This window comes from Pelobates fuscus, chromosome 4 (genome assembly GCF_036172605.1).
Source record: "Pelobates fuscus isolate aPelFus1 chromosome 4, aPelFus1.pri, whole genome shotgun sequence".
NCBI lineage: Eukaryota > Metazoa > Chordata > Amphibia > Anura > Pelobatidae > Pelobates > Pelobates fuscus.
Genome location: NC_086320.1, coordinates 89,947,930 through 90,020,018, shown reverse-complemented (window position 1 = coordinate 90,020,018; position 72,089 = coordinate 89,947,930). Strand labels below are relative to the sequence as shown.

General features: G+C 41.6%; 1 protein-coding gene across 1 annotated transcript; it reads left to right on the top strand.

Annotated features, from left to right (window-relative positions):
• The first annotated feature begins 13,267 nt into the window (after nt 1-13,267).
• On the top strand, nt 13,268-61,482 carry UBXN2B (UBX domain protein 2B). Its single transcript, XM_063451372.1, has 8 exons — nt 13,268-13,517; nt 21,848-21,951; nt 44,542-44,674; nt 50,474-50,566; nt 54,781-54,890; nt 55,723-55,860; nt 56,824-56,985; nt 59,627-61,482. Exons 1-8 carry the CDS (start codon nt 13,281-13,283, stop codon nt 59,787-59,789), a joined length of 1,140 nt encoding a protein of 379 aa, XP_063307442.1. The 5' UTR covers nt 13,268-13,280; the 3' UTR covers nt 59,790-61,482.
• The last annotated feature ends 10,607 nt before the right edge of the window (nt 61,483-72,089 follow it).

Sequence of the window (72,089 nt, the reverse complement as noted above, 5' to 3'; positions counted from 1 at the left end):
ACCCTGTCTGCCGCTGCAAACAATCCCTTTTGTTGATAAAGTGCAGGAATTCTAGGAAGGGACTAACTTAGGGACAGCATCTGTCAGTGAATGGTAAAGACCCCGTGTTGGAGAAGTGGTGGGTTAGCTGCCATGGGATACCCATGGGTGTGAAGTGTTCGAGAGCCATACTGACGGATGAGTTAGCCTATCAGGGTCAGAACTAGGGACAGCCTTGCACTTTGCATTAACACCTAGCTAGCGGCCACAGGGTTTCTGTGCCTTTGGGTTAACACGTCTTCCTGGTACTAACTTAATAAAGTTTTATCTCTTAGAATCTAACATTTCATAGGGGGGACTGATGTGGGATTATTTAAAAAACCTTATTGTATTTGTATTCAATTATTGCACTAACTCCATTTTAACTTTATTCTGTGACAATCCTCCATTTTGTCCCCCTAACCTGACTTCTTCAATCCTCCATTTTGTCCTCATAACCTAACTTGTTCATTTTAAAATCACCTTACATGACAGAATTTCCCAGCACATCTAATACAATAGAACAAAGACTGTATTTTCTATAAAGATATGATTAACACAGGAATTGCTGACTTTTCCTTAGATTTGCAACAAAGTATAATTTGAAGGCCATGCGAACACAGTAGTAATGAAATGTTCTATTCATAAGAGACCTTGCACCTGGCCACGAGGCCTGAGATCACCGACCGTGTAAAATGACGCTCAAGACCCCTTGTCCCCCACCCGTGTCCAGAACAATCCCACCTCTTGGTGGGTGGACACGGGATTAACCACTTAGTCTTTTGAGCCAATTAATAATATTGATAGGTGGACACTAATCCCGACACTTGACAATTAATCCAATTAATGATGTTTATTTACTGATATTCTAATAAGCAATGATGACGTAAAATGTCTCTTAAAAGGACCTGCGTGTCCGCTTTTTAATCACTTGCCAATAAATTTTCTCGAAGTTATTTTAACCTGAACCTTGTGTGTCAGACTTAATTACTTCAGCGTATATACGCAATTTATTTTATTGATTTGGACAGGAACAGATAGACATTTAAACATTTTGGTTTACTGCAAAAAGTACCATAACACCTGTGTGAAGTTGACATTGGCATAGGAGGCAACTTTGAAGTTAAATTGTTTGAGAACGGCTTAACCCCTTGAGGTAAGTGTCCGGGGGGCCTCCTGGCTTCATAACAACTTCATTTTTAGGGACATAAGCAGAAATTGACATAGAATTCAAGTAAAACCTTACCTTCATGCAGCACTGGCTAGAGGTAGCTATTAGAGTTGAGCGAACCCGAACATTACGATTTTTTGACCTCGAACCCGAGCCCAGACATTTCAGTAACAGTTCGGGTTTGAGTTCGGTGTTCGGCGATTTAATGGCGCATTTTGAAAAGCTGCAGGGCAGCCAATCAAGAAGCGTTTGACAAAACTGCCTTATTGCGTCCTAACAGAATGAGAACAGTTTCTCCATTCATGTTAGAACGCAATTCGGGACTTTGTTCGTATCGCAATTTCATTTGAATGAATTAAAATCCGATCTTATTCATTGCGGAGGCTGCATCTTGCAGCCGCTTAGTAGATAACTCCCTAATTCCCACGGTATTAGGGAGCTATCTACCAAAAGGCTGAAAGACCTAAATTGGTCTTTCAGCCACATTTACTAATACTAAGTAAAGATTACTTAATATTAGTAAATTCAGCCCTTACTCGCTATACCGCGAGTAGGGGCATGTCTAGTAAACAGTGAGCAGCCAGTGGCTGCTCACTGTAAAAAAAAGAAAATAATAATAAAAAAAAACCCTATTGGCCCCCACCCCTGAATGGCGGGTGGGGGCCCTAAAGTAAAATAAGGGGGGGACCTACTGTCCTCCCCCCCAGCCCCCACCCCTGCGCGGTGGGTGAGAGCCCTAAATAAGAATGACGGGGGGGTACCTACTGTCCTCCCCCCCGGCCCCCACCCCTGAGTGGTGGGTGGGGGCCCTAAATACCAATTAGGAGGGGACCCAATGTCCTCCCCCCTGGCCCCCACCCCTGAGCAGTGGCCCTAAATAGCAAATAGGGGGACCTAATGTCCTCCCCCCCCCGGCCCCCACCCCTGAGTGGTGGGTGGGGGCCCTAAATAGCAATTAGGGGGGGACCTATTGTCCTCCCCCTTGGCCCTCACCGTTGAGCGGCGGATGGGGGCCCTAAATAAAAAATTAACCCCCTCCCCCAGGTGACTAGGGGTCCCCATACCCCTAGTCACCCCCATCCCCCAAAAAATTAACCCCTACCTACCCCCCTCACCCTAAAAATAATGAGGTGGGACCATTAGCTAAGTACCTGTAAAAAAACGCACACAAAAAAAGCGCACAAAAAAAAAGCGCCAAAAAATAATAATCCAGCTTCACCCATGGAGGGCTCCGCGCAGACTGAGCTCTGCATGGTGGGGGAAGGCTTATAAAGCCTTGCCCCGCCCTGCAATTAGGCTCAGAGCACTGTGATTGGTTACTTAATCCACCAATCAGAGTGTTATGAGTCAAATTACACAGCGTGGGAAAATTCCAAAGAACTTTCCCACGCTGTGTAAAATGACACAGAGCACTCTGATTGGTGGATTTCAAGCCAACCAATCAGAGTGCTGTGACAGGTAAATTTAGAGACTTACCTGTCCGTCTCTTCATTTACCTGTCAGAGCACTCTGATTGGATGGCTTAAACCCACCAACCAGAGTGCTCTGAGCCTAATTGTAGGGCAGGGCAAGGCTTTATAAGCACGGAGCCCTCCATGGGTGAAGATGGATTTTTTTTTTGGACGTCACTTATTATGGATTTTTATTTGACCTTTTTTGGGGCTTTAAAAATAAGATTTTAGAAGAAAGAAAACAGCAAATGGTAAGTTTTATTTTATTTATTTTTTTGCAGGTTCTTAGCTAATGGTTCCCCCTCATTATTTTTTAGGGTGAGGGGGGTAGGTAGGGGTTAATTTTTTGGGGGGAGGGAGTGACTAGGGGTTTGGGGACCCCTAGTCACCTGGGGGAGGGGGGTTTCATTTTTTATTTAGGGCCCCCACCCGCCGCTCAGCTGTGGGTGCCAGGGGGGAGGACATTAGGTCCATCCCCCTAATTGCTATTTAGGGCCCCCTCCCACCGCTCAGGGGTGGCAGCCAATGGGGAGGACATTAGGTCCCCCCCTTATTCTAATTTAGGGCCCCCACCCACCGCCCAGGGGTGGGGGACGACAATAGGTTCCCCCTCTTATTTTACTTTAGGGGTGAGGCTCAGGAGGGGGGAACCTTTTTTTTTTTTTTTTAACAGTGAGCAGCTGTAGGCTGCTCACTGTTTAATAGACATGCCCCTACTCGCGGTATAGCGAATAGGGGCATAATTTACTAATACTAAGTAATCTTTACTTAGTATTAGTAAATTTGGCTGAAAGACCAATTCATGTCTTTCAGCCTTTTAGTAGATAGCGCTCTATTACCATGGGAATTAGGGAGCTATCTACTTATTCATTCCTGTCATTACATTGACTGACCAAGTAACTTACATTTTATATGAATGTTTTTTACTTGATTGTTGTAAGTGTTGCAAATGCTTACAGCTGAATCCTGGCTATGTTTGTATACTTTTTATTTAAAATTGTATACAGTGTAACATTCTTCTTCTTCCACTGGGTAAGTATATTAGCACTTAGGCAATACATTGTACTTCTTTTTGCAGCCCTCTAGCAATTTCCAGGACTTTTTTAGAGCCATTCTAGTGCCCAAAAGTTCGGTTCCCTATTGACTTCAATAGGGTTCGGGGTCAAGTTTGGGTCAAGTTCGAGTCCCGAACTCGAACTTTTTGCCGAAGTTCAGCTGAACCTGGCGAACCCGAACATCCAGGTGTCCGCTCAACTCTAGTAGCTATACATATAGGTACAGATCAGATACTAGAAGTGTCCTGTGTCCCCCATTGTAAGAAAACAAACTGTTTTAGAATGGTCTGACTTCATAACTGGGATCTGCCAAGCACCATTTCCATCACAACTACTGGTCAGGAGGTTCCACTCTCCTGACCAACCCAGCAGAGTTGATCGCTCTCAGATTCTTAGCAGTAGTGGAAATTGGGAGGGACAAAAGGTAGACTCCAGGTAACAAGTCAAACTGTTCTAAAAATTTTTGACTCCTTGGAAAGTGGGGGTTGTTGGAGCATGACACTTCTGGCATCATACCCACGAAAGCATTCTATACTTAGTTCTCTTTTAAAAAGTAAACTAACATTTAAATAAAGTCAGTGGAATGGTATTGTTTTACATGAGTATTTTTGTCCATGCAAAATTCATGTTTAAACTAACTTTCCACATTATTTATATATATTTCCAGACTGGAGTTTCCCTACTAAACTGCCGGATTACTACAAAACCACACAATATCAACGATCAAAAGTTTTTTTGACGTTTTAAATAATTTATAAGCCATATGAATATTCTGTTTGTATTCAATAATGGTTTTGCTTTATGCAAGAATATTGTGCTCAATAGTCACAGTGAATAATTGTTTTGTAAAACGCTCAAGAATCCCATAGTAAAATGCACGAAACATAATTAAACCAACACATTGTACATAACATTACACAATGATCAAATGTATGGCAAACATTAAGGCCTCGGTTAAAATTGTTTGGATAAGCTTGTCAAATTATTTAATATTTTTGACCTAAGTCACTTGGTTACTGTTGACTTGTTTGCCCAACACATATTTGGAAAGTTATTTATTAACATCTGCATTGCTACGTTTTGCCATCTTACCCATCTTGCCATCTTAAAATAGTTTGTTCAATAAGTTTTAACTAGTGACATTCTGCCTGAATGAATTAAGTGACAGAAAATATAGCCAAAATGGTGATGAATGGTTTTAAGTATTAATGTGCAATATTCAAGAACAGACAGTGTCCAAACACCAGTTTTAATGTCCAATTGTGCTGTGCCCTATCCACACTTTTGTTGCAGTTCACTTTCTCATATTTACCCATTTTGTCCTATTCTGCAACCCATTCCCCTGCAACCCATACATCCACTGATCAGTTTTAAAACCAAAACAGCGCCAATGCATCAAGGCATGGATTCCACAAGACCTCTGAATGGGTCTTGTTGTATCTGGCACCAAGACATTGATAGCAGATACTTTAAGTCCTGCACGTTACAGGGTGGGGCCTCCATGGATCGGATTTGTTGTTCCAGCACATTCCACAGATACTCAATTGCATGGGGATTTGGGGAATATGAAGGCCAAGGCAATACCTTGAATTCTTGGTCATGTTCCTCAAACTATTTATGAACAATTTTTGCAGTGTGGCAGGGTGCATTATCCTGCTGAAAGAGACCACTGCCATCAGAGAACATTACCATGAAGTGCTGTACAACAATCTCTAGGTAAGTGGTACATGTCAAAGTAACATCCACATGAATGTCAGGACCCTATTTCAGGGTTTCTATCGCCATACATATTGTTTGAGATCACTCCAGCCATTTTCCTCACCCCAGGGCCTTGTGCTCTTTCTATTATTACTCTGAAGACGACGATTGAAGTATATAAATAGTAGCAATCTAGTGGAGCTATAAATAACTTGATACAAGATAATATTTTTTAAATTGTGTAAGGCTCCCATTTATAAAGATAAAACAAATAAAAGTATTTTATTAAAATCACCATTTACCTTATGTCACCTTTTACTATACAGCAGAGGACCTCTGGTAATGGAACTCTCCAAGCATCATAACCAGCACAGCATGCTGTAGTTGTGTTCCCCATTGTAAGAGGTCAAACTGTTTTAGAATTGTTTTACTTCTTACTTGGGGCCACCAGGCACTGCTCCTGCCTCTATGACTGCTCATTGAGATCTTGCTCAGGGGATCGAGTTAGCTGAGAGAGCATCAGCCTATACTTTTTAGCAAATGATCTAAGGATTGCACCACTAGGCTTTGCTCTGTGGGGATATTTATGGGATAAAACTAGTAAACAGTTGAGAATTGCCCACTATTTCAATTCTCAGATCCCAAAGATAGTTATCGTGTAAGTGAAATGTATTCCATATAATAAAATCACAATTTGTTATAAAAATAGATACAATTTATTGTGACAATTTAAATAATAATATGTAACATGCGTGACAATAATCAATGAAATTTTAGTATAACATGAATATGCAATACAAATGGTAATATATTTTTCAACGGTTAACACAGCTTAGAATCTACAACATTAGCTGTCAAGAAGATTTATGATGGGCTTCACAGAGACAAAGAAAAAGTTTCACATAGAGACAGAGCTGCAGCGTAAAGCCATAAAAACTTTAGCTGACAGTTAGAATAACCCTTTCAATGCTGTCTAGACCTCCTAGGTAATTAAGATCTATGCTCATGTAATTTTAATTAAAATAACAATTAAACCAGTTCATTAGTCACTTCCTGGAACCATCCAATAAGAGAAATCTACCAAATTCTACAAGCTGAATTTTTAACTTGCCTAAACAGATATTTTATCTTATTTTAGAGCAAATCAATACACCTGGATAAATATCACGATATGCTAACATGTGATATGTCACATAAATACATACTTATTCTATTTCTATCTGCAGAATAGAAAGTTTATAAATATATACTTCTTATATAACTAAGATTTCTAAATATCGAAATCTGATCGTGATTTATCCAGTCATATATCATGCTATTAGAAATGTTTTAATTAATTATGATTAATTAAATGAAGCCAGTATAATTACCAGTTAAGTAGTATTTTCATCAGATTAGTAGGTAGTCTCAGGAACTGAATGTCATGGGTCTCTTTCTCTGTCTCCTGACTTAGCCTGCTTCCAACTGCTTCCTCTGCATCCCTTCTCTTGATTACCTCTGCATTCCTCTCTCTTCCCTTTGTCTTAACTTTTAAAGGAAAAATTCACTAGGTGATAGACCAATAGAAACACTGGGGTATGGTTAAAATAACAATTTAGGTATTTGGTCTATAGAGGGCAGTCTCGTCCCACTAAACATATCTATCCAGGAAAGAGTTAACTTTTCCTGGTGGCTATTTTGACGTAATTTTGGCTTATCTATATGATTGCCATAATTTAAGTTTTCTGTCAGATCAAACAGTTTCTTTAAGTTTTGTCCAGACTATGTGTCTGGCAAATTCTGCTATAATTTCTAATTTGACAGTTATAACTAAGTATGACCCTTAAATTACAATGGGACTCTTATACATTATCGAAAGTAAAATTAAATTATTTAATCTTCTCTGTCACAAATGTCTGGGTTTAGAATTTATTCTATTTCATTAGCAATTAGACAGTCTCTTTTCCCTTGGTTTGTTTATACTATGCATTCCTTTAGCTCTGGCAAAGTGGTTAGTTTTACAGAAAGGATAGACATTTCGTGTCTCTTTGTTAACTTGAAAATAACAAAATGGAGTCTGGTCTGTTCAGAGTGACTCAGAATATACACTTTTAATTTCTATCATAGCACAAAATGTCTGCCGATATAAATACCCTGACAGCTCACTGAAGAGAGCTTCTGGCTTTCACTGAGCAGGAGTGGAGGCAGGGAGCAGCACCTGTTAGACTCCATGTATAAAGTCAAACTGTTCTAAAACGGTTTGATTCATTAAAAGGGTGGTGTCATGGCTTACCTTAGTTGGAGTCCAAAGTGCAGAGAAGTTTGCTCATCCTTGCAGATAAACACAGCCCAAGAAGAAGCTACCTGGGCTGTGAATCGGTGCACGGGGGCGTAGGCAGGAACAGTAACCAGGTATGAGGAAACAGACAAAGGCAAATCCAGAAGAGTAGTCACACAGTTCCAAAGGTCCGCGCAGGCAGCGAATAGCCAATAACAAAGATCCAAAAGCAGGGATCACAAGCCAAGTCAGTCTAAAGGAACATGAAACGACAAAATATACAGCCCACGGTAACCAGATAAGAAGCTACCTAGGCTGTGAATATGTGCACGGGGACTTAGGCAGGAACAGTAATCGGGTACGAGGAAACAGACAAGGGCAAATCTAGAAGAGTAGTCAGACATGGTTCCAAAGGTCAGGGCAGGCAGCGAACAGGCAATAACAAAGATCCAGAAGCAGGGGGTCACAAGCCAAGTCAGTCTTAAGCAACATAAAACAATAAACTGACCCTGCCCTCGGGGAGAGTCAGTGTTATATAGGTGGATAACAAGTAATCTGCCTCTGGTGTAGTTAGAGTGATAAACAGGTGAAGTCCAGCCCCCAGTGCTGCAGACAATACCAGGTAAACAGGGCTAGTACTAGACGTTCTGAAGTGGCTCAGAGACAGGGAAGATGTCTTAGGATACAGAAGGGTCCAGGTTCAAATCCTCTGTCTAGCACCTGTGGGTTGACCATGCCTGGCCATCTGGATGGCACGGTGATAACCATGACAGGTGGGAATGATAGGACACTCCTGGCTCTAGAACTATAAAGAGCTGTACTAGTTAATTTGCTTATAGTGTTTCTGTAACTGATAAGGACATACTCATACAACAGTGAAATTAAAATGCTGATATTTAAATGTTGTGTTTTTATCTTCTCTATAATCTGTTAATTTGTGACCTTGCAGTAAAAAATGAAATTAAATGAGTCTCAGTATTTGCAGATGATACAACATTTTGTAAGATAATACTTTTTAAACAGGATGTAAAATCTTTGCAGGGGAATGTGGACACATTGGAGGGACAGGCAGGCAGATCGGTGTAATGATGATAAATTGAGAGGTATGCTTCTTGTAGAAAAAATAAATTATGCATCTTAAAGATACGTTCCACTGCCCACATTTAAAACAAAAAACAAACAAAAGTGTCTATACCCCAATGAGAACATGCATGCATGCATTCAATCATGCATTTTGTTATTGGATATATCTTAAAAACAGCTTACATAAGCTGCCAATCTCTCCAATTCTTCCCCAGTCCGGACTTTATGTGGTTGTCCTAACACTATAAATTCCCTCTGCCCCTGCAGCCCTGTAAAAGGCTGAATCCCCCATTTTCACTTCCCTGATTACAGGACCGATATCCCTTAGTGCTTGACTAGGATCCTCCTCCACTGATGTGCTGCATGCAAAGCGAGTAGACGCCCAGTGTCATTTCATGGAGTCAAGCTCCGTGTAACTGCAGGAAGCGCCTCTAGTGGCTGTCTGGCAGATTGCCACTAGAGGCAGTTTCTCTAAACCTGTAATGTTTTGCAGGGTTAAGAAAACAGGGACACTGCACCCAGACCACTTAAAAGAGATCAAGTGATTTGGGTGTCATTTGTGTCTTTGTTTTTTTTTTTGTTTTTGTTTTTTTAATGTGGTGATTTGGCTACACTGGAATAAATCAAGTTTACAGAAAAAATACAATATATCTGGATTTGTTAAAAAGATATCTGTTTGTTGGCAGTGACTGGTGATAAAATGACTGCATGGTAAATATGTTTTTACAAACATGCTTTAGTTTTGATAGTTTCTAGAATATTATTAAATATAGATACCCAACATATCACCATTTTAAATCTTTGATCTATAAATCAGGAAAGCACTCTTTTTGCATGTGACCTGTAACTGCAAAAAATAAGTGTAAAGTCTTTGTTTCAGTTACAGTAATTGCAAAGAGCACAAAAAAAACTGAGGCTAAAAGAACACTATAGGTGTCATGATCTGCTCTGCTCTGATGTCTGGACTTGGCTTCTGGTATCCAGTACTCTTTTTAACCCAGAACCAAAGAAGGATAGTAAGCTAAACCCAGAACATATACACAACACATGAGGAAAACATGAACATAACATGGGCATGACTGGACAGGACTGTACATGGACTTGGTATACAAACTAAAACAAGACAGGATAACATAGGCAAAACAAGGAGAAATAACTAAGTACTACATATGGAAATCATGGGGATTTAGTCACACTATATGATCATACATTGCATAAGCCTGCCAACAACGCCAATGTACCCCATATCTGGCAGGTCCTACACTGCCTAATGTATGCTAAAACATCCTAAGTAGACATATATAGCACTTACCTGCAAGAAAGGGCAGAAGCTTTAAGCAGCTGCTTGCAGGACACTGAAACATAAAGGAATGATGGAAAACAAACGGGTGTGGCAACATAAAACAAACATTTAAAGGAAACCTGGAGACTGGGAAATCCAGGGACGAACTATATGAATGAACCCAGAAATCCCAGCATAAAGAAAACCAGACATAGACTAGAAAACCAAAAACCAAGAAAAACTAAGCAAGAATAGCAAAAAGAGTAGAAGCCAAGTCCAGACATCAGAACAGAGCAGAGCAGATCATGACAATAGGGTAAGGAACACAAATGTATTCCTGACCGTATATTGTTAAAAACACTATCTAACCCCCCCCCCCACGCCCCCAACCCATTGCCGTTTTAAATATAGTAAAATCTTACCTTTATTCCAATCTGCTGCTGGCTGGCTCTTCCCCTGATCTCTCTCCTTGGGTGACATCAGGAGTGATGATCTCCTATAGGAAAGAATTTAATAGTCTCAGATTGTAAATTCTGATGATATCAGCCAAGAAGGCTGGTCTATCGGGGATCCTGAGTCCATGATGGTTCAGCAGGGAAGCATGAGGTTTGTACCACTGGTGAATGCAGACCTCAGTAATCACTCCCTCAAAGATTGGCACCAAGCAAATCAAAGTGCAACTGGAAACATCCGGCACTAGAGAGCAGCGGATGGAAGCTTGCCAGATGTGTAAACTTCATACTGCCTGCTTCATAGTTCCAGCCAGGGCTGGTGCATCCATAAGGTGGCACAAGCGGCCGCCTTGTGGTGCACCGGCCCAGGTGCGCTAGGTTGGAGTGACCGGCAGGACGTGGGCGCGCAGCTTTCCCTCCTGCCACTCAGTCAGTGTAGCGTGGTTGAGCAGAGCAGTGCACACCGCAGTACAGGAACGTCTGTTTCCTGTACCCGGCCGGACTGAAAAGAAGTGCTCACTGAGAGAGCACTTCCTGTCAGTCCGGGCCGGGTACAGGAAACTGAAGCTCCTGAACCGCGGTCCACTCCTGTTGGCCGCGCTACAAAGAGGAGTAGGAGACACACAAGGGAACAAAGGGAGGAGAAAGAGGGACACTAAGGGATGGAGACGGGAGTAAGAAACACCCTAGGTGACGGGGTGGGGGGAAATAACACTATGGAATGAGGGGGTGGGGGGAAAGAACACTATGGGATGGGGGGGGAGAACACCATGGGGGAGGAGAGGATTGAGCACTATGGAACGGGGAGAGGGGGGAATGAACACTAGGGGAAAGGGGAGGGGGGAGAACACTATGGGACAGGGGAGGGGGGGAGAACACTATGGGACAGGGGAGGGGGGAAATAACACTATGGGACAAGGGAGGGGGGGAAATAACACTATGGGACAAGGGAGGGGACACTATGGGACAAGGGAGGGGGAGGGGAAAGAATACAAGGGGAGGGGGAGAAAGAACACTATGGGACATTAGAGGGGGACAGAGGAACATTAAAGTGGCAGGCACTAAGGTACAGGGGAGGGAAGGGAAAGGAACACGGGTAGGAGGGGACCACTAAAAGAGAAGGAAGAGGAACACTAAGAGAAATGGGACAGGTAAGGGGGAGGAGAGGAACACTAAGCGACAGGGAAGGGAGGGGAGAGGAACACTAAGGGACAGGGGAGGGAGGGGAGAGGAACACTAAGGGTCAGAGAAGAGGTCCACTAATGGACAGGAAGGGGAGGGGAGAGGACCATTAAGGGATGGGGAAGTTAGAGGACCACTAATGGACATGGAGGGGAGGAAAGAGGAACACTAAGGGACATAAAGGGGAGAGTGCACACAGGGGGGCCTGAGTGGGGAGAAAGACACACAGAGGGACATGATGGGGGAGAGACACAAAGATGCACAGAGGGGCTGGGGATGAAAGCGACACACAGAAGGGCCTGGGAGTGGAAATACAAAGGGGCTTAGGGTGAAAGAGACACAGCGAGGCTGGAGAGGAGGAAACAGAGACACAGAGGGGCTGGGGGGATACAGATGGGCTAGTGGTAGAAGAAAAACACACAAAGGAGCTGGAAAGAGTAAAAGACACACAAAGGGGCTGGGAGAGAAAGACACACAAAGGCGCTGGGGGGAGTTAGACACACAAAGGAGGGTTGTAAGATACACAAGGGAGGTTCAAGACACACAATGGGGAAAAATAGGGTATCAGATACACTAAAGGGGGTAAGACATTTAAAAAGAGGATTAGAAACATAAGGTGGGTTAAGAGGCACACAAGTGAAGATGCATTTTTAGGGGGGGAGGGTGGGAGGTTACCAAAATCATCTTTGCCTGTGTACCCAAAAATCCTTGCACCAACCCTAGTGTCAGCCCACCAAGGCAGCCCTACCACTTACTGGTAGCAGGACTAAACAAATAAAACATGGTGCCAGAGCCGGATTGTAATTTAAATATAATATAAATATGCACAGAATTAGCATTCGCCAGCCCTGAATTCTTGTCACAGGCTGATGTCCCAGACCAGTGACGCTGCCAGAGGTGCCGTTACACCTCCTGCAACAAAGGTGGCAAACTCAGTATGTGTAGTGTTTCACAGTGACACTAGGCACCACGACCTCTTCAAATAACTGAAGCAGTCATGGTGCTTGAAGTAACCCTTTAAATTGTATGCACTTTACTTTAGTCAATTCTATATCATGCTGTAGGGTTACAAAGTGTCACAGTAAACAGAGTACAACTTGGACTGACCCACCTAAAATGTATGGGGCAGGTAGGTGGAAGGTAACATGTCTTGTTAGTAGTAAGTAGTATAAGTTTCTTCACTTATGTTGGAGAATTTTTTTTATGCAAAACACATTTCCTTTTTTGCCCACTGTATTCAGTTTTTCCAATTGAGCACATTCCTGTTATTTTGAAAAATAAAATGGACATAAAATAGTATTTTGCTTTTTGCCCTGAATTACATATATGAAATGACAATTTTCCAATTCTATTTTGCCCTTGAATTCCCTTGTGAAGTGCCTTAAAAATCACCATTTACTAATTAAACCCCAATAGACTAATTTTCGTTTTTTGTTTTTTTTTAGTTAGTGACCACACATGAGGTACTGTACTGATAACATGAAGCTGACAAACTCCCAACTCACACTGCACAGGGAGTCAATAAGACAAGACGCAGCCAATCGGCGAAAAGTCCATGTGACGTCACGGTGGAACAGCCGCCCCCTCTCTCTGCGTGCTTTCCCTATTGACAACCGCCCACCGAGCGTTCCATGAAAAGCCTGGTTGGTACTGAGCCGAGACGTCAGCGCTGTGTGACAGGTGACGCGCGGGTCCTGTTGTGCTGCTCTGGCTCCCCAGCCCTGAACATGGAGGAGGAGGAAGGGGAGTCACGGTCACTGGAAGACGAGGTGGCCGGGGGTCAGTACCCAGCATGGCAGGGTCAGGGAGATGGGGAGGAGGAGAGGAGACGGAGAGCTGTCCACAGACCGTCAGTCCTGGACATACAGGTGTGCCCCCATTTTTCCTAAATCCCCTGCCATTAAAGGTATCCCACTAGTGTACCTTCACACCAGTGGATCATATTGTCAAGACAAAAAGCCATCAAAAATACAACATTGATCCATTCTGACACGGACCAGTCACCAGCATGTCCTGCTTTGTTATATGGTTATTTCATTCATATATAATTATTCATAATTATGTGAATTGTTGTAAATGTCATATTTTAGGCCAAAATACCAAATTGAAAAAGATTAAAATGTGAAATTCATCTGTGTTTTCAGTTCAGCTTCCCCCTACCTCCCTCTGATGAGTTCCTGACTGTCCTCAATTGCTCAGTGTATGTACATCAGTGGTAGTCAACCTTTTTCTACCTACCGCCCACTAATGCATCTTTTTGGTTGAAAAATTTTTCTTACCGCCCACCAGTTTTCGCGCAAATGCGGAATATTTTTAAGAAAGGAGGGTGTTTTTAAAAAAAATAAATGTACGTACATTTATCTTTTTATTTCTACTTAATGCAGGTTTATAAGGTTTTTAACTTGATAACGTTTAATGAGAAAACAATAAAGTAAATTGAAATTACCTTTACTAGTGATTAATGAGATCCTTGAGGTTGATGCTGCGAGACTAAATATTTGATATCTGGTTCGATTTTCGTAAGGAACAAACGAAGGTCTCTTTCAGTGATATTCAGACAACTTCTCTGTTTGCGCATAATATGATTTCTCATTTGTGCGTCAGCTCATCTCCTCTCCCTCCTCAATTCCCCTCCCCACCTTTTTTTCCCCTTTTTTCTATTTTTTAACCGTCCTTAAAGCAATGCCCAGTAGGAAGGCTGAGCTAGGTAGCCCACTTACTATAGTCCACTATAACAGACAGGCACACATACAAGACACACACACACACAAAGACACACACACACACACACAAGACACACACACAAGACATATACATACAAACAGACAGGCACACATACAAGACATACATAGACACACACACATACAATGACACATACATACAAAGACAAGACACACATACGACACACACAAGACATACCTACAGACACAGACAGACACACATACATACACACACCAAGACACATACATACAAACAGACATGCACACACACATGCAGACACACACATAAGACATACATAGACACACACACATACAATGACACATACATACAAAGACAAGACACACACACATATATATACAGACAGACACACACACACAAGACATACATACAGACACAGACAGACACACATACATACACACACAAAGACACAGACAGACACACATACACACACAAAGACACAGACAGACACACATACATACACACACAAAGACACAGACAGGCACACACACACAAGACACATACATACAAACAGACATGCACACACACATGCAGACACACACATAAGACATACATAGACACACACACATACAATGACACATACATACAAAGACAAGACACACACACACACACATATATATACAGACAGACACATACACACAAGACATACATACAGACACAGACAGACACACATACAAACAGACACACACAGATGCAGACATACATAGACACACATACAATGACACATACATACAAAGACAAGACACACATACATACAGACAGACACACACACATATACACAAGACATACATACAAAGACACATACAGACAGACAGACACACACACACACACACAAGACATACCTACAAAGACACACACACACAAACAAACACACACATTATATTTAAGTCACCCTCCTGTTTCCTACCTTTAAGGTGCAGGAGGGTGACTTTCCCTGGGGTCCAGTGGTGGCTCAGGTGGATGGGAGTCAGAGTTCCCACTCTGACTCCCTGGTGTTCCTCCCGCGCGGCTTTCAGTTTTAGCTGGGAGGAGTGACCGGGGAATCACTTCCTCCCAGCTCTGATGTCATCACAGGGGGCCCGGTCGCGCTGACCGGGCCCCCTTACAATCCGCATCCATCGGGTGGCCCTGACAGCATGGGCCACCCGATGGACACTTTGGAAGGCGGCCCCGGCGGTTTACCGGGCGGGCCGGAGCCGTAAATGGTCACGGCGGTACCCAGTCGCACGGGTACCGCCGGCTCACACCCGCCTGCCCGATCAACCTGGAAATCCCTACCGCCCACCTGGAATCCTGAAACGCCCACTAGTGGGCGGTAGGGACCAGGTTGACGAACCATGATGTACATACCTAATAAATACATGACAGAGCCTAATATGGTTTGATCCAAAGAGAGCCTTGGATTATCACAGGCAGAGACATGCATTCTTCTTATAAAGTGATCATTCAGGGCCTGTTTTAATACATACTGGATATTCTTTATAAACATAAATATTTGGGTGAAAAAAACCCATAAGATAATTTAAATGTAAACATACAAGCAGGTTTATTAACTGATATGTAAATTGTCAGAAATTCAATGTAGAAAAATCTTCCAAGTACCCATGCTTTCAATTTCTTTATGACACCTCTCCCAGTGGACTATTGTGGATGCAGTGCCAAACAAACCCTGTTTCTGACCCTTTTTCCTGCAATAATAAGTAATAAAAAAGACACAGCGACTCCGTTACCATTTAAGTGGCCATTCTTTAATCCCTAACAGAAGTGGACATGGGATAATTCTGACCTACGCAGTCTTCCTTAATGTCTTCTATTTTGGCTATGTTGGCCTAAAACTTGAGATTCTTGGAAATCTCTACTTTAGTGAATAATCTTGTTAGATGTTCATGAGGTCTGAGCAGGTATCAACCTTTATTTGTATGTGATTATGGGTTCCCTAAGTAAAAAGTGCAATCCAGACGTGGGACTCATTGCATTGTGTGTCTTGAGGGTATCGGTTACATCTCACTAACTGGTTTCAAAAAGGATAAACTGTCACATGCTGCCATTCAGTTCTGGGGTTCCCTTATGTGTGGGATCAGACTGCAAATGTAAATTGTATAGGTTACCTTTTGTGTTGGTACACATGAGTTAAAATGTGTATGAGGCCTGGATGAGCTGCTATGTTTCTGTTCACTGTTCTCTCAAATTCTGTTTTGGATTCATACCAGAACTCTCACTTCTTTGGAAGTTGCACTTCCTCTTACTTCCTCTTACTGTCAGCCCATTAAATGCTGCTGAAGCATTTAAAGCACGAGCAGTGTAGCTAAGTAAAAAAAAATGCAATTTGGATGTAGGGTAGCATCATCTACCTATGATGCTTCAGGTGGGCTTATGTCCACTCTACAGATCAATACAATGAGTGCATGGCAAATTCTCTAAAGTAATTGGCTTCGAAGGATGAGTATAATCAAATCAGTCTTAGATGAGTCTTGTAGATAAGAGCTAAAGGGTTCAACAAAGCCCACATGTAGGTTGTTGGTAGAGCAAAGGGGCAGGAATGGAATGTGCATGTCAATTAGCATGAATATGTACATTGAGGTTCAATTTTAGAATGTAGTGAACCCTATGGTATGCAGTTTACGAAGTGCAGTTTGATCCTTAAGCGTGTAGGAATTTGAATACAATAATTGACAATTTGTTGATGTGTGAGAAGCCTTGCAGCAGCATTCATTATACACTGTAATCTAGGACAATATAGGCCTACATAAAACAGAGGAAGAGTGGATTGCAGTGTTGTAGGCAAGAGACAGCAAGGGAATTGAAGGAAAGGTTGAAGTAAAAAAAGATCTCCATGAAAGTTGCAGGAGTAGGGTCAAGGGTAGCACTCTTGACCTAAATGTAAACTAATGAAGGGTTTGTATTTTAGGGAGGTAAAAGAAGAATTTCTGTTTTTGTTATTATTATAATTTATATGAAAGAGACACTTTAAGCACCATAACCATTACAGCTTAATGTAGTGGTGTGACAACCAATGGGACTGTGTTTGGTTCTGGAACTCAGATGCAGTATAATAGCTCTCCCTTACAAACATGACCTACAGGTAATCCTGAGGATGAGAACAGGATTCTGTCAGCTCAGTGATGGCCGTGGCTCTTGCATTTTTACTATCATTATTATTTAGCTTGCTTTGGCCGGCCTATGTGAAGGCAAGTTATCCGAACAGGGGTGAGGCAAAAAGCAGAGTTAGATGGTTCAGAGGCCAGGGCAGGCAACTAGGTCAGGAATGAAGCCAAAGTAAAGAAACTATGGGATACACTGGAACAATAATGCTAGGAGGTTTGAGACAGGCTACAAAACAACCAAGCACTTACTGGTGGATATGCTTTGCATTTAAAGAGCTGCTAGATCACATGGCTGGGTCTCTCCGTCAGACATGACTGCCACAGACCAACCAGGTGTGTACTGGTCGGTGAATGTGACAAGTGGCTCTGGTGCATAGAGACTTGAAATGTCTTCATGTTGAGGTGCATTGAATCAATGCATCTCTGGAGGAAATGCTTATTGTCAGTGTAGTAATTGCTGCGCATGCGCTCTAGCCCCCAGTGCTTCCCAAAGGGGTGTATATAAAAAATACCCCTTTCTGTCTCATTAGAGATATCTTTGCCAGAAGCTCAAGGAAGCAGGCTGAAGGGTCAGTGTTAGGACCCGCTTAGGGGGGGTCTGCCTTGACGTTGGCAGGCGGGCATCCCTCCAATGGCCATTGGAGCAACTAAATGACCTCCATTTGTCTAAATATACATAGGGATTAAGGAAAAAGCGCAAGTAACATTTTCTTTTCTTTGGTTTTTACTATATATTGGGGCTGATGTGTGTTGTAGTCCTTGCTGCTTTAGCGCAGGACTTCTCTTTTTGTATTTGTATTTACTTTGTATCACACAGCCTGGTTACAATGCTGCTACCCATCCCATGTGTTCCCTATTAAGGGTTAATAAGTAAAGGGGTGTATATAAAAAATACCCCTTTCTGTCTCATTAGAGATATCTTTGCCAGAAGCTCAAGGAAGCAGGCTGAAGGGTCAGTGTTAGGACCCGCTTAGGGGGGGTCTGCCTTGACGTTGGCAGGCGGGCATTATTGCTCTCCTGTTGCTGAGCAGAATCCCGAGTCCATCCCAGAAAGCTTTACTTTAGATCTTCTATGGACCGAAAAACCCACATATATATATATATATATATATATATATATATATACACTGCTCAAAAAATAAAGGCATCACAAAAATAACACATGCTAGATCTGAATTAATTAAATATTCTTCTGTAATACTTTGTTCTTTACATAGGTGAATGTGCTGACAACAAAATCACACAAAAATAAAAAAATGGAAATCAAAATTTTTCAACCCATGGAGGTCTGGGTTTGGAGTCACACTCAAAATTAAAGTGGAAAAACACACTACAGGCTGATCCAACTTTGATGTAATGTCCTTAAAACAAGTCAAAATGAGGCTCAGTAGTATGTGTGGCCTCCACGTGCCTGTATGACCTCCCTACAACGCCTGTGCATGCTCCTGATGAGGTGGCGGATTGCCTCCTGAGGGATCTCCTCCCAGACCTGAACTAAAGCATCTGCCAACTCCTGGACAGTCTGTGGTGCAACGTGACGTTAGTGGATGAAGCGAGACATGACGTGCTCAATTGGATTCAGGTCTGGGGAACGGGCGGGCCAGTCCATAGCATCAATGCCTTCGTCTTGCAGGAACTGCTGACCCACTCCAGCCACATGAGGTCTAGCATTGTCTTGCATTAGGAGGAACCCAGGGCCAACCGCACCAGCATATGGTCCTACAAGGGGTCTGAGGATCTCATCTCGGTACCTAATGGCAGTCAGGCTACCTTTGGCGAGCACATGGAGGGCTGAGCGGCCCCCCAAAGAAATGCCACCCCACACCATTACTGACCCACTGCCAAACCGGTCATGCTGGAGCATGTTGCAGGCAGCAGAACGTTTTCCACGGCGTCTCCAGACTCTGTCACGTCTGTCACATGTGCTCAGTGTGAACCTGCTTTCATCTGTGAAGAGCACAGGGCGCCAGTGGCGAATTTGCCAATCTTGGTGTTCTCTGGCAAATGCCAAACGTCCTGCACGGTGTTGGGCTGTAAGCACAACCCCCACTTGTGGACGTCGGCCATCATACCACCCTCATGGAGTCTGTTTCTGACCGTTTGAGAAGACACATGCACATTTGTGGCCTGCTGGAGGTCATTTTGTAGGGCTCTGGCAGTGCTCCTCCTGTTCCTCCTTGCACAAAGGCGGAGGTAGCGGTCCTGCTGCTGGGTTGTTGCCCTTTTACGGCCTTCTCCACGTCTCCTGATGTACTGGCCTGTTTCCTGGGAGCACCTCCATGCTCTGGACACTACGCTGACAGACACAGCAAACCTTCTTGACACAGCTCGCATTGATGTGCCATCCTGGACGAGCTGCACTATCTGAGCCACTTATGTGGGTTGTAGACTCTGTCTCATTCTACCACTAGAGTGAAAACACCGCCAGCATTCAAAAGTCACCAAAACATCAGCCAGGAAGCATAGGAACTGAGAAGTGGTCTGTGGTCACCACCTGCAGAACCACTCCTTTTATTGGGGGTGTCTTGCTAATTGCCTATAATTTCCACCTGTTGTCTATCCCATTTGCACAACAGCATGTGAAATTGATTGTCACTCATTGTTGCTTCCTTAGTGGACAGTTTGATTTCACAGAAGTGTGATTGACTTGGAGTTACATTGTGTTGTTTAAGTGTTCCCTTTATTTTTTTGAGCAGTGTATATAAAGTTGGGATGCTTAATGGAAGCAAAATTACCCTCTACTACTGTATCCCCAAGGCGAACTTCTCTTTTACCTCAATGACCTCAAGTTCCCAAGGTCGGTAGAGTAGCTTCTGATGGATAACATTGCTAAATACAGTATGCTCAGACTGTGCAAGCTATTGAAAAGTCCACTAAAAAGATAAATATAATAGGACTTTAAATGTTTCAAAGTGTGAAAAATTAGTTAAAATCAGCTGCTGCTTACAAATATAGGATACCCACCACCCACTTATACTGGTAAAAATGCCAACAATTTTGTCAAATACAAACTAGCAAAGTATGCTGTGCTAAAGGAATTTACTAAAACATTATCACATACAGTAATGTAACAATAAATAGATTTTTCACGGTACAAAGCATGTATACAAAGGAATATACCTACAAATTGACAAATGCAACAATATATCAGTCCATGAAGTCTACCAAAAGCACGTGCTACACCAGCTTTTACAAATAATCCACACTGTTGCCTTTGGCATACAGAATTTTGCCCAGTTTCTTGGAATAGGTATCAAAGTAAAAGAAAAAATATATATATTCATAGGACTTCATAAAATTACTCCCCCCTATAATACAAGTTGTGCTTAATTGAAAAAAACTTGAATTTTTGCCAGATGGTTTAAATGGTATCTGTGGCTTTAAAATCATTGTTGTTTCCCTTGGTCTTGCACCTTGTAGTGTGCGTGGATTGTACCTTGCAAAAATGTTTCATTCACTGTGGGCATAAAAAAGTGGTCAATCTCCACATGTGAAACTACTGAAATACAACAATTATTAATAATTAAACATGTGCTTACAATTATGATGTTCAAATGAGCCAAATAAATACTGCTACTGCCACCCATGTCCTTTAGCATTGGCAAAGGGGAACCCCGAAACGTTTTTTTTTCTGGTCCTTCAAATTAACCGTATGTTGCACATTTGGCATATAGTTGCGCTGCAGTGATTTCTTTATTGTCTGTACTTATGTTTGACCCTGTTTTGAGCAGTAGGATACAGGGTTAGCAGCACAGAGTTAATAGGCTGCTCAATTTCGAATTTTGGGTACAGCAATAACTCTTCCTCTATCTCTATGTTGTTCAAGATTGAGTTGAAGCTGGCCGTTATGGCCATCAATGAGCCTGGGGCACAAAAAGGGATGATAGACAAGATAAGATAGGATGTTCTCTGATAAGATTTTAGAAGGACTGACAGTGGATGGGACAGTCTATTTGACCACGTTTCAGGAGGATCCCTTTGGACTAGATGCTTCCTGTCCCACAATTCTTAAACTTGAGAGAAAACAAAACCTTCAACCCCTTCTTTACCCAAATAGGCCATCCATGTAAAGGATAACTATCCTGAGGATGCTCTTCTAGAAGATGACATTGGGTACATTTGTTCTACATTCCCATTCTTTCTGGGGAAAAAAAAACCCTGCACTGGATGGGTTAAAGTCATGATTCAAAAATTTTAATTTGGACCCCTGCTGATGCTTACTCTGAATGTGGCAGCTAATATTGTTTTATATACTGTACTTTATTTGAAATAAAATGTGGTTTTGCTGTAATCCTTAATAGACACATGCTGGAAGTTGTGGTCAACTTTGCATTTTTACTATCATTATTATTTAGTTGGCTTTGGCCCGTCTATGTGAAGATGGATATGAAGACAGGTCTTCAGAATCTGACTTGCCGATGTCTATTTTAGAAAATAACCAAGAGTCTCCACATGAAAGGTAAATCAAAAAGAATTACTCTTATGTATATTATTTATGGTATTAAGGCTGTTTGCAAGTTCTTTTTTTTTTTTTTTAATTTATTTATTCATTTTAGTTCTCAACAATTTTTGTGCAATAACAAATAATGGGGAAATGTTATCAAAGTATAAAGGAACATTTGTTCCTACTTACTGCAATTTTCTTTTCCTGGTCACAGGCCATCGCAGGACAATAATGGGTAGCTCCTCCCTTTTCTTAATTAGACAGGAACCTAATTAAAATAAAGGGATAAGTAACCCCTCCTACCCCTCCCACCATCAGTCTTGCTTCCAGCAATATTCCAGGGCGGGATCTTTGTGCTGCCATGGTCTATGACCAGAAAAATAAAATTACGGTAAGTAGGAATACATTTTCCTTTTTCCTGGCCATATCCACAGCCGCCCAATAATGGGTAATACCCAAGCAATAGCTAAGCGAGGGAAAGAAATACACAAGACTTATGAATGCAAAGTGATGACACACACCGGATAAGGACATTGGAAATTGAAAACTGATTATCCACATTGTCAAATTGACCAACTTAAATGTACCCACAAATTTACTTAAAGTATTGAGTGAGGTCCTAAGCAGTCATTTTACCTATAAATTCCAGGGAAACCTGGCCACTGATCCTCAAGATGAGAAAAGGCTTTGGTGGAGAACTAACAGACCTTCAGGTACTGTAACCCCTGGTACTTAGTAGCCTGAAAATAGTCAAGACTATCCATCTTCTGATGGCTTATATAGAAGCTTGAAGACCTTTCCTGGTCTATTGGGAAAGATAAACAGACTTTCAGAAAAAAGCAAGATAGTATTTCTATAAAAATAGATCCAAAGACATCTATCCTTGTCAATAGGAGAACTTTTCATTACATAGTCTTCATTCCAATCAATAGTCTTTTGGAGCAGGAAGCATAATTTCTATGTAAAATAGTGCTTGATAATCTGATATCCCTCTGCCGATGCTAATGTCACAGATAGAGCTAACTTAATATTAAGCAATTGTGCAGAGACTCTCATGGTTAAAAGGGGGGAAGATTTCAGAGTTCTAAAAAAACGGGAAGAATACCACTGGACTCTATGGTTAACTGAGGGAATCTAAAAATAAACAACAACAGATATTTAGATACCTCCATATCAAAGCACCTTTACGAAAAGAGAGATCAGAGAGTGCTGAGACATTTACCTCTGAGGTGATGTGGCTAAATCCTAGATGAGGTCTGGATTGACGAATTTAGAACATCCTTGGTAGAGGGAATTTAAATGATCACCTAATTAGAAATAGACCAGGAGAAAAAACAAACCAAATCTGTAAAGGTAGCTGAGGATATAAGTTTTTCCTGGTCTTTGGAAGGGTATTAATTACTGCTGCTGAAAAACCCTTATATTTAAGCCCTTCTTTTAAATATCTAAGCCTTCACAATGAGGAGAGAAGCACTGTGTTGGGGATAAAATCAGCTCGGGCCCTTTGTGGATGATGGATATTTGCCAACTCATTCAGAGCTTTGGAAATGAATAGCAGAGACGTGTTCAATAACCAATTCAAATTTTAATTATACGTCAGTTGCATTTATACCCCATTTTCATGTCGGTGGGGGTCATGAGCAGTTATTACATAATATGTTTTTAACAAGTTATAAACAGCTGTTTCTAGTTATAATCTTTCGTTATATAACGCATTACACATTTGATTAAAACCAGATATTTACAAATACCGATATCTTGGACAATTAACAAGTTATTTCGAAATCAGTACTTTTCCCGTAACTAGGATTTTATATGAATCCTTTTTCCGAGAATCGGAGATAAAATGCCAAATTTATTCTTGGTTCAAATTAACCCTTATATGAACAGCTAGGATAGATAGCAAAATGGATATTCGTATCTACACACTGGAGGAGGGAAGCACTCTTTTGGGAGATGCCATGGAAGTACTGAAGAAGATAAGCAGAAGTGAAAACCATGGATTGTGTACCAATATGGAACTGTCAGAATTGATATTGACTCTTGCAACCAGGGCTCGAGTCCTGCAGGAACGCGTGGGAACGGCGTTCCTGCACTTTTCCCACAGCAGGAACGCCGTTCCCATTACTAGTCCTGCAGGACCCAGGGCTGGCACAAGCGGCTGCCAGAGCAGGGGGAGCACAAATCCGAATCCCCTGCCTCTAACTGGGGACTCGGATTTTTAACTCACCTCTCCCCCTGCAGTCAGTGGAGTCGTCCGGCCTCTCCTGATGATGTCAGTAGGAGGGGGCGTGACTTTCTCTGCTCTTCTCACAGGACCGCTGGGGAGCAGAGGAAGCCATGCCCCCTCCTCCTGACATCATCAGGAGAGGCCGGCTTACTCCACTGACTGCAGGCTGCAGGTTCCAGATCCTGTCCCACCCCTCCTGGCCCAAGGTAAGCCTCAGGGAGGGGGTAAGGCACTTTAGTTTTTTGGTTTTTTTTGTCCCTTTCCCCAGTCCCTGTCCCCCTCCTCAGTCCCTGTCCCCCTCCTCAGGCCCTGTCTCCCTCCTCAGGCCCTGTCTCCCTCCTCAGGCCCTGTCTCCCTCCTCAGGCCCTGTCTCCCTCCTCAGGCCCTGTCTCCCTCCTCAGGCCCTGTCTCCCTCCTCAGGCCCTGTCTCCCTCCTCAGGCCCTGTCTCCCTCCTCAGGCCCTGTCTCCCTCCTCAGGCCCTGTCTCCCTCCTCAGGCCCTGTCTCCCTCCTCAGGCCCTGTCTCCCTCCTCAGGCCCTGTCTCCCTCCTCAGGCCCTGTCTCCCTCCTCAGGCCCTGTCTCCCTCCTCAGTCCCTGTCCCCCTCCTCAGTCCCTGTCCCCCTCCTCAGTCCCTGTCCCCCCTCCTCAGTCCCTGTCCCCCCTCCTCAGTCCCTGTCCCCCTCCTCAGTCCCTGTCCCCCCTCCTCAGTCTCTGTCCCCCCTCCTCAGTCTCTGTCCCCCCTCCTCAGTCCCTGTCTCCCACCTCAGTCCCTGTCCCCCTATTTAAGGCCCTGTCCCCCCTCCTCAGTCCCTGTCTCCCACCTCAGTCCCTGTCCCCCTATTTAAGGCCCTGTCCCCCCTCCCCAGTCCCTGTCTCCCTCCTTAGTCCCTTTCCCCAGTCCCTGTCCCCCTCCTCAAGCCCTATCCCCTTACTCAGTCCCTGTCCCCCTCCTCAGTCCCTGTCCCCCTATTTAAGGCCCTGTCCTCCCTCCTCAGTCCCTGTCTCCCACCTCAGTCCCTGTCCCCCTATTTAAGGCCCTGTCCCCCCTCCCCAGTCCCTGTCTCCCTCCTTAGTCCCTTTCCCCAGTCCCTGTCCCTTTCCCCAGTCCCTGTCCCCCTCCTCAGTCCCTGTCCCCCTCCTCAGGCCCTGTCTCCCTCCTCAGGCCCTGTCTCCCTCCTCAGGCCCTGTCTCCCTCCTCAGGCCCTGTCTCCCTCCTCAGGCCCTGTCTCCCTCCTCAGGCCCTGTCTCCCTCCTCAGGCCCTGTCTCCCTCCTCAGGCCCTGTCTCCCTCCTCAGGCCCTGTCTCCCTCCTCAGGCCCTGTCTCCCTCCTCAGGCCCTGTCTCCCTCCTCAGGCCCTGTCTCCCTCCTCAGGCCCTGTCTCCCTCCTCAGGCCCTGTCCCCCCTCCTCAGTCCCTGTCCCCCCTCCTCAGTCCCTGTCCCCCTCCTCAGTCCCTGTCCCCCTCCTCAGTCCCTGTCCCCCCTCCTCAGTCCCTGTCCCCCCTCCTCAGTCCCTGTCCCCCCTCCTCAGTCCCTGTCCCCCCTCCTCAGTCCCTGTCCCCCCTCCTCAGTCCCTGTCCCCCCTCCTCAGTCTCTGTCCCCCCTCCTCAGTCTCTGTCCCCCCTCCTCAGTCTCTGTCCCCCCTCCTCAGTCCCTGTCTCCCACCTCAGTCCCTGTCCCCCTATTTAAGGCCCTGTCCCCCCTCCTCAGTCCCTGTCTCCCACCTCAGTCCCTGTCCCCCTATTTAAGGCCCTGTCCCCCCTCCCCAGTCCCTGTCTCCCTCCTTAGTCCCTTTCCCCAGTCCCTGTCCCCCTCCTCAAGCCCTATCCCCTTACTCAGTCCCTGTCCCCCTCCTCAGTCCCTGTCCCCCTATTTAAGGCCCTGTCCTCCCTCCTCAGTCCCTGTCTCCCACCTCAGTCCCTGTCCCCCTATTTAAGGCCCTGTCCCCCCTCCCCAGTCCCTGTCTCCCTCCTTAGTCCCTTTCCCCAGTCCCTGTCCCCCTCCTCAAGCCCTATTCCCTTACTCAGTCCCTGTCCCCCTATTTAAGGTCCTGTCTCCCTCCTCAGTCCCTGTCCCCCTATTTAAGGCCCTGCCCCCCCCTCCTCAGTCCCTGTCCCCCTCCTAAGCTCCTGTCCCTCTTCCTCAGCCCTGCCACCTTACTCAGCCCATGGCCCCTTCCTCAACCCATGTCCCCCCCTCCTCCTAAGCTCCTGTCCCTTTTTCCACAGCACTGTCACCTTACTTAGCCCCTGTCCCCCTCCTCAGCCCCTGTCCCCCTCCTCAGCCCCTGTCCACCTTACTCAGCCCCGTGCTCTTACTCAGTCCCTGCATACGAGCATCAGCCCCTGTCCCCCTCCTCAGTCCCTGTCCCCTTCCTCAGCCCCTGCCCCTCTTCCTCAGCCCCTGCCCCTCTTCCTCAGCCCCTGCCCCTCTTCCTCAGCCCCTGCCCCTCTTCCTCAGCCCCTGTCCCTCTTCCTCAGCCCCTGTCCCTCTTCCTCAGCCCCTGCCCCTCTTCCTCAGCCCCTGTCCCCCTTCCTCAGCCCCTGTCCCCCTTCCTCAGCCCCTGTCCCCCTTCCTCAGCCCCTGTCCCCCTTCCTCAGCCCCTGTCCCCCTTCCTCAGCCCCTGTCCCCCTTCCTCAGCCCCTGTCCCCCTTCCTCAGCCCCTGTCCCCCTTCCTCAGCCCCTGTCCCACTTCCTCAGCCCCTGTCCCTCTCCTCAGCCCATGCCTGTCAGGATCGGGTCAGGGATCCAACACGCAGAGTACAAAGAGTAGCAGATACGTATACCGGTCCTTAGAATGGCCGGACTTAACGTATAACTACGATAGAATGGTCAGAGACAAGCCGAGGTCGAGGGAACGAGAAGACAGGTAAGCGAGAGACAAGCCGGGTCAAGGATAACAGAAAGACAGGAGAGTAAATATCAAAGCCGGGTCGGAACCAAAAGACAAGAGAATAACAAAGCATTGTGTGACTAGGCGGACTAGAACCACGACAGGGCAATGAGTAAATGAGATAGCCACTGTTAAGTATGCTGGTTAGGGAGAGAAGACACGCCTCCGGCGAGTCCTGATTCGTCTCCACTGATTTGAGTGACAGGGTGTTCCGGGTTGGCGTCATGACGTCGGCCTCTGAGCCTCCTGCTATAAAAGGAAGTGGCTCCCTCGCGGCCGGCGTTTGCAAGACCGGGTGAACCGCGAGGAACCGAGGAGACATGCCGTCCGGACGGATAAACTTCTAAGTCTCTACCTCTCTTAGAGGTAGAGGCTTCAGGTACCCTGACAATGCCCCCCCCCTCCCCACTCCCCCCTCCTAAGCTCCTGTCCCTCTTCCTCAGCTCCTGTCCCCCTCTTCAGCCCGTGCCCTTACTCAGCCCCTGCATACAAGCGTATCATTTTTTGGGGGGTGAGGGGGGGGGGGGCGGGGAGTGGATCTTGGGTGAGTTCCTGCACTTTTTTACCCAGGACTTGACCCCTGCTTGCAACCTATGCAGAAGAGAGGTGTTGGATGTTAAGGATTTCCCTTACATGAACATATTTGATTTTGGATAAAAGTTACTTAACCCCCGTGCATGGTATTCATAGTTATCACTGTCCAAGGGATTGCTATAGAAAAGTTAATCTCCTCCATTTTGCCCATCTTATTAGACTATGTTGGAGGACCTGGAACAAAACTCTCTCTGCTGTGGTAATATGACAGTCAACATCCTTTGCTTACTTGACAAGTCTTACTGCACTTTCTGAAGAGAAACTGTGGACTGTGACTTTGGACTGTGACCTTGGACTGTTTCGAACCGTGTTCCCAGCTATATCCTGAACTGGGATTGAGCAAGGTTACTTCAGCAGACATCTTTCACTATGAAGGTGTAAAAATTAAAGTGTCCTTCCACTGCAATCTGAGAAACCTCTCGTGATGTGGTGCAATGGGTACATAGAAATAAGCATCCTGGGGGCGGGCAACAGACTGGGGCTCAGCAAGTGTTGGGCCAGGAACAACAGAAAAACCGACAATACGCGACAGAAACGGCAACCGAGTGGCGGATAAGGGCTACCAGGCGAAGGAGGACGCCGGGACTATCTCAACGATACCCTCCAAGCGACTATCGCTCCGGTATACGTCCGACACCCTGGCGAGGCCTCCCAGCATGGCGGGCGCGGGAGAGACGGACACTCTCCTGCCGACGGAAACGGCTGGAAATCTGCCACGGAACCCCTGTCCCCCCCCCCAGTGGGACCGGAGGGGTTATCCCGGTCCCCTCCTGCTATCAGCCCCCAGTCGGCCTGGGGCGAGGAGATAAGAGGCACCGAGCGCCTGACAATTCACACGGCAAAGATGGCGTCCGTGAGGACACACGGGGTAGTGGCCCCCCACGAGGATCAAATCGCACGAGCCTTTGAGCGCTTCTGGGCCAAGCTTGCAGCACGGACGCAGAAACGTATGGGGATAGAAGCTTCCCGGCAGACCACCGCTCAGGATCCGTGGCCACATTCTCCAATAAATACGCCCTGAGAGGCAGTGTTTCTGTTTAGAGTCAGCCACCATGCCCAGCTACTTTATCTTGTTCGCAATACTTGTGTATGCTATTTGCTTTGACATGTCGGACCAACCTGTGTAACATTTTTATGTCTTTAACTTAAAATGCAGGCTTGACAGCGTGTGCCAGGCCTCGGTGGCCTAACTCCTATGCTTAATCATTTTCCTTATCTACCTAGCATGTAATGCAATTGTTTATTCTCATTTATACTATTTGCATAGTCAGCCAGTATAGCCCGATCCTTATAATCTGTTGTTTTATCTTCCCACTGACTATCTCTCCTATTATTATAAAAGTAAAATGTACAGTTAAAAGATAACCTATAGAGTCTAGATAGATTTGAATACCCTACGTTATGATCTAACTCAATAATAGTGACACCAAACATGTACCTACTCTTGTCTTTGTAACTTTAAAAAAAAATTGTGCATGTTTTCTCACTGCCTTACTGCTTAAGAGCTGTGTATTTTATCTCCTGTCACAAGCTGTTGGGGCGTGACAAGTTGTGTGTAATTATCTGCACTTCAAAAATAAAGAATTAAAAAAAAAAAAGAAATAAGCATCCTGCAGTCTACATACACCTTCCAATGTGCTTGGAATGCTGCCTTTATGATGAAAAATGTTCAAGTATCGTGTCAACTTACATAGATCTAGAATGTATCTCCACCCACCTGTTAGAAACATAATCTTTGTGTTCTAGCATCTTTTGAAATTCCTAACATAACCCTTACTTAGGTCTTTAAGTAGACAAGCTTTCCTGCCCTCTGCAGTTCTCTTGATCCATTCTTCCGCTGGCCAGGTACTGAGCAAAAGAGCCTGACTAGTACACACAGAGAGTAACATTTCTGGCTAGAGTATAACACAACCTACAGAGCTGAAGAGTATTTCCAGCTTAATTACTTGTAAATTGTCAACAGTAGAAAAAAAGGAAGATTATCTCCAATATGGTCCTAGATCCTACGAGATTGAGGTAAGAACTTACAGCAGGATGAAAGCCGGTGCCAGCTGCCACACAGGCTTCTAGAGATGATCATTGTATGAATGTATTCATCTCCAATGATTCTTTAGAGTATTCATTCTAGGAATGAGGCAGAGAATAGCCTCAAATGTATTTACAAATCACAGAGGCCTAGAAAAAGTGAATAAAGTGGCAAATGGCTGTGAATGCACATTAAAAGGCACATAGGGGGCGGAGCCGAACAGGCAAGCTAACTAGATGCACATTGCTTGAGCTCCTGCAGTGTAGGCCCAAATTCTGCAGAAATCTGGAGTTTAACTGCTGCGATTTCCCCACAAACCTGCCTGTGAACTGGGGGAAGCAACCACGAACATGCCGGTACTTAACTAGAAGCCTGACTCGACCAGGAACTGCAGCGGTAAAATGAGGCCTAGTGGAAGTAGGGGGAAAGGACAGCCGCCTTCCCGCCGGATTCCAACTGCGATGTGCGAGAGCAAAACACGCACCCCCTCCCCCCATGGACTGGTGGGGGATATCCCGGTCCCTGTCTGGCGGGCTACCCCGAACCCTGCACCAACAGACAAGCATAAAGATCTCCATAAGAAACGAGGGGACGGGAGTGCCCAAGATGGCGGATCACTCCGACGCGAGAGTATCTGACAAGCAACAGCGACCTCTGGATGCAGAGGACACCGTGGACCGCGCAGGAGATCCCATCACAATAATCTTTGACCGCTTCTGGGCCACATTACAGGCACCCTTACAGCCTGCAGTACCCTGCCAAACATCACCCATGAGGGTAAGAGCAAATGGCGGACGGGAGCATGGGAGTCCTCCTCAGGGCAACATTAAGACCCTCGCATCAAATCCCCACATCTTAGGCCCTCCTGAGCTAAGAGCAAGAAGGGGTGTACCCCAGAGGCGCCGGCCACACATGCGGAGAGAGGCAAGACGAACACCCAAACGACCCGATCTGACTCCCTGCACCACCCCGAAAGGGCCGACCCTGGAGCAAGACGGTTCCCAGGATCGTGGCCTACGAGTGCCAGCTATCCCACAGCTCCGGGGCAAGAGAGGATTCCCGCAGCCAAGACACCGCGGCTCAGTACTGATGGGACGGATCTCTGGCATGAGGCCCAAGCCTGGACGGCAGCCGACAACAGGGGGCCGCTGGGCCTACAGCGAAAAAACTCTCATCCTGGTACAAGCTCAAGGGAAGAACTCCCTCCTTACCACTGCGGCCTTAAGTGACGGCCTGGATGTCCTCATCCCAGGGCCGGTGCATCCATAAGGCGGCCCAGGCGGCCGCCTTAGGGCGCCCGAGCGGGAGGGGGCACAAAAATACGAATCCCCAGCCATCGGCTAGGGATTCGGATTTTTATAATACTGCAGCCTACCTTGCCTTGCTGAGGCTGCCTGCTTCCCTTACTGACGGTCCGGACCGGAGGTGAAGTTTCTGCCGCGCCGCCCACTCCTGATGATGTCAGGAGGAGGGCGCGACCTACACCTCCCCCAGAGTCCCCTGCGGTCCACCGTCGGATGCATCAGGGCCGGGCTCCCTCTGCTGGCTCTAATATGGCGGCGCCCATGACAGAGTGGAGCCCGCCCACGTTTTGAGCCAGGCCAGCCGGAGAAAACTGGAACAGGAAGGTGAGGGAGGCAGATAGGCCCAGGCGGACTTCAGTTTAATATGGTGAGCAGAGTAGGTGGCCTGACTTCCGCCGCCCGCCCCCTCCCCATTCCCCTGACTCCATATTGTCAAAGTCCTGCAGGCAGGCGGCAGCAGACTTACTTTGGAAGAGCTGCCTCTTCTGTAAGACTGCTCCCCATAGTGTTGGAGTGCCTGCAGTTTCCTCAGATCCCCATCACTTTAGAACTGGCTGCCAGCACTTGAAGGGGGTAAGAATGAAATGTTTTTATATTTAATTTTTTTTTTTAAATTCTTTATTTTTATTTTGGTTGTGCATAAAATAACATTGGGCTTGCACAGCTCCAACAGCTGTTGCAAGCATTTCTTTGACAGGTATTACAAACATAACATGGTATAGTGAGTACTTTCACCGCATTTATATCTATATTTGCGTGTATAAGATTGAGTGGTCAAGCAGTCTGCCGCGGCGTGTCTGTGCAGAGCCTGGTGTAGGCGTTTGGTGTCTGTGCCCTCTGGACTGTGTGTGTTTGCGCGGACATGTTTGTTGCGTGAGGGTATGATAGTGGTTGTCGGTGGTATGAGGAGCGCTAAAGAAGGTGATAGAGAAAGTAACAACGATAATAATAACCATGAAAATGAAAGTAATAACAGCCCCCAAACGTTCAGTATCATCAGCATAATTAGGTACACCCGAACACTGTAGTTAATAAAGGATAGCAAGTGTCTCTGAGTGTCTCTGATCTAGCCCAAGCCAGTTGGTGTCAGTATATATGGCCTCTCGGCCGCGGCTGGGGCTGGGATGGTCCTGATTAATGGGCCAGTGTGTTGCCTCATCATGAGTGTGTTCCGTGAGTTTGGGTCGTAGATGATATGCAATTCTCTTAGGTCTACTTAGCGTTGTTGTTCGCCAGTGCGGGTTCTGTGTGTCAGGATCCCGCGGGCGGCTGCGAGGGGAGGCTGCAGTCCGCTTGCGGCACTCACCCTCCAGCCGTCCGCGGTCCCCTTCTCCTCGTGAGCGGCATCCTGCCAGCCTCGGATGCCGCCTGCGTCTTCCTCTTCGTCCCCCAACGGCAGCATGCATGACGCTGCACGCTGGGAGACCACCCGATTTTGTAAACGCCGGGGTCAGTCACCTGACCCGGCGTTAAAGGCACAGTGCCTCAATCACAGTGGGAGGTATAGATATCTCCCACGTGTGATTGTTTACTCTGATTGGAAATTATCCAATCAGAGTTAACCAATGGGTTTAAATACTTACCGTTCCTGTCTCTCTCTGCCCTGTTGTGGTCTTTGCTTGCTAGTATTGCTACTGATAAAACTTACCAGGAAAGGTTAAAGGATCTTAACATGTATAGCTTGGAGGAAAGACGAGACAGGGGGCATATGATAGAAACATTTAAATACATAAAGGGAATCAACACAGTAAAGGAAGAGACTATATTTAAAAGAAGAAAAACTACCACAACAAGAGGATATAGTCTTAAATTAGAGGGACAAAGGTTTAAAAATATCAGGAAGTATTACTTTACTGAGAGGGTAGTGGATGCATGGAATAGCCTTCCAGCTGAAGTGGTAGAGGTTAACACAGTAAAGGAGTTTAAGAATGCGTAGGATAGGCATAAGGCTATCCTAACTATAAGATAAGGCCAGAGACTAATGAAAGTATTTAGAAAATTGGGCAGACTAGATGGGCCGAATGGTTCTTATCTGCCGTCACATTCTATGTTTCTATGTTTCTATGTTTCTATGACTTGTGTTTCTGGTTACGTACTCTCTGGCTTGTGTATCCGACCTTGTGACTTTCTCCTACCCTTTGACCTTGGCTTGTTTCTCGTTATTCTGTCTTCTGGTTCCCCTTACTTGGCTTGTCTCCTGACTATTCTTTATGTGCTTAGCCCGGCCACTCTAAGGTCCGGTACAGCGCCTTTTCTGTGTGTGTGTTTGGTTCCCCGAATCGTGACACTGTGTGTCTGCTCATCTTCCCCTTGTGCAGTGGCTCGCTCCGTGCCTCCCGTGGGGACTTCACTGACCTGTTGCACGTCCATAGTCTCGGGGTGTCGTTTCTGAGGTACCGTTGGGTGGGTGGTGCTGTTTGGTGTGTTGGAGTGGGACGCAGCGTTGTACCTCGGGCTCCGTCCTCTTGGCTCTTTCATTAGGTAAGTAGTTTGGTGCATGGCGCCAGAAGCGACGTTTGTGGTGCCGCCATTTGTTTTGCGTCTCCTCTCCTCTTTTCCCTTCGGCCTTTGATGGTAGTTGTTTATTTGGGGCCCTGCAGTGCTTACTGGCAGTCTGTTCTCTCGCATGTCAGGGCAGTACGGGTCAGTGGTCTGTGGGTCAGCTCTTCCACGTGTGGCTTCCGCCATCTTGGATTCGGGCTTCAGGCCTACGCCACGGCCTGGTGTGATATGGCCTCCAGGTATGGCTGTGGGGTGAGGACCGGGTTCACCCCCCCGGCCCAGAGGGGGGGACCGGGACCGGGTCCGCACAGATGCAGTGTGGTTGTCGGGCTACGTTTGGCAGGATAGCGGAGCGGCGACCATTCACTCCACTCACCGCCAGGTTCCCTAATAGTTTAGTCTTGATTCGCTGTATCTCCTTAAAGGTATACTGTAGTACCAGGAATACAAAGCTGTGTTCCTAGCACTACTGACCCTCTGCCTACCCCTTCCTTCCTTCCCTTCCTCCCCCCCCACCTGTAAATAAAGGGTTAAAAACCCTATATTTACTTGCCTTATCTCAGCGCAGCGCCTAGCGGGGTCTAATGCGCATGCGCACAGCAAATGCCGAGTGCACATTAGACCTCCCCACAGGAAATTATTGACTCAATGCTTTCCTATGGGGAAAAATCTGACGCTGGAGGTGCTCATGCAGAGCTTGATGATATGGTCTGATATCTTGGTCTGATATGTTTCAGAGAAGTTCTCTCTGTAATGGCACAAGATGAGCAAAAAACAGCTTGAGAACTGAGCGGGGACCGACCGAAGGGCAGGCTATTTCAGCTGCTGCCCGTTCTCAGTATTCTCTTGCGACCCATTTTTTTCTCGTAAGAAAGCATTGGAAGTCTATTGTAAATCTGCTGCAAAACGTTGCACTGCAACAATCTACTCGTAAAGATGCACACTGTGCAGCACTGAACTAGGAATCTAGTGACTGAGTGACTGTCACTAGAGGTGTTAATAGGCAGCAATGTAAACACTGCCTTTTCTCTGAAAATGCAGTGTTTACATTTAAAGGCCTGCATGCGCAGGCTTTAGACACCAGAATATTAAGCTATAATGGTTCTGGTGACTATAGTTGGTTTTTTTGGAAAACCTTGCTCCTAACTTTTTTAGCTGGCTCCTAGATCGCAAACAAATTTGTCAAGCCCTGCAACAAGCAGGTTTGAACTTTGAGGGATTATTGAGTTGGTGGAGAAGCAAAGCAGATACTCTGAGAGGAACACAATGAAAGGAAGGAACGGTTTGGACAAGGCTGGCCTGTTCTGGCTGCTGCAGAGAAAGAAAGAACCTGCATCAAGGAACATGGCCAGAGCGAGGAAGGCAGGTTGAGCTATGGATGAAATTTCACTTTTCCTTATAATGTTAAAATTCCTAATTGTGTGTGTGAAATTAAACTTCATTCTTATTCTTTACATAGCTGGAAAAGTATAATCAAAATGCCGAAACTATTTAAGGAAAATAAAACATCAGGGGCAGTGTTCAGACAAAGACGAAGCAGAAAAAGAGAAAGCTGGGAAGCGGATGTCTGAAGCTTTAAAGGCGTACTTGACTTCTCACAAAAGGAGAAAGCAAGATACTGCTGCATCAGAACCCGTTTCCAATGTTGCAAGCGAACCCGTGCAAATCGATATCGATGAATCTTCATCATTCAAACAGCCCATCACAGTCCAAGAGACTGTTAATGTAGATGATGCAAATACTGGAAAAATACCAGAACAACAAGATGATGCGCAACCTTCCACATCATCACACTCTGTCTGCCTTGAGAAGAATCAAATGACGAAGAAGAAGAAAGAGAGGAACTGCAGCAGGAGGAACAATCTACTTCTTTGGCAATACTGGATTTGTCTGATCCAGCTAATTGGCCAGCTGTTCTCACTAAGGGATGCTCTTGTCAGGAAAGGTCCTGCAAAGCAAAAAACTAATTTCATTTTCCCCAAAGATGCGGTGAATAGACGTTTCACTAAAGCAAATTACAAGCGACAGCTGCCAAACTGAGAAGAAACCTTTAGAAACTGGCTGGTTTATTCTGTCAAATTGAACAAAGTATTTTGCTTTTTTTGTAAGCTATTTGCAACTAAAGTCACTACAAGTTTGACACGTGGAGGTTATGATGACTGGAAAAACTTATCTCAAAATCGTTCCATTCATGAAAAGTCTAACTCTCATCTTGTCGCTGTAAGAGACTGGAATGAACTCTCGAAGATTTGGTTGTGGAAAAACAATAGATGCAGCTTCCCAGAGATTGTTGGCAACTGAAACACAACATTGGCAAGATGTTGTTAAGCGCCTTATCGGCATAGTAAAATATCTTAGTCGCCAGTGTTTGGCTTTCCGAGGTAGCAGAGATACATTATACAGTGACAATAATGGGAATTATCTGCAACTTGTGGAAATGCTGGCCACATTCGACACGGTTATGCAGGAACATTTGAAAAGAATAAAAAATAAGGACATTTTCCAACATTATTTGGGGAAAGACATTCAAAACTAACTCATCAGCCTTATAGCGAAAAAAATCACAACACATTCTGCAGTTGTTGAAAAATGCAAAGTATTATTCTAGAATACCTGATTGCGCACCAGACAAATGAACAAATGACTATAATTGTTCGATTTGTGTCCATCAAGGAAGGCAAGTTTCCAACTGCTGAACCAGAGATCTGTATAGAAGAAAAATTTCTAGGTTTTATCCAAATCCAAAGTTCAACTGGGGAAGGTTTAACTGAGGCAATTGTGTCAACTTGGAAAAATGTAAGATCCCAGTTGGTGATATGAGAGGACAAGGATACGATAATGGATCCAATATGAAGGGCAAACACCAAGGTGTTCAGATTAGAATCCTGGATTTAAACTTGCGTGCCTTTTATATTCCCTGCAGCGCTCATACATTAAATCTAGTTATGAATGATGCAGCCATGTCATGCAGGGATGCTGCAACCTTCTTTTCTATTGTACAGAAAATCTATGTGTTTTTGTCAGGATCCACAGTTCGATGGAATGTCTTGAAGAAGCACATTGGCAGACTTACGCTTAAACCTTTGTCTGACACCAGATGGTCTTCAAGAATAGATGCTATTCGCCCATTTAGGTTCCAGGTTGGAGAAATTTTTGATGCGCTCTCTGAAATTTCAAGAGAGAACTCTCACACGGCAATGGCACGGTCTGATGCTGAATCGCTTTCAAAAGAACTGAATAACTTTACATTTTTGTGTCTTATTGTGTTGTGGTACAACATCTTAAATAGAATAAACTTTGTTAGCAAACTTCTCCAAAGTAGAAGTATGTATCTTCCAGATGTTATAGATATTCTGGAATCCACAACCACTTTTTTGAAGAATTATCGTTCTGATAGAGGGTTTGAAGATTTACTGGTAGAGGCAAAAGATCTATCATTAGAAATGGAAATAGATCCTGTGTTTCCTCTTATTGTGCGACAAATTAAGAAAAAGAGGATGTTTTATTATGAAGCACCGGATGATCCGATTTGTGATCCTGCAAAAAAATTTAAAATTCAGGGCTTTTACAGCATTTTGGATGTATGTATTAATTCTCTTGATGAGAGATTTGAGCAAATTAAGCACCACAGTAAGCACTTCCAGTTTCTTTATACTATACAAAAACTTAAGGATGTACCAAGGGAAGCAGTTATGGAGTACTGTACAGACTTGCAGAATATTTTGACTGATGATAAATCAGGAGATGCTGATCTGGATGGAGCACAACTTTGTGAGGAACTTACAATATTGGCTCCTATCTTGAGGCCTACAATGTCACCCAGTCAGATTCTAGCCTATGCACTTAAAAATGGCTTTGCTCCCAATGTGTCTATTGCACTTCGCATATTGTTGACATTGCCGATATCTGTTGCCTCTGGGGAGCGAAGCTTTTCAAAGCTGAAGTTAATAAAGAATTATCTGCGGTCCTCTATGTCTCAAGAGAGATTGGTGGGACTTGCAATGATTTCCATTGAAAATCAGATTGCAAAAGAGATTGACTTTAAAACTCTGCTTCATGATTTTGTAAATGCGAAAGCAAGAAGGGTTAAGTTTTTGTAGGCTACCATTCTCACTTTGTTTGCGTGCAATATCTGTTAAAGCACTTTACACTTTAGGTGAATTTGCACTTGCAGAAACCTAAAGCGTACAGTTTTATTCATTGTATAAAAGTTATTTATAGTAATTATGTTAATTTTAAAGCACCTTGATACTAGTTGCACTACGTCATGCAGTTTGAGTAATAGTTACTGCAGTTTACATGCACTTGAATTCATTATTTATTTTTGTTCTGTTTTATAATTTTTGTTTTGTTGAATAAATGTTAATAAAATATACTTTACAAAACCACAAATTTGTTCTTATTTTTCTCAAAAACAAACAAACAAACAAACAAACAGTAAAACACATGTTAAATATATAACATAACTATAACGTAATGGAGTGGTTTTGGTGAAAAGAGCTGGTCCCTGCAGTCTGACATGTAAATATTGCATTTCATAAGAAAAGGCAGAGTTTACATTTGCTTCTAAGGACATCTCTAGTGGCTGTCAAATGGCTTTATCTCTTAAAAAAATGTGTTTATCTATCTAAATATCTTTACAATCTAGTGTTTTGTCACACCTCTAAAACATTTTAGAAACTGCAAGAAAAATGTATGGGGGGGGGGGGGGGGGGAGGGGGCGGCAAAATACTCCTTCACCTGTGTAGACAAAATTCCTTGCACCGGCCCTGCCTCATCCATATCTGACATGCGGGACTCCGCACGGCGAGGCAGCGAGGACAGCGACAGATGACCCTCAGGGACGATACGGACCTACCAAGCCGAGGCATCGGCTGACAGTGCCACATGCTCCTGAGCGAGGTACCCGTGCCCCCCTCAGGACTTAACGCTATATTTCAGCCGTTGATAGCCAAGCAGACAACACTGTCAAGTTATTGCTAAAGTTCTGCCAGACATAAGGGACTAGGGTCATATTAAATAGGGGTATCTTTCCCATATTCTATGCTGGCAAGGAGATATCTCTAACATGCCTAATACTGGCAAACAATGATCTCCTTTATATGTTTTACAATGGCAACCAGTGACATTTTTATGTGTTATATTGACAACTAGTGATATCTTACAAATGTCCTCTACTGGCAACCAGTGACAAGTTATGTTATGTTGCATTATTTTTACTTAGTGCAGCACCACCCTCAGCCACAACCTAGCCTGTGATTATCCATCACTACACGTTTAAACCCGTTAATATTGCAAACTGCGGGCACTCCTGCCAAGCATTAATCTGATTGTAGACCCAGCCTATGGAAAAATATTATATACATAAAATGTATTGCTAACATGTAAAATGTCATAGGGGAACTTTTAGCGATCTCTAGATGCTTGCTAGATGTAAATAAGTTGGTTTTGTTCTCCCTGGGGGTCCCCATAAATGCAGATACCCCAACATAGTGAAGCTTATGTGTCCTAAGCTGGCAATCCTGACAGCCTGCTTTCACACACTTGAGCAGGCATATATGTTTCAAGACACGAGCTTGTTGACCCCAACATGACCACCTACATTAGACATTCTGATTGAGCTTGTACTTAAAGGGACACTATAGTCACCTGAACAACTTTAGCTTAATGAAGCAGTTTTGGTGTTTAGAACATGCCCCTGCAGCCTCACTGCTCAATCCTCTGCCATTTATGAGTTAAATCCCTTTGTTTATGAACCCTAGTCACACCTCCCTGCATGTGACTTGCACAGCCTTCCATAAACACTTCCTGTAAAGAGAGCCCTGTTTAGGCTTTCTTTATTGCAAGTTCTGTTTAATTAAGATTTTCTTATCCCCTGCTATGTTAATAGCTTGCTAGACCCTGCAAGAATTTAGAGATTGATATACAATCATTTAAAGGTAAATTACATCTGTTTGAAAGTGAAACCAGTTTTTTCCCCATGCAGGCTCTGTCAATCACAGCCAGGGGAGGTGTGGCTAGGGCTGCATAAACAGAAACAAAGTGATTTAACTCCTAAATGACAGCGAATTGAGCAGGGAAATTGCAGGGGAATGATCTATACCAGTGATGGCGAACCTATGGCACGCGTGCCACAGGTGGCACGCCGGGCCCTTTCTGTGGGCACGCGGCCATAGGTTTGCCATCAATGCAGAGTAGGCGCCTGCCTGCCCAAAACGGCAGGCGCCTACTCTGCTTCCGGGTCGGGAGGACTGGGGAGGGATCTGTGAAGCAGCTCCCCTGTCCTCCTGCGCGATGCTGTGTGGAGCGTTGCCATGGCAACGCTCCACACCGCATTGCGCGGGAGGACAGGGGAGCCGCATCACAGATCCCTCCCCAGTCCTCCCGACCCGGAAGCAGTGCTTGCCACCACCGGACCACCAGGGATGGCTGTGCCCCCCCCCCTCCTTCATTAAAGGTAAGAAGGAGGGAGGGAGGTAATACTGATTTACCATATTTTTTTATTTATTTTTAAACACCCTTACCCGTACCCGCCACAGCACCCCTACCCCCCACACACAGTACCCCTAGCCCTCACAGCACCCCTACCCCTCCACACAGCACCCCTCCCCCCACCAGCTTCCCTCCCCTAGTCAGTCTCACATGAACTCTTTCAGTGATGGAATGTTAGTCAATGTCATATTAATCCTTGCAATCCATATGCTCTGTATGTGCATAAAATCGTAGGTAAATGTGTGCTGAAATAGGCGCTTTTAAATATTGAACATAATAGATACTGATGTGTCAGCAGCTACAACATAGATATAGGAACTCTCCTTCCTATAGAAGTATATGTGAACGCAAAGCACACAGAAGTGAAAAATATCAATAAATCACCCCTAGTGTGTAATTGGAGCGCTTCATATAATACAAACTTACCCCTACTGGTTAACACAGTATACAGTATATAGGCAGTATATCCCAATATACAAATCTGAAACAGAAAACTTATAGTGCAATATTGTAATAACTTATATTATAGCACTATCTATAGTGTTACAAATATACAGTGATCCCACTCACATGGGCCAGAGCCTCTCAGGATAGACTCAAATCGTTTAAATATGTGTGTACTAATGACACTGGACCTCTGGATGTTAATTACTACATCAGAAGCTGTTTTGCTTCCCTTGTTTCCCCACCCTTTCTTCTCTGTATGTGCATGTCCAGCCTGCTACCCATTGAGTCACTGCAGGGAATTTGGTGATGGCATGATCTTGCTACCCCTAGGGTCACAGCAAGTAAAACCCCTGATCACTAAATGGGTATCTTCAGAGGGTCACCTTTGCACAGGAAGAGAGGCTGAGCTCCCTTGAGGCAGAAGGTAAAAACCGTCAAGTAAGTCAAAAAGAAAAATTCTCTCATAATGACCAAGTCTCTCTAAGGATTGAACATGAACAAAAATACTTGGGGTGTGAGGGGTTGGAGGGTTACTTACACCATTTGTGTTAATCAGGTTCCTGTCTAATTTGGGATAGGAAGGAGCTATCCATTGTTGTGGTGCCATGGATATGGCCAGGAAATCTAATTTATGGAGAAAATTTGGAGCACTTTATTAAATCTGTTGCTTCCATGGTGCTCTAACTGTCAGTTTTGAATATTTGTCAATGTTTTTGGTGATGTAACAGATTTATTAGTCTTTCTGACAGTTTTTTTTTTTTTGGACAGAAAAGTCTTCTATGTCAAGAATTGTATTAATAGTTTTATAGAATTAAAGGTGTTCTATAGTGCCACCCCTCCCTCGATTCCCCCCCGCCCCTCCCCCCTCTTCCCCGGCGCTGCAAGGATTAAAAAACTCATGTAAAACTTACACCCAATACTAGCGCTGATCTTCCTCGGCACTGGAATGACGCTCCGCCTCCTCCGATGTCACCCAATGGGAGGGCTAAGGCGCATGCGTGATGAGGCCCTCCCTATAGGAAAGCCTTGTTTCAATGCTTTCCTATACAGATTTAACTGACGCTGGATGTTCTCATGCATAGTTGCCCAGCCACCATGAAGTGCCTTCAGTTGCTGTCTAACAGCCACTAGAGGCAGGTTTAGTCCTGCAATGTAATCATTGCATTTTCTCAAAAACCACAATGATTTACATTGCAGGACTAAGAGGGAATGGGAGACTGCACATAGACCACTTCAATAAGCCGAAGTGGTCTGGGTGACTATTGTGTCCCTTTAAGCACAATTGGCAATATTGGCTTTGAGGTTTATGGAAAGGGCTTTGGCAGTTCTCAATCAGGTACCAGGGCACACCCTTTTGACACATGCTGTGGGGAAGCACTACGGGCTTTGGGTAAGACACATGGCAAATGATGGCTTAATAAAGATTTATACTGGAGATTGTTTTTATTATAAATACCATAGTAAAAGTAAATAGTGGTATTTAACATGCGTTCATCATCTGACACAATCACAGAACAAACATTACAGACACTCTGGGACATCAGAATGTTTCTATGTTCCAGCATAGTCTCTCCCTCATTATAGTTGATAGTCTAAAGAACTTTTACTATTGTTACATCCAATGCTCTGGTTGTGAAATGTGTATGGAAAGAGACCAGGAATTTATTGTATTAAAGTTTATATTTGAATTAATTAATTTACTTGTAGCAATAGACATGATAGAAACGCATATACGAGTCATAAAATCATACAACATGGACTAAAGCAAATCATTGCCTCTAAAAGTTGGGTGAACCCATCCAATGTCCACTTCTGCACTAGGTGAGCTGCAGCAGGGGAATGGGCATTAGGTGCCAGGTAAGCCTGGGTTTCTGTCAAACCAGCAAAACTATACCACAAAAAACAGATAAGAGTGTTACACAAAAACACAAATAAAAGTAGTTAGGCTAAATGTTAGAGGGAGTCGGAGTTTGGGAACAAACAGATAAAGAACAGTAAAACTAAGGAGCTTTAAAACTGGAAGGAGAATCACCAGTTCTCTATGGTTACATATAACAATAAATATAACTAGGTTTGATAGAATTCAAACCAACTGGGGCACAGTGCCCAAAGACTACATGCACCATAAGAGCCACAATGAACTGTGATGGGCTTGCAGCAATACTCACTCATGATAGGGAGTGGATTGGGAAAAAAAACACTTGCTTCACAGTGATTGACTTTACAGAAAATAATTTTTTACTAATAGGTAAAGTTACATTTGTCAGTAGTTTGCTTATTATATTTACCGGTAATTGGACATTTTACACTTCAGTAAATATGTGCTAATGATTTCTAGATACTGAGTGACATTTCAAAACTATTTCAAATAAACTAATACTTAAAATGTATTGATATTCACTCCAAAAGGTGTTAAGAATTAAAGATACTATACCCCAATACTGTATTAACCATCAGGACAAATGCCACACAAATTGTTCAGACGATGCCCAAATCACGCCAGGGAACTATTATACAAAGTACTTTAAAACATTACTACATGTTCCTTACTACCCAATACCAAGCAGACAGCGAACATTGAGTGAAAACATTTAAGGAGGCATTACATGCAAAAAAAGATACTGAACAAGAGTAAACTTGTTTGATAAATAGAATTCCAAATAGATTATATTATTTTTATTGCCATTTATATACTGCAAACATATTCCGCAGTGCTATATTACATAAGGGGAAATTTAGCAATAAATGAGACAATTAAAAATAGTTACAGGAATATTTGATTAAAATGTGTAGATAATTAAATCTCATCCATTATAAGGTTACATTTGTTTTGAATAGAGGAACGTTAAAGAAGGAAACTTCAAGTTGGGGGAGCACTGATAGATTTGGTTTAACCTAGACCAGGGGTGGGCAATCTGCGGCCCTCCAGATGTTTTGGACTACATCTCCCATAGTGCTCTTAGGGCCATAATGCTAGCAAAGCATCAAGGGAGATGTAGTCCAAAACACCTGGAGGGACGCAGATTGCCCACCCCTGACCTAGACTGATCCCTGAAAACGTTCTTGTGTCATTTGTAATACTGTATTTAAGCCACAAGGGCTTGCTATATGACTGATAAACTTGTACAGTACAAATTCCTTCATGCAAGAGGTTAATCATTCTAGCTCTTTATTTCGTCTCTTTATATAGTATGAGTCTTTGTGAAATATCATTGTGAACTGTTGGAAGCTTATGAATTAAAACATAAAGTAAAAAAATATCTGTTCAGAATCCTTTGATGCCAGAATACCATGATTTTATAATGCTTTTGCGGTATAAACGCTGTTGACATTAAATGAATAATCAGACTCCTACCCGAGCTGCAGTAGCAAAAGGCTGACTTCTGGAAATTCATCAAAATTATATAAGATTGGCCTGTTTATAAATGAGCAACTGTAAGTACTGAATACCAAATCTTTCTAGTTTTTCAGTGAAAAGTGTACCTGAAACGTGGCACTTTTGTTGCATGTGAAAGAGTACTCAAAATTGTTACACTACCTAAAAACAAAGGATTGCAAAGAAGTCCAAATTAAAGCAATGATGAAATCACAATATTGACCGGTGTTGTCGTAGTATTCGGCTATAAAGAGGAGCAGGTAGAGGACACTGTCAAAGTAACACCATTCATTATCCACTAACTTGAGAATTCAAAGTGAATTTCACACAGGCAAACAAATAGGAAAACTGGAAAAAAAACTCTAAATGAGCAATGCTTTCAGTTTAGCTACACTGGCCTAACATTTGATTATACTGGCACTGATAAGGAACAGACTGCGCTATTATATATTATTATAGATCCCTCTAATAAAATAATATATAGATAGCACAGTCCATTTCTTATCTGTTCTTCTATTTTTAACATAGTTAGAGGTTTTTGCTTATTTTGGTACTGGTATATATATATACACATTTTTATATATTCAGTATTATATTTTTTTATATTTTATTATGAGGATTTTCAATATTTTCTAAATTATTAATATAGGGTGGGGGATGTGTTTCACATTTATTATTTATTGTTTTTTTATTTATTATATTCTGTTAAAATTACTTAACAATAATGAGAATTGGTGTGTATAGATCTTTTATAGGTGATGTTCGAATCCAGTCAGCAGGTAAAATAGTGAGTGAACTCTTTAAGGAGGCAAAGGAGCATGGAGCTATTCCCGTAGAAGAAGCCAATAAAGCTTATGAAGATTTTTTTAAAGCAAAAGTAAGTTTTTGGTGTTTTGGTTGTTTTTATCAAAGTTTTAAAGTTGTATGAAGGCAAATAACACTGTGAACTAAATATTAATGCTCTTTTTAGTGTGATGGAAAAAATAAACAAGGACAAGGTGAACAAGAAGTATGCAGATATGTGTACATGCAAGTAAAGATCTAGATATGGTCTGCTCATTTCAATATAGCATATTTAAAGATCTATGTAAAGGGAAACTGTAATAATATTTTAATTTGCCTTAAAGAGACACTATATAGTCAACAAAACAACTGTAGTTTAATGAAGCAGTTTTGGTGTGTAGGTCATGCACCTGAAGATTCATTGCTCAAAAATATTTTTTTCTTCTGTTAATGCAACCTTAGCTGCACCTCCTCTGGCTGTGGCTCACACAGCCTGCAGGAAAACAAAATGGTTTCATTTTCAATCAGATGTAACTTACTTTGAAAGTTCTTATCTCCTGATCTGTAAATTGAACTTTAATTACACCCAAGAGGATTCTGTAGGGTCTAGCAAGCTATTAGCATAGCAGGAGATAAGAAATTCTAAATTAACAGAATTTACTTTAAAGGAAGTATAAACATTAGATCTCTTTACAGGAAGTGTTTAGGAAGGCTGTGTAAGTCACATGCAGGGAGGTGTGACTAGGGCTGTATAAACAAAGTGATTTAACTCCTAAATGGCAGAAAATTGAGCAATGAGTTTGCATGGGCATGATCTGTACACCAAAACTACTTCATTAAGTTAAAGTTGTTTTAGTGACTATAGTGTCCCTTTAAATTGGCTCCATGCATGTTGAATACAGCATCTATCACAGAGATACATGGCATATTAATTGTAAAATATTGAGAAATACTCGCCTCACCTCCATTCATCTGTGTTGGATTTCTCTAAGCAGGGCACACCCCCTGTGAAGCACCAACATCAACGACAACATGCCAGGGCCTTAACAGTGTGACTCCAGTCTCTCCATTCCTATACTCCATAGCCATCATTGGCTAGGAAATTCCATGTTATGATAACTCACAATGCCATCCCTTTTGTTGGGCAAAAGGACTTAACCCAAGTAATGAATTATCATCAATTCAGTTCCCTCCTTTCCACATGGGATCATGAGGATTAAAATGGACAAACTTAATATAAATAAATGACAAAGGAAAACCTCCTATGTATAAACATTTTTTTTTTTTTTAGATGATACCCTAAAAATATTCAATACATATTCAATAGGCATGTGCAATTATACAATTAAACCGCACTAAATGAGGGGTATAGGCCCATTATCCTTATGGCAAATTTGCAATAAGTTACAAACATACGTTGCATAGAATACTTGAAGGGCCTTTTTTGCCTACAGTGGAAAATGTGGTTTAAATTTTACTTCCCAGAAGTATCAAAAACCACTTAAAAAGAAAAGCTACTCCTTTGGACACACAACAGGTTATGAAAATTCTACAGTAGTTAAGTCTTGTTAATTTGGATACTTAGTTGCTCTAGTGACATTTAGTGTAAGAGCAAAAAAACTAGCTCTCCATTTGATTGAAACAATACACCATTGTACAATTGTATCCAATCAGTGTTGCAAGTCCAACTGGACACACATCTACAAGCTCCGTCTACCAACATAACTTAAAGGGACACTATAGTCACCAGAACACCTACAGCTTAATGTAGTTGTTCTGGTGAATATAATTAGTCCCTGCAGGCATTTTAATGCAAACACTGCCTTTTTAAAAATGATGCTGATTGGCCAAGCCAGGGTTTGGCCCTCCACCCTGCCTCCTTTCCCTGCAGGAAAGCATTGGATTGGCTGAAATCCTAAATTCTGATTATGTCAGCAAGGAGGCAAATCGGGGGCAGGGCCAGCGCAGGTGGACACGGGCTGCGCTGGAATTAAGGTACGTTTTATTACCTTTTAAGGGGGGTAAAGTGGGGCAAGCCACCTAAAGGGTGGTTTTAACACTATAGGGTCAGGAATACACATTTGTGTTCCTGACCCTATAGTGTTCCTTTAAGCATGCTTCTCAACTTGATTTTAGATAGAAGTAGCAACTTGTCCAATAACCATTTTATCACTTAGACTAAAATGCCTATAAACATCTCATAACACTCAGTGTATCTGAAATACAAGACTGGCTAGCTTTGTAAATAGACGTAAAATAATCTCAGTAATTTAACCGGCCTCGTATAGCCTCTTTGGACTGAGAGAAATCAAGTTGCCAAAGTAGCTCAATAATTCAACATTTTGAGCTACCTAGCAGTTACCTAAACATAATCAGACTAGTCTGTCATATAATGGAGATAAACTAAGCACGGCTTGGTCACTATCCCTACCAAAAGGCAATTAGAGATCAGCTATATTACTGCAGCAGTAGCAAACGCTCCCCTTCCCCAGTCTGAATGAAAATAAACTAGTGCTGGTCTATAAAAGACAGCAAAAATCAAACACCTCCACCTCCATAGCATCACATTTAAATTAATAGCTATAACGACGAGGTGAGCATTTTGTCAGGGAGCCGTATCGACTATATATTGAGTGTTATGAGATGTTTATAGGCATTTCAGACTAGGCAAAAGAAGTCTCTACTTCTATCTAAAATGAAGTTGGGAATGTATGCTTAAGTTAGGTTTGTATACTGGGCTTGTAGATGTGTGTCCAGTTAGGTTTGTGACACTGGTTGGATACAATTGTACCATAGTGTATTGTTACAATTGTATGGAGGGATAGTTTTTCTTCTCTTACCACAAGATGTCACTGGTGCAACTAAGTAACAAGACAAGAACTACTGTAGCATTTTCTCAGCCTGTTTCGGGATCATTATAGAAACACTTATTTTTAAGTATTTTTTGCTACTTTTGGGGAGTAAAAATTAAGAGGTCCCTGACTGATGCACATTTTTTTTTAGAGTATTATCTCAATAAAGATTTTTTTTTTCTTTACATTTTCCTTTGTCATATATTTATATTACATTTTTCTCTTTGTTGTCCTTCTGATCCAATGTGGAAAGGAGGGCAGTGAATTTAGTTTCCACAGCAACCACAGCACATGCATTGCAGTTGCTATGTGTGAAGTACAGAAGGATTGCATGTGTGAGGTCTTTTCTGCTCTCTCTTGTCAGTCAATTCTTTGAAATAAAGTTTAAGCAGAAGAATTGACTGACAGGTAGGAGAGAGAGCTATATTGCTAGCACACTGTATAAATTAAGAGTGATGTTCTTTCAAAAAAAGCATAAGTTGTTATGGGCACGACAGGTACCTATTATCATCTGTTTATAGTAATAGAGCAAGGGTCCATATCTAGGGAAATTCTGCTCACAGTGGGTAAAATCTGCTCATTGTATTTAGATGTAAATAAAGAGCTAGATAACAATTGTTAATATTATATATTAAAGGAACACTATAGGGTCAGGAACACAAACATTTATTCCAGACCCTACAGTGTCAAAAATACCATATATCTCTGGTTCCTTTTGCCCCTCTAAATATAGTATGATCTTACGTTTATTTTAGTCTGCTGCTGCTGGCTCTGCCCCTGATCTGCCTCCTTGACTGACATCATTACAAGTGGTGATCTCGCCAATCACAATAGGAAATCATTGGATTGGCTCTAGATTGTCAAGGAAGCAGACGAGGGGCAGAGCCAACACAAGCCAAACACAGTCCTGGCCAATCAGACTCTTGTCATAGAGATGCATTGAACAATGCATCTGTATGAGGAAAGTTCAGTGCCTCCATGCAGAGTTTGGATATACTGAATGTTTACTGCAAAAGCCTGAAGGGAATGATTGTACTCACCAAAACAAATACAATAAGCTGTAGTTGTTCTGCTGACTATAGTGTCCCTTTAATGAAGCACAAGTAAGATTTAGATAAAATCCAATTATAATAATGAAAGAGAAGTAAAATACCACATTCTGGGACAGCCATGATTCCTATCACTTATATGAATTGTTAAGGTTTGGAGGTTCAATCTAAGAGTGAGATTAAGAGTGAGTGTATACAGAAAATACTCTTCAGAGTCAAGATAAAAGAAAGAGTCCGTTCATACCTTATAGCTAATGGATGTTGTTTATTTTAACCAGGGGCATTTGTTTCACTGTTATTTTAATCCAGTATTTTATTAAAAATGTATAAACAATGTCTGTGTCCCTTTTAGTTTAAGTGCCTTTTTAAATCTGTTATAAAATATTTAGTATATAAATAGTGTCTTAGTATTTCTTTCACTTTTTATGTATTTAGTGTTGAGCTCATTACAAGTAAAAAAATCTTTTCAAGGATATTTATGCTATAAAATTCAAAAATGCTCTCATGATCGTATTACTACTTCCTGCATCATTTCACAAAAAATAAAAATCCAAAATGTAAAAAAAACTCTCCATTAAAGAGCAATGCCAGCTGCCTTTTTTGTCCAACACGTTTTATAGCTAAGACTAATGTAAAGGTGTTGGGGAAAGATATACCAGCCACAAAATATCACTCCAAATTCCCTGAGGCTAATAGATGGTATATTGCAAGAACAAATGGATGTCCTGGAGGGATGAAAGTATGTGGATTAAAATATATATTTTTTAATAAATCTTTTAAAACAATGTATAAATATTTCAGTGACTGTAACCAAATAAAATGTACCGTGAAGTATAATTCCTGTGAGAGAACTTTACTATAAAGTCTAGAGACTGTTACATGGTAGGTCAAACTTTGCAGAATAAAATGGTCCTTTTCATTTTTAAAGCCGCTGTCTAAAATTAAATGATACTGAACATAAAATAGGTTTTATTAATCCTCACAAAATACATAAACATTTTAACACAAAGATCATTGAAGGATTGTGGATAGATTTTGAGCTGTAATGACATCTTGCCCTTAAAGGGTTACACCAAGCACGATACCACTTTTGTGTTTTGAAGAGGTCATGATACTTGGAGTCTGTATGTGCTGCATTTCACTTTTGCAAACGGCATGCCATCATGGGGGTAATTTTCATTCCTGGGCTACCATTTGGTCTCAAATGCAACATAACCAGTCTGGCAAATTTCAATGTTTATGAACTGAAAAATGCAATGTGCTATATTTGACCCTGTAACTTTCCAAAAGACAATAAAACCTGTACAATGGGGGGGTACCGTTTTACCCGTGAGACATTGCTTAGTACAAATACGTGTATTTTATTGCAGTAACAGCTAACAGTTTAGTGACATTCATAGTTTAAATGCCATGCAGAACTAAAAAAATAAAATTTCTTAATTTCTTTTTTTTATATATATTATGCATATTAAATTATGTTCAATATACAAATATTTGATGTGAAATGAAAGCCCTGTTTCTCCTGAACAAAATGATATATAAGTGTGGGTGCACATAATATGAAAGAGGTGAATTATACCTGAACAGACATATAGCGCAAATTCAGGGTTTTGTTTACGTTTTGTTTTGATCACAACTTGTACGATTGGCTCAGTCCTTAAGGTGTTAGTATAATAATCGTCCAGTAACTTGGAGCCCTGCTGTGTTTAGGCCCTTTTGTAGCGTTTCAACTAAACAATATTATGCGGTTGATCATTTTGTTGGTACGATGAAAATGTATTATTGTTTGGTAAAATCTTAAATGGTTTTGCATTTTGCAAAGTCATATCATTCCAAGCTCCTTACAAAGTCACATACACAATATAACTTTGATGCTACTTTCTGTGCACATGATGAAGATCAAATATCACTTTATATTTTTTGTAAAAAACAAACAAACATATATTTAGACAAACTCTGCACATGAACTTCAGATTGATTTTTTTATTTTAGTTATTTACTGGTGGAGCATACAAATTGGGTGATTCTGCAATGAAGCAATCTGAATATATACGGGATGATGAACTCTTTGAAAGGCGGCAAGATGTAAGGAATTTCTTCTTTTTATGTCATTAGCCAACTGTTTATCAAACGTGCTTAGTCTGTTTTATCTCCATTGACTGTGTTTATTGCTATCTCTGTTTCAGTTCCCATTAGTAATTGCTTAATGTAAATTATCTAAAAATGTTTTAAAGAAAATAGCTATATGGAAGAGTGGGAGAATATTTGGATACCCATTTCTCCAGGTCTGTGTCCGATTTACTCACACAGTTAATATATGCACTTAACAAGACTGCCATTGGAAATGTTGGAGTCCTTTACACAGCTCAAGGCATGGGACCCACCTTGAGTGTGCCCAAAGGGCCCACCCCGATTTCGCCTACAGGGCCGCCCCCCCACCCTTCCACCACCATCTTACATGCACTCAGAGCTGTGATAGAACTGTCTGTGGTTTTAAGGGATATAATGTATCTGTGTGTGTGTGTTTATGGAATGTAATGTGGGTGTATAGGTAATGCAGTGTGTATAGGGGATGTAGTTTGTATACTGGATATAGTCTCTGCATTTATAGGGAATGCAGTGTGAGTGTGTGTCAGGGTTTCAGTTTATATAGTGGATGAAGAGTTCTTATTTGTGAGGGATGTGTGTGTGTATAGTTAATGTAGTATGTAGATTGTGAGCTTGTTTGGGCTGGGCCCTCTTCACCTACTGTTTCTGTATGTTATACATGTTTTGTTAGAACTGAATGTCTGTTTTGTTTCCTGTTGTACAGTGCTGTGGAATATGTGGTCGCTATGTAAATAATAGTGTGTCTGTAAGGGGTGCAGTGTGTATGTATAGTGGATGCAGTTTGTGTGCATTTAAGGGATATAGTGCTTGTAAAACGATGCAGTGTTTGTGTGGATACAGTGTATAATGGATGCAGTGTGTGTGTGACACAGAGTGTGTGTGTGTCTGGCATGCAGACTGAGTCCATATCGAGGTGTGTAAAGGATGCATAATAAGTGCGTATGGAGGATGCAGTGTGTGTATGTGTGTGTTTGTCTGTCTCTGTGGGGTGGGATATGGGCTTTCATCTGTGTGCATTGTCAGGAGCAGATTTTTTTTTGTCTATATTTTATGATTTTCCCTTATCCCTGCCTCTTACCTATGCCAGGGAGAGGGGACACGCACTCCCTGCTGGTCCAGTGAGTCCTGTTTAAAAAACAGGAGGAGCAGTTAAAACATTTATATTAATATTACATAGTTACATAGTTACATAGCTGAAAAGAGACTTGTGTCTATCAAGTTCAGCCTTCCTTACATATGTTTTTGCTGTTGATCAAAAAGAAGGCAAAAAACCCAGTCTGTAGCGCTTCCAATTTTGCAACAAACTAGGAAGAAATTCCTTCTTGACTCCAAAATAGCAGTCAGATGTATCCTTGGATCAAGCAGCTATTACCCCACTAATAAGAAATGATATCCCTGTATGTTATGTTTTTGCAAGTATTTATCCAATTTCAGTTTAAACATCTGTATGGACTCTGATAAAAAAAAATTGCACAGCATATTCAAGGTGTGGTCTTACCAGCGATTAAAAAAAGAGGCAACACAGAGCATACAGACGCAAGTAACAGACACTCTGTTATACAGTTTTCAAGTGTGCCTCCCCAGACTCCCTAAGAGACCACACGCATCCCAAATTACACCTTAAGCAACTACAGCGCAGGACATACGCCTAGCTTACAAACACAATCACTATTATTTAGTGCTCAACTGGATTTGCACGACCCTCTTAAACTCCTTGCAAGTCACCCCTCACTTCAGAGCAACACCACATTTTACCGTGAACACTCCCAACTTACACAAAAAAATTGAATTCGCACTGTACCGCCAAGCTTTCTAGTATAGACCCACTGATGTATACTTAACCTCCGAATATGTTATACCGTTATGATGTTGAACCACCTATTACTTAAAATGTGCAAGTTGTACTCATGCCATAATTCTGTTATATGATGTTTCTAAAAAAGCGCTTGAGAATGCTGTTGTGGCAATTCGAGCACCGCTGTACCTACATTCACAACAAAAATAAAGAATTAAAAAAAACAAACAAAAAAAAAACGGGACACCAGGAAACAAACCAGGAAGAGTGATACAGAATTCCAGAATTGGTATGGTCACATTGGATTTGGAAAAGTTGGGAGGCATGGGAATGTAATGTTAGTCTGGAGGTGGAAGAGCAGAAGGGTAGATAAAGGTACAGAAAAGTAAGAGTAGGAGTTAAGAGTAATAAATCTATTAATAAATTTAACATGAGAGCCAGTGAGATGTTAAGCAGAAAAAGTAGTGATGGATGCTGAAAAAAATAAATAAAAAAAAAAGGCAAAAAAAAAAAAAAGAGGCAAAATTATATTTTCATCTCGAGAATTTATGCCCCTATTTATACATGACAAAACCTTACTGGCCTTAGCAACTGCATTACATATTGCTATAAAAACAAAGGGGAAGAGTCTGCACTTGGTAACGGAGATGTAAGCACCAACCCTAAAAGGGAATCCCTCAAGATCCTTGATGAAATAGGAGAAAAAAAGGATGAGTTAAGGGCTGCACTATTTAACAGAGCATAGTACCATATAAATAAGACCAAATGGCCAAAATAAATTAACATCAAGGAATAGAACTGGGTATTATAGTTACTATTAAAACACCATCAAAGAAGTAAGTAAAACAGAGTCCATCCAAGTGTTCAGTAAAAATAAAAAAAATGTTCAATAAAAGTCAACAAAACCGTCTCACTGATATATGGATAGGGTATGTATACAATCCTCAGGAGTTGATCCGTCTGGGTTGTAGGTGATCTGTATATGTGAAGATAAGAAGACACAAAAAACTGCCAATGGTGACATATTGTAGCTCCAAAGGTAGAATAAATAAAAAGGAGGATAGTATACCACCAAATGTGAGTGTACTATTCTCCTTTTTATTTATTCTACCTTTGGAGCTACGGTTTTATTGACTTATTGAACATTTTATTTGATTTTTACTGAACACTTGGATGGACTCTGTTTTACTTACTTCTTTGATGGTGTTTTAATAGTAACTATAATACTCAGTTCTATTCCTTGTTGTTAATTTATTTTGGCCATTTGGTCTTATTTATATGGTACTATTCTCTGTTAAATAGCGCAGCCCTTAACTCCTCCTTTTTTTCTCCTATTACATATTGCTGCCTAATTTGTTGTCTATAACAGTTTCCAAATCCTTCTCGTGCGTGGTTATCCCTAATTCACTACCATTTAGGGTGAATATATATCCTTCCCCAACCCCTCTATTGTTCACTTCTTAAACTGTGAATAAATTAAACATTTACTGACTGTTCCCTAGTCACCAATTCATCTTTTTTTCCAATAATCTTCTTTTTTTTTTTTATTATGGCGTCATGGGCAGAATTACAAACCAAAATGATCATGCTCAGCCATTGCACGTTTCGGTAGGTTCGTGATTTGGTTACATCTCGGAACTTGGAATTCAGGAATCCAACCGATCACCAAATAGGGCTAAATTCAAATAAGTTGGTGTTTCGGACTGAAACAAATCTAAACGTCCACTATTGAATTTATTGAACTATTGAATTGGCCAGTAAAAGTGTTAGCAGCTTTAGACACAGTTTATGTAATTCCAATTAATGTTAAATGAGGACATATTTCATTATAACAAGGTTTTGGAATAAATACTTCTGTATGTCGATAGGTTTGCATTGATCTGTATTTTGTAATTGTTTTACACGTATTTGCATCATATGGAATAATGGTAAAGGCTTTAATTCAGGGAATAAGTTTTACAGTTTAGTTACTTTATCATGTGTTTAGCCTTGTGTGGTTTTGAAAGTTATATATTCTCTGTAATTCTTATCACTCATTGTGCGTCACTGATATCTCTTTCAAGGCTAATTGACTATTTCAAGGCCGTGGCTCTGTCACCTTGCCACTGAGTCGGTAATCCCTAAACTGTATCACTGCCAATGTTATGAAGTGTTCATGAACTTTGTCATGGTTTGAGAGAAGCTGACATTGAAAGTCCACATGTTCAATAAAGCAAACAAGATATATTTTGTGAGTTTAGGCTTTTGTTTGTATTGGTAAAGGTATATCGCGTGTTCATAACATACACTTAATGGTCAAATTGGAGAGCATTTGCAATGGGTTATATTGATATGGTTTTACGATATATAATGTATACAAACTACGATTTAATATAAACATTTTGTTTCACAACAGGTTCAGATTTTACTCAAGCTCTGGAGCAATGGATTCAGTTTAGATGACGGGGAACTAAGATCTTATACAGACCCAATAAATGCCCAGTTTTTGGAATCGGTAAAAAGAGGGTAAAGCTAAATGGTTATTATGACTGTTTTTGAGTAAACCGTCATTATGTGTGGAATGGCCTATATAGCACAAAAAATACTGATTTGTTTGTTCACAATAAAATCGACATCTAGTTTTGCCTCTTTTATAATTTCCGTGCAGTTAAAATGTGTGCCAGAATACACATACATGAACACTTTTTTTGTGATCTCTTTACAATGCATGCAGAAAAATGGGACAGAATTTAACATATCTGGAAATAAACACAAAGCATTACTTACAGACAACTACTGTCACACCTCCAGTCTGGGATAACAACATATCCATTTCTGTACAACATGTCCCACTTCCCAGTAACACCAATTTCCTAAAGGGACACTGTAGGCACCAGGTCACTTCATTCAAGTGGCCTGGGTGCAATGTCCCTTAACCCTACAGTGGTAATTATTGTAGTTTCTGAGAAATTGCCATAATTACCTCTGAGGGTTAACTCCGCCTCTAGTGGCTGTCTACCAGACAGTCACTAAAGGGACTTAATTGAAACGGACCTTTGATCCGGTATCTGACTCTGGATGTCCTCACAAACTGCATGAGGACTTCCTGCGTCAGATGTTTCCCCTTAGGAAAGCATTGAATAATAGTCTTGTGTTTTTTACTTTGATATTTGGTTACGATATATTAGTTTAAAAATTGTTATACAGACTCTCTATGGGGTAACTTGTGTTGGTGAGTCCAGTGAGATATGTTTACACAAAAAGTACAAAGGACTGAATGTGTGTGTTTTTTTTTTAGGTTTTGTTTTTTTGTTTTTTGTTTTTCGGGAAATTCCTAATTTTTTTCTCATTTATTTAGAGAAATTCCTGGGGAGCTAAAGAGAATGGTTCATGGATGTCAGATCAACTTAGACATGGAAGATCATCAGGACCAAGAATATATTAAACCGAAGTTGAGATTTAAGGCATTTAGTGGTGAAGGCCAAAAGCTTGGAAGGTATAACATTTAATTATCAAATTTTCATTATTATTATTAGCTACACTTTGTAAAACTACACTCTGTGGTGCTATTTTTTTTTTTTTTTTTTTACTTATAAATGTATGTTAATGCCAAATATTAAATCACCAATTGCTAGAATTACGGTGTACAACATTGACACATTGTCTATGTATGCTATAGTTTGCAATGTATAGTCAAGGGAAAACTATATGACCAATTCCAGTGTGAACAGTGTTGACATTTTTGTTGTTATTTTTTTATTGACATTGCATAGCCTGGCTTAGCCTGTGAATTTTATTATATTAATTTTGCCTCATAGAAACATATGGGAAGTACAATAAATGTATCAGTCCCATGTCTGGTGAAAAGGGTTTATCGTGTGGTAAACCCTATTGAATACATGTAATTTTACAGGTGAAGAGAACAAATTGCGGCAAGGTCCCTTTTCAAAATCTCCACCACTAAGGTACAATAACTCCAATAATTCCTTGAGACAAAACTGAGCAATTTGAGCCAGGGTGTGGATTTGAAGTTTCTATATAGGAAAAATAAATTGTTGTGAAAAGAGCATTCAAATAAAAGCCAATTGTAATGTATTAAACAAACATACAATAAATAGTTCTATTCAATGGAATAATATTTTCTATTCTTTAATTTAGCTTAGATATAAAAAAAAAAGATACACAGTATAACACCTTTTCAACAACCTATTAATAGTCTTGGAAATACACTTACAAACACAAGTGCTTCAGACCAAGCGCTATAATAGCTTATAAATTGCTGGAAAAAGATCCACACTATCCATTCTAGCGGTAAACATGGGTCCGTACCCACAGCCTGCTGGATCACTGCTGGAAGGATTGTTTCATTTGCGTTTTTAGTAATACTTTCTTAAATATCCTAGTTGATCTTTGACAATTTGTAAAATGTTTTTTTTTTTTTTTTAACTCATAAATCCAGCCTGACTCCTGAAATAATTAGTACACCTTCGTCTCCGGAAGAAGAAAACAAGACATTTCTAAATATAGATGTTGAACTTGATGAGCATGTGCCCACAACAAAAATTCAGATTAGATTAGCCGATGGAAGCCGCTTGATAAAAAGATTCAACCTCAGCCATAGGTAAGAATCATTAATTTTACCAATTGTACTTTAGTAACATGATAACATAAATTTATTTGGTGCCAGTAATGTATAAACTGCTGTAAATTTGGCATGATCAAGTGATGTGGATTGCTCATCTGCTTTTTCTACTATTTGACTACAATGAAAAAAGGTTTGTGTTTTGAATAACGTTTTCTCGTCTTATTATTGCCAGCATATTGAGATTTGAGGCAGCACTCTCATACTTTATAGTTTATATAGGCAGGGACTGGTGATTTAAATAATTAGAAAATACAATTCGTGTTCATTGAGAAAATAAACTTATGGTCCTTTTACTCCAGCCTCCATCTTTGTTCATCCTATGAGCTATGGACACATGAAGCTCATGATTAATGCATTACTCTAAGTCTGAGAACAATGTCTAATTATTTTACAGTGTACAGTGCAGAGAGCACTCTTCACCCACTCTCTGCTCTGACATTGGCTTCTAAAGGGACACTATAGTCACCCAAAAACTTTATCTTAAAGCAGAGAAGCAGTTTTAGTGTATAGATTATGCTCCTGCAGTCTCATTGCTCAATTTTCTGCTGTTTAGGAGTTAAATTAATTTGTTTCTGCAGCCATAGTAACACCTTCCTGCATGTGCCTTACACAGCCTTCCTAAACTCTTCCTGTAAAGAGTCATCTAATGTTTACACTTTATTTATTGCAATTCTGTTTAATTTAGAATTTCTTATCCACTGCGCTGTTCTCCTGTATAGAATCAAGTTCAATTTTCAGAGCAGGAGATAAAACTATTAAATTACATCTGATTGAAAATGAAACCATTTTTTTCCATGCAGGCTGTGTCAGTCACAGCCAGGGGAGGTGCAGCTAGGTCTACAGAAACTGAAACAAAAGTGATTTAACTCCTAAATGGAAGTGAATTGAGCAATAAAACTTTAGAGGCATGATCTATACACCAAAACTGCTTCATTAAACTAAAGTTATTTTTGTGTCCCTTTAAGTGATTTGTAATTGTATTTATAAGACGGCTGCCAGAACTGTCAAACAGGCATTTGTAATATTATCATCCAGGCTATACATTCTGCCCAGAGGCAGTTCTAGACTTTATGAGGCCTTAGGCGAAACTCAAACATGAGGCCCCACTAACAAGGGAGGGGGGGTGATGAGGGAGGGAGGGGGGGTGATGAGGGAGGGAGGGGGGGTGATGAGGGAGGGAGGGGGGGTGATGAGGGAGGGAGGGGGGGTGATGTGAGAGGGAGGGGGGGTGATGTGAGAGGGAGGGGGGGTGATGAGGGAGGGGGGTGATGTGAGAGGGAGGGGGGGGTGATGTGAGAGGGAGGGGGGGGTGATGTGAGAAGAAGGGGGGTGATGTGAGAGGGGGTGATGGTGGGAGGGAGGTGATGGTGGGAGGGAGGGGGGTGATGGTGGGAGGGAGGGGGGGTGATGGTGAGGGGGCGATGCTGAGGGTGGTGGGGCGGGCGATGTTGAGGGTGGTGGGAGGGGTGAGGCTGAGGGTGGTGGGAGGGGTGAGGCTGAGGGTGGTGGGGGTGGTGAGGGTGAAGGGGGGTGGTGAGGGTCAAGGGTGGGTGGTGAGGCTGAGGGTGGTAGGGGGTGGTGCGGCTGAGGGTGAAGGGGGGGTGATGGTGAGGGGGGTGAGAGAGAACCTACCTTTTCTTCCCTGGTGGTCCAGTGGGCTCCCTGGTGGTCCGGTAAGCTCCCTGGTGGTCCGGTGGCCATTGCTTCTGGTCTGCAGCTCCGCAGAGCTTCAGACCATGTAATCTCGCGAGACCATCAGAGCGTTGCCGTGGACCTGACAGTCTGCCCACAGGCGGTTTAGGCGGCCGTGAGGCCTTAGGCGGCTGCCTAAACCGCCTAATTAGAGAGCCGCCTCTGATTCTGCCAACTGTCTATCACTAGGAGATTAGAGGGACACTATAGTGTTAGGAATACAAAGATGTACCTAATGCTATAGTGTCTCTCTGCCTCCTGCACCTCTCCTGTGGCAATTAATGGGTTAAAGGTACACATGAACCAAGGCTTTCCTATGGGGTGTTGCGAGATGCATGGAAAGCGTTGTTTTAAAGTGCTAAACTACGTTTTACATCAGTAAACACATGTAGTGTCTGTTTGGTAGATAACCATTAGAAGCAGTCTTAAGACTGCAATTAAAAAAATTACAGTTTCAATAAAAATGCAACATTTTCAGATGCAGTATTTAGGGGACAGGGGGCAGTGCAAGCAGACCACTTCTATGAAATGAAGTAGTCTGAGTACCTACAGTGTGTCTTTAACCAAGTTAAATGGGTATTCATAATCTTTTGGCTATCTGCAGTGCATGGCCTAAACATGATACTGTAACAAGGCATCTGTGACAGGGATTGTTGTCAAATATATGTATTCTAAAAGAAAGTGCTCGCAGGTCTTAATACCAACAGCTGCTGCTTTGTTAACTAAGCAGACAAATATAGACTAAAACGGTGATATTATTATTATTTATAGAGCGCCATCAAATTCCGTAGCGCTGTACAATGGGATAGTCTACTTACAAGATAATTGTATAAAATGTAAATATATTCCTGATTGGGGTGTTGAGAGGCAATAATTCATTGGCTCCTGAATGTCATTGTCAGAGTGTTTGTATTTTATTTTCTAGGATAATGGATGTACGGAACTTTATTCTCCAGTCCCGCTCGGAGTTCGCCCACACTGAATTTACATTAGTTACAACGTTTCCAAACATTGAACTAACAGATGAAAATCAAACACTGGAAGAAGCTAATATATTCAACACTGTGATTCTACAACGATTGAAGTAGACTTGCTTTCACAAGCCCTTTAACTTGTAAAAAATATTACTTGTTACTTTCAACCAGTATTATGTACAGGTTTAAATATTTGATTTTAGTTCTTATAAAATAAGTCTATGAAACTTTACATTTTGAAAGCTCTAATTGACAAAGATAGGGTGATCAAATCATTGAGGCAATGATTGATGTATCTTTGCTAATTACATTACTAAGAAAATATACTTCCTATTGAATCATTGAAAACTGTAGTTGTCAGCACCCCGTCTTACACAGCTATATTGAACTACGTTTATTTTTAATATGGAGTTTTAAAACAGTTATTTTGATATGGTACATTTTTCCTAATTGTGTGGAACTGTGCGATCTATAACAAAATCATTCTAACCCTCCAATTGTACTGCTCGATTTGCATGTATGTTTCAAAATGTTCACTAAAACTCGAAACTTCGCTGTAAATGGGAGAAGAACTATGGGGCCTTTTAAAATGAATGGTGTGTTTTAATTTTTTTTTAATTTTATTTGGCTTTATAATTAAGGATCAATTGCCCTTTAAATTGTACATTTTTCTTTTAGGATTGTCTTTTTCTTAAACACACTCTAGCACATAACTCTATAACTAGAAATACATTTATCTTTGATTTTCAATAAGAAATTTATTTATATTTTACCAGAGATACACATTGCTCTGGTCATAGAATCCACCCCTGTGTGCTTTTGAAAGAAAATAAAAGTAATCAAAGTAGTGTGTAGACTAAGGAAGTAGTGTGATGATTGAAAATCGAAGATGTTGCTATCAAAATGAATGATTCATTAATGATTTTTCTTCCATATGATAATAGTGATGCTAGCTAATCCCTTTCTCTAGTCTTGTAGGAACCAAATAACTGCTCACCATAACTTTTATTCTGTTTTTTTTTTCTCATCTACACACTTTAAAAGAGATGCTTCCTGTTTAATAGATGTTAAATTAATGCCTGTTTCATGTGCAATGTTTTATTTATTATCATTATTTGTAAAGTGCCAACCTTTAGAACAATATAATGTATGCATGTTATTTAAATGTGAATTATTTAAATATGTTCTTTCATTAACCCAGATTTATATATGTATATATCAAATTTAGTTCAATAAAATGGCTTAATTTGTTATTGTTAGCACATGACACACTCCACAGCATTTTTACATTACACTATGCTGTCCATCCATGGGTATCATCAGTCAGTCCTCCTAACACAATTGCTTGTTCTGGATACCCCGAAGCCAGAAAACGGTACCATCTATATTCAAACTTTGTCTTTAACAGTTGGTGAATCAAACTCTGATTATATATTTACTGGGATTCACTTTGATTAGGGTGCAATAGTTTATATTTAAATATAATATATAACGGCTGTAAAGCTGCTGTTTATCCACTGGTCTTTAAGTTTATTGGCTCATTTAAATTAATACTCTTAGCACCAAAGCAGGGGATGATCCATACACCAAAACCACTTAATTAAGCTAAAGTTGTTACGGAGCTTAGCGAAAGCAATGCAAAAACAAAATATAGCCCCCAAAGCCCTACATATATCTCCATTTGGTACATTACCCTGCAGAGAAACAAATTTCAGTCCTCAATTCTATATGTCTGCATCTAAATGTAAATGTCATGTAAATAGAATGAATATGATGAAGAATAAAGTGCAAAGTCGATTAACCATCTCCATTTATTTGTTCATGCCTAATTTTACAGGAATTACTTTAGAGTTCTCATAATGGCATACATTAGCAATAAACTGGCAAAATGTAAAAAGGAATGTCATGGCATCCTTCCAGCATAAGAGAACATATAATTGAATAAATGACTTTATAAATAAAGTTTAATAATAGAGGTATGTTCTTTGTAAATATTCAAATAGACATTGCAGTTTTATGTTAATTAACAGGTTAACACAATGTAATTGTTATGATGTAATACTTGGAATCTGTTCAAGAGTTCCAAATACTCTTGACTAGAGTGTGTAACACATACAGGGTTATTTAAGTGGATTTAAAGTGAATTTCAAATTCAAATGAACACTTCTGCTTTTAGATGGTAGGAGTCTATACATACAGCATTTTAGCTTGAAGCACTGCATATCCCAAAAAAATGCACTTTTGTACCTGAGCTAGATGTACCACGGAGACACATAAATTAGGGGGCTAGATGCATTCCCGACACACGTGACTAAGGCAGCCTGTAACTCTGTGTAACTCTGTGCCTGGCTGCCTAATGTTAATTCTGCCCTAAAAATACATATGTCATTAGAGTGCACTGACGTGTAACTGAGTGTAAACGACATAATGAGCTTCTACCCTTGTAGGCAGTGCTGGAGCGCCCTGCCAGAGGAAGCCTGTATCTCCCTTTTATCCCGTCATCATTTGACCCCTTCCTGCATCTTTTTCATTTTGCGTTTTGTTTTTAAATCCCTTCTCTCCCTCCCTTGTCCACCCTCCACTACTTCTTCTTTCTGGCTCAGAGTTTAGTGCACTATGATCCTGGAGATTGGTCAAATCAAATGACTCTAAGAGAACATTTTATTGTCCCATGGAGAAGGGAGAAATTATGTGGTGGGATGTTGGAGTTGGACAGGGTGTGTTAGAATCTTACCTGGCACTGGAAAATAAAATGAAATGTAGGAATCTATACCACTGTATTTGTCCTGGAACTGAGCGCCTCTGTCTTGGCTCCCTGTCAATCACTGTTGGAAGCTCTGCACTTTGCACTTGTCTGAACAGAGAAAATGGTGTTCCTATTTATTCTTGTCCAGAGCTATGTGTGCTAATGACTGAGCTCCATTATGATATTTATTAAATAAATAAAACCTGGAAAGAAAATTAAGCATTGCATGAAAAAAGGGTTTAATGCAAGTTCCAGGTGCTTTTGAATGTTATATTCACTTGTGCAGTTTCCAAAGAAGTGACATTTCCCCTTTGAGTATGTAACCTGGACCAAAAGAATTTTAAATGAAAACATACATGAAGTTCCTTATGCCTCAGTCCCCAAATAATTTGTTTTTTCAAATATATGAATACGCAATAGTATATATTCTGTAATCATAGTGAATTGCACATTAACTACCTTTCAGAGCACTAATGATCTAATATCTCTTGTCTTGGCAGATGGTTTACAAAAACCATTGTGGGTATGTCAAGACAGTAATTATTACATTGAATTTACTGTAATTGAGTGTTCTGTTTACAGATCACTGGTTTACAAAGCAATCTTTGACCATCCATAGTGATTAAACAGAAATTAAACAGCTTCAGATTATTGCCATGTGCATGGTTGAATTGTTGAACCATGTAGTGTGACTGCATATTACAGTGATGCCCCTTATAACTCACACTGACAATAAAGACAAAGACAATTTAAATGCCCACATCGGATGAGCTCCACTGGGTTGTTCACATATAACTAATCCTTGCAGAATAAAATTTGCTCCACAGGGTATCAAGTTACTTCAAGAATATATTTAAATTTATTATCACAGATTTAATGTTACAATCTAATATGTAATAATGAGATAATCTAGGATACAGTGCTAATAATTATAACAAGACAGTGTAAATACTATACAGCTGACATTTTTAGTTTTGAGATTGTCTTGGCATTGCATCCGCTTACACTGAATTCAAATAACATTACTACATTTCAAATATCAATTCTTAAATTGACACTCTAGGGCGGAATTTCTTTTAAATTTCATAAAGCATTAAATTGAAATGGAAAAAAAAAAAAAAAAAACACTGTGAAATATGTAGCTTCTAAAGAACACCATCAGCTTCACCAGGAACTGGCTAAGATTTCTCAGACAACACTTGATCAAAAATGTTATTGTGGGAATGCTTCCTATATGTTACTTCCACACAAGTGACAGCTTCCTTCACCCTTTTGCAATATGTGCTGTGGTTAATTAGTAAAGGTGAGTAAAAACATACTTATGATGCACTTTTGTTTTGAGCCACATCTACCACCCAAAATGCGTTGGGAAATGTTGAAGGTGCGCACGCATTGTTGGGCAGATTTTTCAGTAGTGCCACATGTTCACATGTGATTCTAGCACTGCAAGAGTTAACTATTTTACATATTTTGTAGCCCTTCTAGGTTATGCTAAACCTGGAATAAGATGGTTCCTCTTCCCTGTGGCCATATTATGAAATTAATTTCTGGAAAATAGCACAATGCGCTGTTTAACTGGGTTTCTGCCTGTAAATATGATTCAATATTAAAGGGTACTTGTCATGACAAAAATAGCTTTATCGTAACTGATAAAGAATCACATTTCATTTATACATGTGCTAGAAGAATTGCTAGGAAATGTCTAGATTTCTGTAAAATCAGAGGTAAAGAAATTGCCCTTTCCTCCTTCTGTCAGTCAGGGATGGTTTTGACAGCGCTGGATTATTGTGGAGGAGTTTCAAGGAAGGCAGCTATTTTGGAAATGACTATGAATTGCCATTGCTGGGAAATTTGGGAAGCCAGAGTACAACAGCTAGATCTTGAAGGAGTGCCAGAGCTGGAACCGTATCTGGTCAGTCTGGCTACCCAGGAGTAGCAGCTGGTGAAGACACACCAAAGGACACTATAACGCTTTCAACGGCATGCCTTGGAGACCAAGGACTTGCAGCCCCAGCAGAAGAGTCAGCATAAGGGCAGACCATTGCTCGCCTCTGTCCTCAACATGCAGTAGATCCAGTCTCGGGGGAGCATATAGATGGTCCTCCAACAGCAAGGAAAGGCAACCCAGTGGAAAAACTGGCAGCAGGGCAGAGAGCCACTGGACTCTGTCTACAACTATCAGTTGCACTGTACTTTTTGAGTATCGGCCACCAAAGTTGCAGCTACCACTCCAGCAGAAGAGCTGGCATCACAAGCACCCACGTATTTTGGCTCAGGAGGTGTAGATGGGACCAGAAAAAGCTCCAGAGAGGGGAGGTCAATATCCTCATTTCCCAGTGGCCATGTGCGTGCCACTGAGAGGAGCTGATCTGGCTCTCTCCCCAGCTGCAAAATGAGGACCAGGGAGGGTATGCAGATGACATCACCCACTAGAGGTGGAGTGTGCACCAGAACATGAGCTGAATGTACTCTCTCCCCAGTGGTAGAGTGTGTAGCAGGGAGAGGGGCTGAGCAGGACATCTTCCCAGTGGCAAAGTGTACACTAGGGAGGACGGCTAACTGTGCTCTCTCCCCAAAAGCAGAGGAATGACCAGAGAGGGAGGCAGCACACCCCAAGTGCCTCTGGGACGGGATGCAGCTGGCATTACTCCTCAGCAGAAGAAGCACCAGAGAGGGGATGCAGCTGGCATCCCCAGGGGCAGATTGGGGCAGCAAGGCCAGAGAAACACTTTAAAGATTACTGCCCAACTAATCCAAGCACAGACTGGTTGGAGGTAGCTATGGGGTTTCTCCTCCTGGGGGAGAGAAATATAATAGAAGCCTCAGTTTACTTGACACTTGTAGAGAACTAGAGGTCAGCCTCTTTCCTACCAACTATTGGTCCGGGCCATGGAAGGAAGTTCATGTTTGTCTCTCATGCAATCAGTCTCCGCTACTATGGTGGTAGCTATATCAACTTCAGCGACCAATACTCTGAGGTTTAGCGGTCAGTGATTTGGTAGGGGAAAGTTGACTTAAGGGGGTTAATCCAGCTGGGATACCAAAATACAGAGACCGGCAATAGTTACATTCTATAAATAAATCATTATCAAACTGAATTATACTACTAGTTTGATTATACCTGCTACCTACGCTAAAGTGTTCCCATTTTCTGAGCCAAGCACATAGTGCATGATTTGGGGGATTGAGAGAATATGACTAACAAATGCTAGACCCCTGATATGAAATAGGACTTCAGTTAGTATATCTTAAATGTACATGTCATGGTACCCACAAGTTAAGTTTAAATTAAATAATTAAATATGGCCTCAATACACAGTGCAAGCATAAATGTTAACACATGCATATATTTTAATAAAAGCTGTTTAAAGATCATCATTCTTGGCATAGAGCTCGATGCTAGTTTATCTCTGTGGTCTATTCCTACAACTGACTAACCAGAAAAGCAAGAGATCCCTACCACAAATTGTTCTTGTGTGCTTCACCACAAGCCCAAGACAGTCTTGCTGGGGTAATACAGGAACAGAATAATTGATGTCACTCTGTTCTAAAGTCTGTGTGCCAATGTGTCAACATTATTAGCAAGGATTGCCCAGCATGGAGAGTTGTGTGTAATAATAATTCAGGTTACAGAGTGGCATGAGCAATGTGGAGCATGGCATGATTGTCACATTTAAGTTGCTGAATAATCTTCGGCTGTTTGAACATAAACCAACAGCCTCCCAGAGTCCTCTTGTGAGTAGTGAGTGCATGACATTGTCATATCATGAGGTCATTCCTCTGCCCCTGGAGCACTTTGAATGTTTGAAGGCCGCTAGTAAGCAACAAAACAGAGAAACTGTGTTGTTAGAAATTAAAAAAAGAAAAGGGTCTGTAAAACTGTAACTATAAACATCCTCAGGCAGAGCTGGATTAGTATTCAGAAATCTGTAATCCATTCACATTGACTTTCAGTATAGCAGCAGAGGTACAGTAGACTGCAACCCCCATCTGTCTCCCTGTAATCTGTAACAGTTTATTTTTTGCTGATAGTAAATGATTTCTAGAGTCTGCAGTAGATTAGGGCTTAGAAACCGCTGGCACTCTATAGATTACAGTCACCGTCATATTGCTCCAGCACTTCCAGCATGTTCATCCAGCACTTGCGGAACATGATGGAACCTGCAAACGTGGTTGTTGGGAAGGCTTGCAACTGCTACCAAAGTCACCATCATGGGGTGCAGCTAATATAGTTATTAGAGGCACAGTGGGCTGGAAGCCTGCACAATGCCAACGGACCAGCAGGGAGTGTTGTGTCCTCCCATCCCTGGCCACAGGTAAGAGGCAGGGAGGGGGAATAAACCAAAAGCATAACAACAACAAAAAAAAACCCCACAAAAAACAACTGCTCACTCCAGACATAACAAAGCCCATATCCTACCCCACAAATGTATACACACACTGCATCCACTACATAAACGACATACAACAGTATTCACTGCACACACACCCTGCGTCAACTTTACGCACTCACTGCATCCACTATATACACACATTGCATTCCCTAAACACTGGGGTCGGGGGTTAGTGCAACATTGGTGGAAAGTCCTGGCAATGTTAAACTGATCAACAACAGTTTGACCAAAACTGGTCCATAGCCATATAGGACCATAATCACTACAATAGCCTTTAGTGGTTAGAGTGCTTAGAATGTCCCTTTAAGAACAGCAGACATAAATTGCAGCTCCTACTCATATAAGAACCCTAACCCAAATTTAAATAGAACATCATGTCAATTTAAAGAAGCTTGTAATGTTGAAATGTGTCAAATGCATTCTCATGGTTCTGGATATATTTAGTTTATGACGATGTCACCAAAATCCCAAAAACCTCAGATATCTATCTATCTATCTATCTATCTATCTATCTATCTATCTATCTATCTATCTCTCTAAATATATATAGAGAGAGAGACAGAGTGAAAGAGATATTTATATACCATGTATATATACATTTATGTAGTGTTTAGTGACACCCAGTGGAATCTCAGTGTAAATGCTAGTGTATATAGGGTTTAGTTGTGATGCTGGATAATCTAATTAGCAGCAAGCATAACAGTTAAAAATAATCCAGCTTTAACATAAAATGGGCGACAATATGTTTCTTTTATAAACTGAAAGGGGTGAATGGCTTTATTTCTTTCTAGATTTCCAGAGTTCTTAAAAGGACATTCCAGGCTGGAGCTGACTGTATTTTTCAAACCACTATACATGTAATGCATTAACTACATGCAAAACATGTAATAAAAGCTAGGCTTCATAGTCTGTAAATAAGACTAGTGTACCATCAAAGTTGCTTCCAGATTGTGTGTGAAATCCAATTATGGTGAGGTGGGTTTAATATCGCAGTTGACTGTAAAAGGTATATATTTTGTTTTAAAATATTAAGTGGTAAATATATGTTCCTACTACTGTATTATAAACAGCAAGGTAATTGTAGACAAAAAAAAAATGTCTAATGGGAAATCTACATTAAAATTATATGACTATAATAAATACATGATAGAAGAATATACTCTGCGTACTTTTTAAGAAATCACACCCAGAGTTGCCAGATTCCTTTTCTAACTTAAAGGGACACTATAGTCATCAAAACAACTTAAGCTTAATAAAGCAGTTTTGGCGCATAGATCAAGCCCCTGCAGTTTCAATGCTCAATTTTCTACCATTTAGAAGTGAAATAACTTTGTTTACACAGCCCTATGCACACCTCCCTACATGTGACTTACACCGCTTTCCTAAACACCTCCTGTAAATAGTCATCTATTGTTTACACTTCCTTTATTGTAAATTCTATTTAATTTATCATTTCATATCTCCTGGTTTGTTAATAGCTTTCTAGACCCTGCAGGAGCCTCCTGTGTGTGATTAAAGTTCAATTCACAGAGTAGGAGATAAAAACTTTTACAGTAAATAACATCTGGTTAAAAATTGAACCATTTTGTTTTCATGCAGGTTATGTCAATCACAGCCAGGGGAGGTGAGGCTAAGGCTGTATAAACAGAAGCAAAGTGTATTTAACTCCTCAATGACAGAGAATTGAGCAGTAAAACTTCAGAGGCATGATCTGTTCACAAAAACTGCTTCATTCAGCTAAAGTTCATTTGGTGACTATAGTGTGCCTTTAACAATGTCTTGTTGAGTTACAGTTAATTCTAACAAGACACGTTTGACATGGGCTATAAAGGAGAGTTGTGCCGGACATATTTGTGTAAAGTAACATTTGGTTAGGATGGCTGTTTAACCCCTTAAGGACCAAACTTCTGGAATAAAAGGGAATCATGACATGTCACACATGTCATGTGTCCTTAAGGGGTTAAAAGGCCCAGTAAGTGGCAATTGTGGCCATTGGGGTGGGAATTTGATGAATGCTATGAAAATGTGTTAGCAGTAAATTCATGAATTTGGGAATGCTACATGAATTTCTCAGTTGTAATATAATTAACTTTTGTCCTGACCTAAGCTAACAAATTATATATGCTCCCCCCAACAATTCTTCCCTGCCAAAAGTCCCCTACACACAAATGAAACCCTTTCTGCCAATATACTATTTGTGTCCATGTATGCAAGTAAAGCCATGTGATGTTTAATATGTGGGTACTCAATGATGTATTTAACTTTAACATACCATGCTCTCAAAGTCCATTCTACCCCCAAACCATCCACTGCTTGCCTAATCCACCACCAAAACAACCTCTGCTCCCACTAATCTCTAACATACACTAGCTCTTGTAACCCTAGTTAAGGTTCTGATTTTTATTCGTATCCCCTATTTATCCTGAAAGCCCATACATTCTTGAATAACTGATTAGAATCCCTTGCAGTTTTACTGTGTTAGGAATAGATCATCGGTACTGGGCAACTCCTTTGTGTCAATTTGCCAAGGATTTTAATAATTTTGGGCAGGAGCTGCTGTATAAACATTACTGTTGTTTCTGAAATAGTCAACATTTACAGAGGTATTATAGCAATGCTGGTGAATTTAGCACTCGATGTTCTATGTCTTTATAAATGGCACAGGATAAAAACTGAAGAATGAAGACGTTGCAATTTGCATTACTGGATACATCAAGACAAAAAGTGTCATCAGTGAATCATTTTTTGCATAAAACTGAAAAATTATGTATATGTGTGTGTGCATATGTGCACACACACTTTCAAATATATTTTTCTTGTGGATATCACAGAACTGTTTCTTTAAATTTTTTAAGATATGCTGTTTCCTGTATAGAAATGTAGCAGTCCTTTAAATATGTAGAAGTGTAGGTACTTAAAGGAGCACTATAGTGTCAGGAATACAAATGTGTATTCCTGATACTATAGTGCAGGAATCAGTGTTGAGGTCACCTGCCTCCCTCACCATGGAGATTAAAGGTTTAAAACGTACCTTTTCTCCCATGCAGCACACTAAAGCGTATATTTTCTTGCCGCGGCTTGCCCTGCCTCCAGCATTGCGAGGTTATTGCTCATGCCTCTCATGCCATGCTGGGTCAATCAGCATCACCGTATAGAGATGCATTGAATCAAATGCCTCTCTATAAGGAATGTTCAGCACCTCCATGTAGAGAGCAACTCGAGTGGCAATCTGAGTGACTGCCCCTAGAGATGTTCTTAGGCAACAATGTATGCAAAGGAAAGGTAGTGTTTACAGTGCTAAGACTGCAGGGACAGGTTATAGACACAACATTAAACTGTAGTAGTTCTGGTGACTATAGTGTCCCTTTAAGACAGAGCACAGAAAGCACACTGGATATTTTCTTAAAGGAACACTCCAGGCTCATTTATTTATACCGTTGTGGTGTCTTGGCTCCCGAATAAATGAAAGGGTTATATCATTGGTTCCTAGCCAATCTGGTGTTTCCAGTAGCTTTGCTGCCCTGCAAGGCTTCTTATATAGAAACATTTAATCAAGTGTTTCTCTATGAGTTGCATCGGCTTCCACTTTGTGCTGGGGCACAAGTCAAGAGTACCCTTCCTGGCTTTCTGATTGACAGCTAGGGGAGTGTAAACTTGTCAGTTTATAAAAGTGCATGTTTCTCTTGATATAGGCATGTTTATCAATTGACAAGGAAGGGACACTCCTAAAGCTGAATTGCCGTAGGGCAGTAGTTCCAAAACCAGTTCCGAAGGCACCCCTACCAGTCCAGGATTTAGGGATTGCGCCGTTGTGTCTGTAACCCTGCAGTAATGCTTATAACTGCAGTAATTCGTGAAAATCACTGCAACTATCAGCCAGACAGCTGATAGCTATACTTCTTGTTTCATTATAAAATGTTATTAGATACTTTAAATACAGAACCCCCTGTGTGTTTGCAGCAGTTATACATCAAAGGGGAAAATCCTATTTGATTCTGTTTTACATTTGCTATTCTGCATATACTTTAAATATATTATCCACAATTTAGATAATGCATTCGACATAATGGTGTGTCCCTGCTGCACATCCATTCACTGTACATTTGTGTGCTCTGCCTATTTTAATCCTTTATTTAGAATAGGATAGGGTAGGTAGTCACCTAATGAGTTAAAGAAGAAAACTCCAGTACATGCTAAAGTTCAAAAGAAATTAGCAAACGTGGACTTAGAGCGTATGGCATCCAAGAAGCAGATAATCAGGGTATTCCCTTTATCTAAATGAGATATATTTTATTTATCTATTATAATGATCTTGAACTATGCGCTACTTTAAATAATATATTTTCAAGACTTTCTGTTTGTAGATTTCAGATATTTGGATATATTATCGGTGTTACTCTATAAAATAAAACATTGACATTTATTTGTGTTACTTTTTTTTATACATTGTGCTCAAGTTTGGTTTTAAATTTATATGAGATATTTAGCATTTAACTATGTCACAATGCAACTGAGTCCAGGCACAGTCAGTGCTCACATTGTTGAGTTTATCTCTTCTCCCTATAATTTCTCTATGCTGACTACCAGGTACAAAGGACACAGGTTATAAAAATGACTGTCATGGAACTATGATGGAGGAACTCGGCTTCAGGATAAAGAGGTGTAGATATCAGCATGTAATTGTATTTATTTTATTTTTCACACCTCACAAATGCACATTTGGTGAATACTGGAGATTCATAAACATAGTATGAAATATAAAAAAATAAATACAATGTAACTATTTGTGTGTGCTTCTTTAAGATGTACAACAGCCACAGGGCACTTTCCACCGCTCAACCTATACACCGCTTCATCACAGACAAAGGGATAAACAAAGAAATATAGAAAGAAATGCAAGTTGTGCTTAAAAGTTTTTTGGATACTATAAAACTGATACTTTTACCCAGAAACTGGTTTCTTTTTGTGTATGTACATATTTGGAACAAATTAAATGTATCAATTTTACCACATGAAAGGAGGCTTCCTATTTTGCTATCACTCTCTTTACTGAACTCCATAGCAGCAAAGAAAGACACATTAAACCATAGACTCAATCATGGAAGCAAATATGAGTATAAAGGGCAGTTATCCCCAAACCCTTCCTCTCTCTTTGCTGCTCCATCCTTGATCAGGTCAGAGTATTTTCTTCTGTACTTATTGTCCTTTATTGTGATTTACAGATTTTGGTTTATACTGCTTAATTTACTGACCTGTGTTGGTTCCTCTACTGCC

Excerpts from the sequence above, each read along its gene's own strand:
- UBXN2B (XM_063451372.1), top strand. The coding sequence starts at position 13,281 with ATGAAAAGCCTGGTTGGTACTGAGCCGAGACGTCAGCGCTGTGTGACA. Across the intron at positions 54,891-55,722 it reads TTGGAATCGGTAAAAAGAGG|AGAAATTCCTGGGGAGCTAA; the intron begins GTAAAGCTAAAT and ends TCATTTATTTAG. Across the intron at positions 55,861-56,823 it reads GAAGGCCAAAAGCTTGGAAG|CCTGACTCCTGAAATAATTA; the intron begins GTATAACATTTA and ends TCATAAATCCAG.